At 39.0% G+C, this 71,773-nt stretch overlaps 3 protein-coding genes across 4 annotated transcripts; all 3 read left to right on the top strand.

The window, feature by feature from the left end:
• The first annotated feature begins 14,178 nt into the window (after positions 1–14,178).
• Positions 14,179–44,592, top strand: TLCD4 (TLC domain containing 4). The gene is given in 8 exon segments (XM_050901171.1): positions 14,179–14,318; positions 19,934–20,099; positions 24,738–24,827; positions 30,192–30,250; positions 32,123–32,217; positions 34,403–34,476; positions 37,936–38,229; positions 38,231–44,592. Coding segments are annotated over 7 exon segments (789 nt in total). The 5' UTR covers positions 14,179–14,318; positions 19,934–19,944; the 3' UTR covers positions 38,253–44,592.
• Positions 34,417–55,542, top strand: LOC127019211 (holocytochrome c-type synthase). Its single transcript, XM_050901168.1, has 7 exons — positions 34,417–34,476; positions 48,855–49,004; positions 49,752–49,900; positions 50,551–50,699; positions 51,848–51,967; positions 52,801–52,887; positions 53,144–55,542. Exons 2-7 carry the CDS (start codon positions 48,890–48,892, stop codon positions 53,340–53,342), a joined length of 819 nt encoding a protein of 272 aa, XP_050757125.1. The 5' UTR covers positions 34,417–34,476; positions 48,855–48,889; the 3' UTR covers positions 53,343–55,542.
• A 5,988-nt stretch (positions 55,543–61,530) lies between these two features.
• On the top strand, positions 61,531–68,723 carry RWDD3 (RWD domain containing 3). Of its 2 annotated transcripts, XM_050901169.1 has the most exons (4): positions 61,531–61,615; positions 66,938–67,422; positions 68,138–68,253; positions 68,352–68,723. In XM_050901169.1, the coding sequence occupies exons 1-4, from the start codon at positions 61,531–61,533 to the stop codon at positions 68,464–68,466; spliced, it is 801 nt and encodes a 266-aa protein (XP_050757126.1). In that variant the 3' UTR covers positions 68,467–68,723. The 2 variants fall into 2 exon arrangements, with proteins under 2 accessions (XP_050757126.1, XP_050757127.1); XM_050901170.1 differs by lacking the exon at positions 68,352–68,723 and having other exon boundaries at positions 66,938–67,375; positions 68,138–68,232.
• The last annotated feature ends 3,050 nt before the right edge of the window (positions 68,724–71,773 follow it).

Genomic DNA, 71,773 nt, shown 5'->3' with positions numbered 1-71,773 from the left:
TTTATTTAAGGATTTTTTTTCCAAGGCTTTTTTATATTTTTCCCTTTGCTCTTATTTTTCCTACCATAAGAAGTGTTAAAGAACTGCTTTTTATTAGGCATTTTATTTAGAGAAACAGTTCTGGAATCTGAGCAGCAGAGTGTGATATAAAAAAACTTTTAATTTATTTTCTCCTTTTCATGTTATTTCTTCTGTATTTACATACTTCCCCTTTTTATATAGAATTCTTCTGTAAGGCTATTTGGTGAAATCAATGAGAAACTGACCTAAAACCAGTAAATTTGGAAGGATTTTTTTTTGCTAGGTGCGTCGTTTAAAAACAAGAGGAAAAGTGTGTGTGATGCATACAGGGAAATACCTGTTCTTTGGACTAGAAAACTGAGGATCTGACAGTTCCTTGGATGCAAAGCAAAGATCCTGACTTTCAAGGAGTCTAAAAAGCTAACCATTGAGTTTGCCTCATAAACTCCTAGAACAAGTGCTGGAAGTCTTCTTACTCATTGGAAATTCTGCTTGAATAAGGAATATAGCTTTCAAGTAGTATCCACAGCAGATTGCAAGGCTTCAGGGAAGAGTCAGAGTTCGGTGAGACTGGTTAAAATAACTATTTAAAGATTGAAGCAACAGTCTGCAACCTAGTTGCCTTACAGTTTTGCAGATTTTTTTTGCCTTTGTGAAAATTGAGTAGAGCCCATGAAGATCCCATTTGCAGTATAACACTGCTAATTACGTCTTTTCTCAGTAGGGCGTAGGTGTGTTTGTGTTTTTTCATCATGGCAATTCCCTGCTCACTTGATACAGACAACATTCTGGACCAGGAAGACTTCAGTCCAAGAACTGTAAGAGTCATGGAGCAAGCAGGTTGCTCTCTACTCATTCAACTGCGCTGCATGCTTGGTGATTGATTCCCATCTGTCAAGTGCCTTGACAATACTTCGTCTCAGCATCAGACATGCATGTGAAAGTTAACAGAAAAAGCAGTAACTCTCCCAAAGTTTAGCACATCATGGTCACGTTAGCTAAAGAATGTGAAGCAGGTGAAGCATTGCCTTCTGCGAGGAAGGCAATGGCTAGTGCTGGATACTGTTCCGCAGTCTGTAAAATTAATAATACTGCAAGTGAATGTGTAACCTGTTTGTTTGGGAGGAAGCAGTGTACTTGCCCTGAAAAGTCATTTGACAGAAAGTGATGCAAGTGCAGTAATTACAAGGGCTGTCTCTGCTACCTCTGCTACTGATGCAGGAAGTTGGCTTTGAACTTCTTTACTGAAGGAGAAATAAACCACGCTCGTTCTAAATAATTGAGCACTGTTGTCCAAAAGAAAACTCTGAAACTCTTGAATAGGAAAAAATAGGTTTTTATAAAATGATATAGTATTTTTTCCGTTTACTGCTTGTGAGACAATGTTCCGAAGAAAAACCTGCTGCTATCCTTCTTATATGTGAATATTCTCTGCGGAAGCTTACTAGTACATCTGGTGCATGTCTCCTTTGAAAGTTACACTGGTGAGTACTAAATTGAACAGAGGAAAGCTTGCTCTTTGTGTTTCAGTTTCTTTTGTCCCTAATAGGAAAGGCTGCATTTGGAATATAAACAAAAGTATTTTTTCCGTGAAATGAAATGTAGGCAGCTTTGGCTAGCCGATGGTCATTCACTTTCTGAGATTCCACTTGTAAGTGATCTAACTTTAACTGTTAAACAAGAGAGTCTTTCCATGCAACTGTAAGACACCATATATTCCTGATTTCTTAACTGGCATTTTGAATAATTCCTTTTTTCTAATTATGGATTATAAAAGTAGACCTATGAACAAGAGTGAGTGTACTGTTGTTTTCTTAAATGAGGTCATTTTGCCTTGTTTTGGCTTAGAGTGCAACTCCACGAACAGTTGCATCAGCACAACTGAGGGGTAAACTAGCAAAACAGTAGAAGGAGTTGAGTGAGGAAAAGGGCAGGAACCCTTTAGTTGGGCTTTGCTACTGGAAAAATTGTAATGTGGAACCATTTATCATGTTAAACCTCTGTCATGTATTAAATGTATCTAAATATTATTCGAAGTTTCTGGATGGTAATTTCATCGGAGAAGTGATTTGAAAAACAAGATATGTAAGTAAACTTGATTTTCTGCAGAAAACAATTATTTCTTTTTATGTGCTTATGGTGATTTTAGAAACATAAAAGAGCAGTGATATTGTGCTCTTTGATTAGAGAAAACCTGAAGACTTCTCACTGGGTTTCTAATGATTCTTCTTTAATATTAGAAATGCAAGCAGCATCTGGAAGACTCTAGAACAGTAACATCATCGTAAGTGTTGTAAAAAGTTCTGCTGTTGGGAAGGAAAGGGATTTTTAATTAAATCAGTGGACTAGATTAGGGATCACCTGGGGACAAGATGAAGCAGGCAGCTGATAAATATATAAGCTACTGGCTGATCTCACTTGATGGCAGAATTAGGATGTTATCAGAGCCAGTCTGTGGCAAAATTTGTCCCTTTTAGCAGCAGTTACTTTCAGTTACTTTGGGCTAAGTGCAGTTTTACTTTCTTGTGAGTCATTACAATTATAGGAATGTAATCTTAGAAGTCCTGATTTGTATTTGTAATCAATAACATCTGTAATGTTTATGTTAACAGTACAGTTAGTGCTGTGCTTCCTGGTATAACGGTGTTTCTCATATATATTTAAGATGACTCTCATTTGTTTAGATACAAAGATACAGCATTTGCAAACACTTAAACACTGCTTGTCTTAAATAGGCAAAAAGGTGGAACCAAATCCCCCAAATACTGAGATTTAGTCTCAGTACTCAGAATATATAGTATATATTCTCAATATATACTATAATTGAATTATTTCTCCCATTCACGTTTGCCATTTGTTACACTTTAATTTCCAGTGGTGTGCTGTGGTGTCTAACTCTGCCATCAGTGACGGACAGTAAAGTGGTTGTGAGTTTACACCAACTCAATAAATAAGGTATCCTTCCCTCTCACTGTTAAAAGATTACCCTCTTCCTGGCAATGGTAGGTTCTCTGTATATAGTCTTTGGAAGTCAGGGAGGAGGGAGGAGGTTGTTTTTAGAAATTTGTCTGGGGCTAAATGCCATGTACAAACTTAGAATCAAAGTAGCAATTTGTAGGGAAAATGTTTTTCTCTAACAGGCATGAGCCACACCGCTAGCAGATGTTTCTTTAACCTACTGCATCTTACAGCATGGCTAGAGAGCTGGTGCGTGTAGCTTTGATGACACAAGGTTTGGTAACCATTTGGGCGCATTCTCAGTGTGATTTTATGAAGCAAGAACATTTGTAGTAGACAGCACCAAAATTACGTATTGCAACTTGCTGTAATTACTGGGTAGCGTTTTCAGGGAGCAGTCCCTGTAACATAATGTAAACTAATGTTCTGTCTACTCAAGAAGCCAGGAGAAAGAGACTACTGTTTCACATCTTAAAAGTACTGAGTGTCCTGGAGGTCACTGTGTGCTTCTGGCCACTCAGCCTGTAAAAATAAGGCCTTTTTAAAAATACTCCTAAAAATAGATTTGGAGTCTGATATTACCTTCCTGGAAATATATCTTCAAATCTGTTTATAATGTTAAATGAAATTTGCAGGGTACTTGGGGGTTAGGATGTAGAGTTCCCTACATATTCACTGCTGCTTTTTGACTGGGGTTTTCCTGAGCTTTTCATGGATCTGTAAGGAGGATGAGGAGAAACGCACATTTGTTTAGCCTTTCCTGGATTCCTGCTGTCAGAAAACTGGCCATTGCTTGTGCAGGGAGATAGCCTGATCTCCTCTATCAGCTTGTATCAGTGCATACCTCTTCCTCTCTCAGACTGAAAATCAGGTAGTTGGGAGGTTGCTGCTGCCATCACAGGTCATCTTCTAGATTTCAGTACTCAGCCTTCAGCATTCTTAGGCTTGAGAAAAAGGCCCCTCACCCTTCTACGCTCTCTCCATCCTCATGAGCATACAAAATGCGTCTGAACTGAGACCCTCCACTGTAAAGACAGGCTCCTGAGTTGACAGTGAGGACAGTTTCCTGAGCTGTTTAGGTTTCTAAAGGTCTAGCATTGATTTAATGACATGCTGGAGTTGGAAAGAACTGGTCATATTAAAAGAGAAGAGATGATGTGTTCTGGTTTTGCTCTACGCTGTCTTTCATTTTCTTTTCCTCCTATTTTCCTTGTGTCTTTATGCAGTTGTACTTAAAAATATGTCATTTATTGACTATTGTTTTGGGGATGCTGCCAGATATGGCTGTAGGTTTGGGGATTTGTCCAAATCCTATTAAAGTCAATTGAATGTAATGACTCCACTAGCTCTCAATGGAGGTAAATTGAATTCTTTGTGGCGTTTGGAAGGGCTGGCCAAGTTATCTCAGCATTTTAATTTCTGTACATTCGTGTATAATTCTTGCAAGACAAAATGTTAAAATTTTGAAATCCGAAATTCCTTCTATTGCTTCTGTTTAGTTAAAAATATGTAAGATGTCAAGCACAGCAAACCATGTTAACAAAAAGCTGTCACAGTTAAAAGTCCAGCTATAGCCAATGTAACTCACCTTCTGCACTACATTTTAACAGTCTTTAATTATGTGATAACATAAAATTTAAAACCAGATACCCCTCACTTAGATTTTTTTCATCAACCGCAGGTGATGTGTAACACTGTTCTCTCTATGCTTGACAGTGCAAGGAGAGAATGTCCTTGCCTATATTACAGGTTAAATGAATGTTAGGAAATTATATACCATTTGCATTAGTTATTGTGAATTTAATGCATTGTTAAGGTGTCAAGAGAGTTGCTCGATTCCTGTTGTTATGAATTAAACAGTGATAATGAGACAATTGCTTAGAGTTATGGTATTAATTATTTTGCTGACTGATGATTAATATATTACTGAAAAGAAAAAAATGTTATGCATGTGGAAACACTTATGAGTTTTCATGGCAGCTTCTGATTTACTAACGCTGACCAAAGACAAATAAATAATAGAAATAATTTCCAAATAGGGATCTTACAAGTCATTTCATATTCTTTTTAGAATACTTTGAAGACAAACTAGGTTGTCTTTTTGATTGTACCTTTGTGTTTGAGGACTGATAAAATTGTAAATACAAGCAATTCTTAAGTAGATAATAGTCAAGCCAAGAGCTTGTATAAGCCTTGATTATTATTATTATTTTTTAAAAAATATAATTGAGAAACTGTTTGTAAGGTAAACTGCAATCACCTTTAAAAAGTACTGTACACACAAAGAAAAAAAAAGTTTGTTCAAAGTGAAACTGAAGAGTTACTGCCCTGGACTTGTTACCTTCTCCCTTTGTTATGTATTTTTGTAGTTAAGAATCAGATCACAAGAAGCCTTGATTCCTGTAACTTCCACAGTGGTGATGGGGGGGATGAAGTACTGTGTTCTCATCCAGATTATTTTTTTTATTGTTACAACATGCAGGAATTCTTTGGGACAGGCACTATGCAAAAGTCAGATGAAAAGGCTGTCCCTGTTTTAAGGAGATTTATTGAAATACATATTTTTTAAAAGAAAGATTAATTACACAAGGTGCAGAGCATTACCTGCTCCAGCAGCTGGCTTCATGTATTTTTCCCTAGGATAACTTGATATATAAGAGTATGTTCAGTGCCCAGATGGCCTGTATACATGAGCATCAAATTTGCTGAATTCTGAACATCATGGAATTGCTGCATGGTATGTCTGGCACATCCAGTGAGTCAGAGATGTCCAGTCTAACACTTGGTGCATATGCGTGGTGTACAGTATGTCCAGAACACATCTGACTTGTACACTGTAGAACATGGCATTGGACTAGAACATCTTGGTCTGCATATGTGCAGGTACTGTTGCCCAAGGTATCTTGAATCTGAAAGTTCCAGCTTTCAGTGGTGAGATTCCTGTTTCCACTGGGGCATAATTTCCAGATAGAGAAAGAGGACATCGCCAGAGGAACTCCAGATGTGTAATATCCATCATTCAGCAAATCAAATGAACAGGTGCTGAAATGTTGGCTCTTTAAGCAGTCCCAGTAGAATAATTACAGCAAAATGTGTATGTTTACAACAAAATAAAAGTAAATGTGCAACACTGGAAAAAAAAACCCACAACCAAGATGTTGTAATTAGTGTATATTACAATGCAATTTTTCTGCAGTTTATTCAGTTAGACAATATATTTGGTGCAATTCACAAAGAGACTTTTCAAACTCATTTCTAATGTTTGCATGATATGTTTTTATGATGAAACTCTTCAATCTTAGCATTTTTTTCATATATATCACATATACAATTAGGATTATTTTTTTATTTTCCTCATTTTTAATTATCCTTGGGTTTTATGTTCAGTATTTTTCTAATATTTGTAGACACTTGAGTAAGTCAGAGTGAGTGTTGCTCATCAGCAAAAATGTATATGGTGTTGAATAGTGTCATTGGAAGTGGAAACCTAAAAAATTTCCCCACTTGATCTGAAAGGCAAGCTTTAGTTCTGCATTTTAGCACTGATGTATTTAAATGTACTGTTTCTTCTCTTTTTGTATCTTTCTTACCAGGACTGCTGTCTTAAATCTTAGGTTTCGAAGTTAGAGTACAGAGCTTCTCCTGTATTCTCCTTCATATGGCTAGAATTGCACAGAGAGACAGAATGTATGAAATAACATGCAGATCAAGGCTTTAGAGAGGAGGGAAATCACTAGACCTGCTGATACCAATGGAGACTAACAATTAAACTCTAGGTAAGAATCTATAATAGTGCCAATACAAAATTTGCAAATAATTACAATATTAACAAGTAGCACTGCTAAAAGCAGGGTCTTTGCTAGAAGACATTATTAGCGATAAAAGAAAAATGACTAGTACATTCTGGGGCTCCTAAACTGACAAAATTAGGACATAAAGTATACTTCCTTTTGAAACAATGTATTACACCGCTTTAATATCTACCCCCAAATATGAAATTAATTTAATATTTAAGAGATACCAATTTTAAAATCATGTTGTTCTCTGAAAAATACATAATTATTACAAGTATTATTGAGTACTGTATTTGAGAACTATGTGAAAAACAATTCCTTGTTTTCTTATTCAGGGTTTTTTTGATGGATTTCAACAGCATTTAGACATATATAATGTGAGTGTGCACCAGGTTTCATTGTTTCCTTGTGCTACTAAGTAATTTTCCTTCCTTGTTTCGTCAAGGCTTTCACAGATCAACAGAGGATGGAAAAATCACTAAAAATGATAGACAAATTTTTGCAAAATCTTAAAAATTGACAGACACTCAGAGGAAACTATATTGTCTGAAGAAACTACTTAACCTTTTCAGGCTAATATATCTGCCATTAAAATATCTTAATAAACCGTTCCTTCCGCACTGGAGTGCGTGCTGAAAGAAGCATAGTTAAATGCTGTGCAGCTGCTATGGCATGTGCCAACGTTTAGACTGATCTAAGCGAGGCTTAGAAGCTATCTTTAGCATACAGATGAGCGGTACTATCCTAAGCACGCACTCTGTCTTTTTACCTGATGTGCTGCTCCTGAAAATCTGATGCTATCATGTAAAACAAAATACCTAGTATGAACAAGCACTGTTTTGTTCTCTACTTGAATTATGCTGATTTTAATTAACAGTCTGAACATTAAAAAACACGTTGCTTTCTGACCCTTTGCATGTTGAATTGTTGGGAAATAATTTGTTTGTTTTTAGCACTGCTTGGCACCAATTTCATGCTTTTCAATTGTATGCCATTACAAAGTACATCTTCTTTCATTTTCTGCTGTTCTGACATCATCAAATTCTAGTCACTACCCCGTTCTACAGTGCTCTTGTTGCTAAGAGCCTCGACTCTCGCAAGGCAAAAGGAAATATGTGCCTGTGAAGAAAAGAATCTGATATTATTTCAGGCTTCCTCCTGCTGTTTCTGGTGTGCTCCATCTCGGAGATTAGGGAACTGAGAAGTCACGTTAATCTCAGAGCTCTCTGGTTTAAGCCTTTGGGAATGGAATGCTTTCTAGACCCTCAGTTTCCTGATCCCAAAGATGCACCCAGGTGCAGCTTTGTTTACTAAAGAGCCAAGGACTCATTTAACAAAGCTGCAGTACTGCCTCTGTTACAGTTCTTTGTGCAGGCACATCAGAGGAAAGAAAATGCATGGAGGAATGTGAGGTGGACAATGAAGGAAGCCAGAGGAGGATGACTGTGGGGAGGAAGAAAATAAAGTGACAGAAAAGGATAAGGTCATAAGAAAATAGAGGATAACATGGGAGAGGGGAAAAAGGAGACAGAATGACCTGGAAGAGAAAAAAAGAGATGGCGTTGCTGCGAGTTCTGTGGATCATATTCAACACATCTGTCTTAATGCGGTTTGATGTTTTGTCACAACGTTGACATGGTGCACCGGTGTAGCGGTTTGTAATGCAGCCTAATAAACTCACAATGTGCTGTTTTACAGGTCCTCAATAACTTCTGGATGGTTATAATCAGGACAATAATACCAATAGAGAGGGTAACGCTGCAGGTGAGGTGTAACTAGATGAAAGAGACAGCGTGTGATGAAAGATAAATGGAGAAGAGAAGACAGAAAAACTGGAAGAAAACTGAAGAAGGGAGGCTGAGGTACAGGAACAGGTTAGTGACCAGACAGCTTTCCAGAAACAAGCCTTTGTTCCATTACTGAGAGTAAGTACTACTGGCAGAAATGCTGTTTCAAATGGGGAGGTGACAGGAGCTAGGAAAGCTAAACTAACTGACCCAAGATGAAAAAGGGAAGGTGTGTTTAGAGGAAGTAAACTAAAGCAAGGGAAAGTGAAGGTATTGTTTAGTACACTGCTACCTAAAAATGTGACAGGATATGTTACAGTGACCTATGCTGGAAAGGCAACTCACATTCTGTAGCACTCAATCTGAGTAGGTATAACACAACGTGCATCTATACACAAAATGTGTCCACTGCTTGGAAAATGAAGATAACACTTTTCCTTCAGGGAAGCATACAGCTCAGCAGCTGTTAACTGGGTACATGCAGGGTGTTTAAAAAAAAAAAAAAAAGAAGGCACGCAGATTCACTCTCTTTTTTCTATGCAAATTTTTTTAAGGGAGGGAGGACTTTTTAGAAATTGAATCTTTTTTATTTCCTTTTCCATTCACCGTTTTCCTGCTATTTTTCAGCTTTTTTGGCTAAAACCAAATTCAGATCCTTTCTTTTCAGTCTCCTCTTTTCAGTCTTGGGTTTTCTGAATTAAACACTGCAATATTAGCTGCCTACAGTTACTGTGATTGGACTCCTTGGGTGGTCTGAGCAATTTTCGGACAATGGAGCTGGTTCTTTTCTCACTCACACCAGTGTAACTCATTGGCTTCAGTGGAGTTACTCTTGATTCACAGTGTTGTGAAAGGAGAATTGTGCTTGCTCTTTCATATGTTCTTTCATCTCCATGATATTTTTGCTTACATGTATAATTGATTTTCTGGGAATATCTCCTGCTGCTGACAGGTAGACCTAGGAAATTCCTAAGACAGAAATAAATTTAAGCATTTTTTAGGTCACTGAGTTCAATCCACTGCTGCTACAACACCATGTTACATAGTTTCTTTCATAAACTGATCAGGCTTTAAACATTCATTAAGACACTATTCTTACTACAATTGGTAAATTCAGACAGAAAGGTTAATTATGTCCTGTGTAAGTTCAAAACCACAACTGAAATAATTTTCAAATGCTCTAAAAGTGTTTTCCTTTCTCACATATGCCTCACTTTTCAGTACAGCAACCATGATAAAGGCTTCATTCTTGGCAAAAGTAAGCTCAGCTCTGAGAAAGCACGGCTCTGAAATTACAGGTGTACTTAGGAAAGGGTACTGTGTAGTTTTCTATTCATGGTCACATCCCTTTCACAGATTTTAGTGGGAGTTACAAGCAGTCATCTGACAACAAATTTTTACCATACCTGAAGTGCTATCCTGGAAGTAATTACAGAAGGAGAAGGGTATGGAACAGGTGTGTACAACTTGGCTGAGGATGGATTACTGCAGATTTCAACTTACTTACGTTGGGCTACCTTCTCTTTACCACCCTGTCTTAGTAGACCCCGTCCATTTCAGCAGAATTTGTTCCTCATTTATGGAATTCCTGGGCCTAATTGTCATGAAGCTGAAAATCATAAATATAACCAAGAAGTTTAATTGTAATTAAAGCATAGATGAAAAGCAGAGCCCAATTTTTCTCTTACGCTGAAGCCTGAAGAATTATGCTGTTATCTGCAAATGCTAGTGTGATACCTCCATGTCCTCCCTACCTTCCCTATGGTCTTTCAGCGTAAGTGCCCTCTATTGACATGGAATATAATTTTATTTTTCACCCTGTGTTCCTAAATCTCTGTTCTACACCTCACCTTAGCAAGCCCATTGCCTGTACTTCCCTTCCCTGCTGAAGCTTGGCTTCAGAAGTTGCATTTGTTACTGGGGAAGTTCTTGACGGTTACCATTTAGCAGTGGCAACTTTCGTTTGCAGCTGCTGGAAAATGGTGGCTGCACATCACAAGGGAGTGAGGAAGAGGTGTTTTAGTTGTGAAAGCCAAACTGTGCTCACCGTATAGCAGCCAGTTGGCTGTGATACTACTCTGATGACTGTTTATCCCACCCTTTGGCTACTGTATTTCTGATGCAGAAATAGGTGCATGAGTTGCATCATGCAAGTAGAGTAAGCCTCGTACTTTTAGGACTTACTGGAAATGCTCAAAGTAATTGTGTGGGAAGTTCACGTAATACTTTGTAGGAGTGGTAGAGTACTCTCTTGGTTTTGTTGGAATTGTTTTGTGCATGCAATACAGGCCTAGTGTGTTTGCTCTGAGGATCTCTTCGGGATTGCTGGACATGGGACATCCAAGGTTAGGCTGCTGCATGTATGCAGTAACATCCAACCTGATGAGCTTATTAGATACCAACAATCCCAGATGTAGTGGCAGTTCTCAAAATCTTCCTGGAGAACATTTCTGGTTGGAAAAGAGGACAGACAACCAATCTAAGGCAACCTGGACTTATGGTAGCCATATCTAACCATGTCTACAGGCCTCCCTTCTACTGCAATGCCTTCATACCCCCATAGCCAGTTCTCTTTTATCTGCAAATTCTCTTACCAAAATCTGAGAGATATCCTGCTGTATGCTCACATGGAGAGCAATTGCCAGCCAGGAATCCTCAGTGCATCACCATTCTCAGCTTTACAGTCAGCAGTGCTCAACCCAGCGCATGTTGTTGGGCTGTTGAAAGATGATGTTGCCTCCGGTCATGATCTGCTGTGTGCTTGACAACATGCTGATCGTGGGCCAAGGAGAGAGTGGTGAGGCAGGTCAAACTAGTTTCTTTCACCCACGCAGCACACTGGGCCGGAGGAATTGTTTCGTAGGCTGTGTGCTACACAGGCCTGATACGGAGGTTTGGGGAGCGTCTGGTTTGTCTTCTCCTAGATGCTTCCTAACCTGTAAGTGCATAATGGTGATGCGTTATTTTGAGATGGTCTCTGGCAGAGTTATCTGTTCAGTTTAAGACATTACCACTCTCAACTGTCTGCTAGACCCTGCTGGTAGGTATTACCACACTCTTATAGGGGACACTCCAAGTCACAGGCTGGCGTATTAAAAAACTACGTACTTCCATTGTTGTGCTCTACTAGAATGATCATGACCTCAGGCAGCTGGGAGAAATAACATCTTAAAACACGGCAGCTAAATCTGCCAGAGCTTGTTGCTCAGAGGCTTTGGTTCTTAACCATGAGTGGAAAGAATCCTTGCCTGCGCCTGCAGGCCTGAGGACAACCATTCCTGCCTTCACTGCCACTGCAGATCCTCTGTCACCCCAGAGGTCCACTACTTGTCCATATGGAAGACTGTTGTCATAGTTGTTACAACTTAAGAGGGCAAGGAGTATGTATAAAGAAACTTCAAAGTCAGTGATACTGGATTAAGCAAAAAGTGAGGACTGTTCTCTGGAAGGTGAATTATTGAAGAAAAAATTCTCTTAGAATTTTTATAGTTTATGTCATCTTGAAAGTGGTTTATGATCCCACCATGCAGTTCTTAGGTTTTAGTGGCTGTTCTGTTTCACTAAAAACTGTAGACATAATAGAAAATAGGTTGACGTCTTCCTTTATATGAGGAATAAAATGATATGACATCAGAGTAAAAGATGAGGTTTTTATCCCAATTTCACTAAGAAATTGTGTTGATATGATATTGCTGTCTTTATTTGTCCATCTGTTTGTTTCTGGAACGGAAGAAGATTGGAAGCAGGAATGGGGTCCTCCACTCAGCTGAGAAGGTCTTGTGGAATTTTGTTAACAAAAATCAGTTTAAAAGCTGGTCAACCATAAGACACAAGTCCATAGGAAATCAAACTTCAGTAGTTCCGGTGTTTACACAAGCACTTACCCGGCAGTTGATTTACGTTCAGCAATGGATTAAGCCAAGATGGCTTGAAACAGTTACAGATGCTGGCGGTGTGCCCTGCCCACCTCCGACAGGTTACCGTTTCTGCCGCAGGAAGGCTCCATGCCTCATTAATCAGTACCTGAGTTTCTGCATTTCGCAGACGGGCATATTAAGGCAAGCCAACATCAGTTTCTGTTCAGGCTTAAGCCATAGCGTTCCTGCTGTGGGAGACATCTTGCAAGAGAGATTAGTGTGCGTAGTTGGGGTAGATGATTTCTTTGTCAGCCGCAGCTTAATCTAGTGTGAGATATATATGAATACCTTTAACATTATGTTGTTTGAGAGAGGAGAATTTTTAAATTATTGATCTGAAAGATCAGGAATCCTTAATGGAAATGGAAAGTTGAGGTGGTTTAGGATGCGTATGATAGTAGAAGCATGCCAAGAGGAACAGAGTCCTGGCCATTACACTTTCTAGTTGGTAAAAAACTAAGTCCCTTCATCATCATCATATTTAATTTTGTCAATATAATTTTGCTTCTCTGATTTTTCAATACTATACAACAGTTCAAAAACGTAAAATGAAAAATAATTTGACAACAATCACAGCATTTAATTTAAAAAATAGCAAGTATCAGCAATACCTGTTCTCCTTATGACGGGTGTGTTACCTATGACCCTATGCTGTACAGCACTATCAAGGAGTGCGTAAATGATTCCTAGGGCACGAACAGTCACGTCAGCATTTTTCCCGTGATATATTTTAGACAATGGGGCTATATAAATGAAGGGCATCGTGACTGAAATGTTGTTGGAAGGTGCGATGCTATACCTAGCAGGAATTTTTCCTCCCCCAACACACAAGCCGTTCTCAGCCACGTACATTTAGCAGAATTTGGGGACCCAGGCGTCCATCGTGGTATACATGGGCCGACTCTGGCAGCTCGCAGAGGCGGCGAGCAGGCTCCGAGGCTCGTGACGGCAGCTGCGGTACCGGGCTCGCCGGCGGGACGTTGGCCGGCCGCGCGCTCCCTGCCCGCCGCGCCGCGCTGCGCTGCCCGCACCGGCGGTCGGTTCGGTGCGCCGTTACAGCGGCTGCGTTTTGAGCCGCGCTGACGACGAGCTTAAGGACGGTCCCCGGTTATTTGTTTCGACCCAGCTGCCGAGGCCCGCGGGGGTGAGGGGCGGGGAGCGCTGCTGTGGGGCGGTGGGCGACGGCCGCCGCCAGCGCGGGGCGGGCGGGAGGGAGGGAGGGGCCGGGGAAGCCGCCTTCCCTCAGAGGCGGCGAGCGGAGCCCGGCGGCAGGTGGCGGCAGCGGCTCGGCCCCTTTAAGGCTACGCCTGCCGTAACCCGATCGCCGCAGCCGGAGCCCCCGCCGCCACCGGCGGAGCATCCTGCGCCTGGGAAGGGCTGTCCCGTCCCCGCCGCCGCGGGGAGGCATGGCGGAGGCGGCGGCGCGGCCCCGGTAGCCCCGCTTCCAGGTGCGGCGGGGGGGGGAGGGAGGGGGTCGCCGGTCCGGCGGGGCGGGGGTGGTGCAGCCCCTTCCCCCCGCCCCCGCGGGGCTGCGCAGAGCGGCCCCTTCCCTCCTTCCCTCCCTCAGCGACGGGCCGCCCCCCGCGCGGCGCCGCCCCCGGGGGCCGCGGGCCGCAGCCGGCGGCGCTCGCCGCTCTGACAGCGCGAAGTACGGCGGCCGTCCCCCTCCTCCCGCTGCCTCTGTCGGGGCAGCGGGTGGCCGCGGCCGGAGAGAGCGCGGCGGGTGTGTGCGGCGCCTGCCTGCTTGCCTGCCTGCCAGCCAGCCAGCCAGCCGTCCGGGGCTATCGCCGCGGGCGGGCACGGTGTGAACAGCGGGCGCCTCGGCTGACGGGGAAAGCTAGGTAATGCCCGGCTCGGGGAGAGCACCCGGCGGCTTCTCGTTAGCAGGGCGCTGCTCGGGAGTTAGCCTGCTAGGGTCCCTCCGCGCCCCAGCGGCTGGGTTCCTCCTCCGGGTTTGGGGGGTTTTCCCCTCCCTGTTGCTTTCCGACTGCAAACTTCTTGCAGGGTTTGAGGAAAGCGATGTAGGTACATGATATCGCAGTGCACAACTTACCCTGTTTACCCTGTCTTTATAAAAAGCGTGCTTAAGTTGCTTGGGTGTTTTAAGAGCAGAAAGCAAAGTGGAGTTTGGAGCGTGAATAGGCTTACATAGAAAAGGGAATGGCTTAAGCTGGGAGTAGCTTGAATTTTGTTGTGTTTCTCCTTACTGCTGCTTACTGAGCTAAGTAGGATAACAAATGCAGTATGTCTAATCTAATTGGAGCAATAGAAACTGCCATTCAGAACCAACAGCACAACAAAACTCAAGCACTGCAGATGTTTTATTACTAGGCTTACTATAAAATGTGCAAACAGTCAGTAGTCCCACGTTGCTCTCTGCAAATTAGTGTGGCAAGTTTTACAACGATTGGATTTGGCTTTCAGTTTTAAACGGATCAGGAGAATGGGATGTCCTGGTATCACTAACAGCTTTAGGGTATAATCTTGTTTGGAAATTGATCCAACTCATCTTGAAATCCAGCCTTGAAGAAAGTAAGGGCTGCAGGCCTTATACCTTCCTCTGCACCGCTTTGCTATGTCTTGTGGCTGTACAGTTGCATTTCTTATTTTTATGATGTGAAAAATTGATGTGGAAACAGTGAAATGAGGAGAACATAAACGCTAAATGTCATTGATGGTACAATGCTTGGTAACTCTTCTGCTCCTTTATCCTCTTTCAGTAAGTGCTGACTTGTTTCTATGAGAAGTTCATAATGGTTTCATATTGGGGGTGAATGAATGTTAAGTCTTAATATTGTTGGGTTTTTTATTCTAAACTTCAAGTAGAAACAGAATTGCAGGAAAGCCACAGCATGTTAATAGCAGATGAAAAGACCGTATTTTCAGCTCTTACTGAGTATGATTGAAAAGCTGTGTTACTAGCTTTTTCAAAATTACTGGGGTCATGTTGTGGTTTAACCCCAGTTGGCAACTGAGCACCACACAGCCACTCGCTCACTCCCTCCAGTGGGATGGGGGAGAGAATCAGAAGGGTAAAAGTGAGAAAACTCATGGGTTGAGATAAAGACAGTTTAACAGGTAAAGCAAAAGCTGTGCACACAAGCAAAGCAAAACAAGGAATTCATTCACCACTTCCCATTGGCAGGCAGGTGTTCAGCCATCTCCAGGAAAGCAGGGCTCCATCGTGCGTAACGGTGACTTGGTAAGACAAATGCCATAGCTCTGAACGTCCCCCCCTTCCTTTTTCTTCCCCCAGCTTTATAGGCTGAGCATGATGTCCTATGGTATGGAATATCCCTTTGGTCAGTTGGGGTCAGCTGTCCTGGCTGTGTCCCCTCCCAGCTTCTTGTGCCCCCCCCAGCCTACTCGCTGGTGGGGTGGTGTGAGAGGCAGAAAAGGCCTTGACTCTGTGTAAGCGCTGCTCAGCAATAATGAAAACATCCCTGAATTATCAGCACTGTTTCCAGAACAAATCCAAAACATATCCCCATACTAACTACTATGAAGAAAATTAACTCTATGCCAGCTGAGACCAGCACATTCTCCACCCCTTATTCCATACCATTTACGTCATGCTCAGGTCCCACACTAGCAAATACAATCTCATTACCCACCACCACCCTTCCCGTCCTTTGATATAATACACAGATGTCATTCCCTTAGTCTATGGACCACCCCTGTGGAATGTCTGTAAAATGTCCATAAATGTCCACAAAATGTCCATTGAGTTTATTTAGTCCATGACTTTGGGCTCCATCTTTTATGGTGGTCACTTGGGACAGGAGAGATGGTGTGTTGCATGGAGTTACTGGGCACCAAAGCCAGCTCAGGTCAGGTCACTGCTGTACTTGCACTGCTTCTTGTAAGGCTTGTCCTCTGTTTGTTCAGGTGGTTCCTGCTATAGTAATTTCTGTAACATGCAACTCAAATAATGGGTTACAGCAATTTAAAGGTATTTCCATTACAATCTCCACCCATGGTCCCTTTGGACCAGACCATTGGGTTTAACATTGCAATGAACTCCTCCCCTTGCCCCTGCTTAGGCTTGGACTTATCCACAGACTGCAGTCCCGCAGGTTGTGGAGCCTTATCTATGAGCCACAATCCCTTCAGAGGTATACCTGCTGTGGCACAGACATAACCATGGCCACAGATGCTTTGACAGGTACCTGCTCTGGCATGGGCTTATCCACGGCCACAGATGCTTCGGGGTGGCCCATGTGGACTCATCTACAGGTCACAGTCCCTTCGACTCGAGTTCACACTGGAGTTCCAGCCTGTCCAGTACAGCACAGAAACAGCAGCGATGCCCTGGCCATCTGCCAGCCCAGGCGCATCGCCATTGCTGTTATCGAAATGTTCCCAGGCACAGCAGAGTAAGATGATAAGCACTACAGCAGTACAGCAAGCAGTGAAAACAAAAAGCAGCTACTAACGAGCACTAGATTCTAATATACAGTAAGGCAAGCAAGCCCCATAGCAAGCACAGGAGCCTGCCAATTAATAGCTAAACAGCAATAACAGCTATAAACTTGATCTAGCACAGGTCAATAGAGCAATTTGATACTCTGCTAGACATGTGTAAGCAATACCTCGCTGAAAATTGTTAGTTTCAAGTGTTTGATGATATTTACCTAAAGACTACATTGAAAAGCTGCAAGAGTGAAGTTATGATCATTTGTAATTATTGTCTAACTGAATGGTTAAGACAGTAGTTTTGGGTAAGCCAGGAAAAGACCACTGCTAAAAGACTAATGGTGAAGAACCAACCTGGATATACTACTTTTTTTTTCCTGAATTACAAAGTAGTTACACTAAACCTCTCTCCCCACCCAGCCTTCCACTAGCTCAAAAACTGTATCAGCTGACTGAATGGTAATCAATGACTCTGCAGTTTGGGTGATAAAGTCTCTGCTCATATATAATCCATGAAGTTCTGTATCTCAATTAGACTTTGCTGGACTGCTATAAGAAGATACTGGGGCAGAAAAACACAGTGTAGTTGAAGCTGCCTTTGACTTACTAACTTTGGCCATTGTCCTCAGGGCAAAGAAATCATATGTAATCAGAAGCTCATTATGCTTCTTTTAAGTGATAAGCTTTGGTTCAACAACATGAATGATTTTTCTTTTAAATAAAAAGAAAATCTGGTAAACAACTGTTAATTTTCATGTTAAACAGGATATAGTTGAAAACAACTTAGGGATGTGAGAAAACGTTTATAGTTGAACTGTTCTTCCATCTGTTGTTGTTTAACCCCAGCCGGCGACTAAGCACCACACAGCCGCTTGTTCATTCCCCCCTGGTGGGATGGGGGAGAGAATCAGAAAAACCAGCACACCATCTCACATGAAACACTGTGTTTACACCTGGTCCTTGAATTGAATTAAAATACAGCATTCTAATTTGCCTAAGTAAAATTATTCCTGGACTTGGTACTTAATGTACTTAAACAGCATCTTGATAAGCATATATGAAATCACCTTCTGAATGGAGAAGTGTGTGGAGAACAGTGTAAAAAGTACTTGAGAGAATACTGAATATTCAGGATAGTATTTGAAATTGGAAGTTTTAATAGACTAACATGAAATAGTATGCAAGACTAGTATGCGGCTGAACTAGAACAGGTCATCAGGTGAACAACTGGAATGAAGCAGAGTTTGTTGCAATGCACTGCAGTGTGCGTACATTAAAATTTTAGTTTGGAGTAAAAATGCACTTAGGAACGGAATCTTCTGATCACCCCCACTTACTGCCCTTTGGCTTGTGTTGCATAGCTGTCCCAGAGCATGCAAGCTGGATTTCTTTTGCGTTAAACTGAGCAGGAAGATAGGCCCGAAGAGCACATCAAATACGATCTAACAACTGTGGAGTCCCTAGGACAGGATTAAAGCTGGTGTGAAGTAAACACTTGAAATCCATATGATATGGATGCAGGTTTCACTCAGCAAATCTGCTCGTATTTGTCCTGCATTCTGCTTATATAGCTGTAGCTTTTTCTGCGGGTACTAGTCAACTTCACTTTCTTTTTTTACTCTAGAGGAGGAGGGAGAAAAGTTTGAGATCATTGAACGACAAAATCTTCTAAATCTTTGACGACAAAAGTATTTTTTTTCCTCATCTATATGCAATACACTTTTTGTTAAAGTTCTAAGTTTAAATGCAAACTGTGTTTCAATGTACTCACCATTTACACGACCAAGTGAGAATATTGTACTTAATTTTTTTAAAAGTTATTATTTTAACTGGTGGACTTTTCTATCTTTTTTTCCACTGAAGTTCAAGTTTCTTTCCATCTGCAATGCAGATACAATTTCAAAAATCTTAAGGCATGTTCCCTCATTCTATAATGCATGTGAACTCAAGGTGAACATAAGTGTATTATATAATTGTATCAGTTTTTGCTGACCATTAGGTTGTTGTAGTAACATCAAGTTATGCTAGTCTCTAGGTCTTCATTTTATTTTTAGATATTTTCTTCAGTAAAACTAAAATAAGTGACAGCAGTTATTTAAATGGCTATTAAAATAATTATTTAAATATTTTAAATTAAGCCATTTGGATTTTTTTCCCTTTTCTGTTCAACTTAATACAAATTGACTTTTTATGAGTTTGTAACCTTTGCCAGTGTTGGAATATAAGACACTTCATGACACCATCAGACCAGAGATGCATGTCAGAAGTTTGTGACTTCTGGGGAAATATCATTGTGTCTTGCAAAATACTGGCGACTCAGGAGAAGTGACTGAAGCATTTAGAGACTGACATTTTAGCTATTAGACCTCATGAAATAGCTAAACATCCAGCATCTGATGATAGGAAGCTTTTCAGTGTGCTCTGAAATTGTGCGAAGTTTAGACTTTCACGTGAAGAAGAAAAAAGCTCAAATACGATAGCCTACACGCTATCACAAAGAGGAGCCCTCAACTGCGAACAAAGTGCAAATTGAGAACTACTGCCTCTGTAAAGTATACAAACATAAAGCTGCAGTGAAGCTATTACTTCCCGAGGCTGACCTGAAAATCTCTCTACCACGCTTACCTGATTTCATTGTTGCTTTTTAAAATCCCGTCGGCAGCAGTCAATCTGGTAAGAATGAGATGAGTTTTAACTTTGGAGCTTCTTGGGACAGTAGTGGAGGCATCTGAGCTGGCAGTTGCACTGGTCAGTGGTCCTCCCTGCCCTTTCTGTGTAGATAAAATACATGCGACTTTAGTCAACGAAAATGTATAGTATGCAAATGGTAAAAAAACCCAAAACCAAAATACAACTTTTACATATAAAAGTTTGGGGATACTTTTATACTATTAAGGCTTAAGTAGAAATGTTGAACAGGATGAAACTTTTAGTGAATAATACTTCTGTTGATAAGTTAGCTGTCAAAAACACTTTCTGTGGCTGCTCGAAATAGTTAAATGGAGAATGGACTGAAATTACCTTCTGCTTCTCTTCACAGGCTGAAGAACAATGGCTTCCTTCAGCATCCTGACTATTGGCATTGCTGTTGCCAGTTTTACTGTATTTCAGCTGGTGTTCCATGTTTTAAGTTCTTGGGTGTCAACACGAGTAATACCTGGTTTTAACAATCTCAACCAAGAAAGGAAGATTGAATGGAATTCAAGGTAGAGTGTTCAAAACAAACTACAGCTAATGACCTACCTGAAGTTGTCAACATCTGAACCACCTGTGTGTGTATATATAAAACTGCAGAAAATGTTATTAGTTAAACATCTGTAAAGATTAGAGGGATGGCTCTAGGCACTTGAGGAATTCAGAATGGAAGATGCTGAGGCCCCTTCTTGAACACACAGCATTACAAACACTTGTACATTAGATGCTTTATTAGATAGTGACGCCCAAGTGAAAGTCAGTAAAATAAGAAAACAGTGACTGGTTAGAGGTAATAAGCTGAAGTGGATTAATTTTAAATGGCTTCTCTGTGATGCTTCTGGTAAATAGAAGAGGTACAAAATTCCCTTCCCCCAAACATACATGAAAATCAAAACTGTTGCAATTTATTCCATGATCTAAATGCTAGTTTATTTCTGGTCATGCTTTTGGGTGCAAAGCAAATTGCTCTCTGTTCTCCTGGTGCTACTACACTGCAACCTGTTTTATGTAAGTTACGGTTTTCCAAGAAATTCGATGGATCTTTGGTGTAGTATTGGAGTGAGGCAGGGTTAGATAGGTACATCTGTGTGTTGGTGGGGAAGGAGGCTGCAAGAAGAGGAGGGGGAAGCTGTGACAGGCACAGGGTACACATTCAGGAAGGAGTTGTAGAAACTTGATCTGAAAACCTTCCTCGCTCCCTTTGTGTTTCTGCAGTTCCATCGCTGGGATGGCTCCACCTGCATTACACTTTTCTCCTCAGACAGAGTGCTGTTAGAAACTTGTTCAACCCTGTGAATCTTTCCTGGGCGCTTTCCTCTCTTTTAAGCCATAAAGGAAGTATAGGGTAATAATTGCAAACAGGATGATCACTGAGGTTTTATTTGCAATATACTGCTCTGAAAGGGTATATGTAGTACACAAGCTTCTCTGGTTGAAATGAAGTGATACAGTATAACTTTATGCTTGAGTAGCCTATTACAACTTTAAAATATTTTTCAGGTGTTTCTCAAATTTGAAGCTCAAAAATGTGTACTGTATGGCTGTCGCTGCACTCAAAATGCATTAGTTGTATTGCTGTTCCTCCTCAGTGCTGTTTAAAGGCAGTATCAGGTGGATACTTTTAAAGTTGTTTCCATTGTTCTAGGCAGCATTAGCAACTCAAATAGTCTTGCCCTTCCATTTGGCAAATGTCCACCTGCAGTGTTCTTAAAGGCACTATCTTAATTTCAGTTCAATCTTTGAATAATACCTATCTGCCAGAACAACTTTGTAGGATGCCAGTTCATGATATCCGTACAGCTGAGGTTTATCTCTATGTTAAAATCGACAATACAGGCAGACAGGGAAACTAAACTAAACTGTTACCATATTGGAGCTGAACTTTTGTCTCTAAGCCACATCAAGTGACCCTTGAATTGCATAATAGGCTTTCTGAGAACTTATCCCATGCCTGGTAGCGCTATGCTAAGTTGTAGTGCTTTGCATAATAACATATGAATTGTTTCACACATCGCAAGTGTGCTGGAAATAAGCTGCTCTGTAATCTCTGGGCTACTTTGTAGTAAGGTGTTTAACTGCTCAAGTTGATACAGCACCCCAGGCTGTATCCTTTTTTACTTCTTTTCACATTTTTTCTTGGGGTTGATAGCAGGATGTAGATGTTAGCACACAGATGAGTTGTGGTCCCGTGCTACATCCAGTTCTGGAGTTAAAAGGCATGAAACACAAAGCATGGCTCATCGATAGCTTGTTGACGTTACACCTGAGGAGGACATGAAGTGCAAGAAAGGCTAACTGTGCTTGCGTATCTACAAAAGATTGACTGTTAACTCTGCTGACCAAACGCAATGTTTTGTCAAACTGCCTTATCACTCCAGTGTTTCACCAAAATGAAGAGACACCCCAAGGAGTATCTTATATGTTCAGAGAATGTAGATGGACGTATATGTACTCTGCAGATAGCTGTGCAGGTAGAGAGAGTTACTATCTCCCAGTAAAATGAGTTGGGTTAACTTAAATGATTTAAAAGTAGATGGTTGTTATTTTGTCCTGTATTGAACTGGTGTAGGCAGTGCTCACACAAATGGTTCTGTTGGCAGTCCTGAAGGAAACTGGCACAGAGGATGGTTATGCATTTTTATCAGCTCAGCTGGGTCTGGAAGAGGGCATCTGCCTGAAATGAGCGGTAGCATTGAAAATATATTGTTACAGTTTGGAGGGTTTTGTAATCAAGCATTTGAGCTGCAGCTCTGGACTGTGTTTTCCATACTGTCAATTTGTTCATTCTGACCTTCCAAGAATTAAGAACCAATAAAGTAATTGCTTCGGGAATCTTAAGTGTGTAGACGCTCAAATTGAGTTAAAAACTCTACTTTGACATAGATGTAATATAACTCTTCAATTTGTTGTGCGTAAATTCCTGTCACCTCTTCTATAACACGTTTGTACTGCTATTAAGCAGTTGCGAAAAAATATATATATTCAATAATAGAGGAACAAGTATGCAACTTAGCAGGGCAACTTTTTTCTTTGCAGTTTAATGAGGAGTTAAAGGATGCAAGCTTTGACAGTAATTTCAAGGAAATGTATGGAGCTTGATAGCTTGACCTAGATTCCATATTAAAATGGAGTGTTGCACTATTTCCCTTCTTCTATCCTCTCTGCTATGGAGAAACTTCAAAGTCCAGAGTTAAGGAGGAAATCTCCTTTTTTTTCCTTTCTTCTCTCCCCCCGCCCCCAAGTGCTGTGCTTGTGTATAGCTTGTATTCTAAACACTAAGCTTTGGATAAACAGCCACGCCCAAGACAAATTGCAACTGTAAACTAATGGGCTATATTCTAGGACAAATTTTACTTCTTTCAGCATTATCCTCTCCTAAAGTTCAAAAATCCCAGGTATTTCTCAAACACTACTATTATATGCCATGCTTTATTTTAAAAAGGAAGCAAAGTTCCTAGCTCTGTTAATTCTGTGTTGCAAGAGTAGACATTTTAATTAAACTATTAATTATCATTAAAATTGTGGTAACTAAATTTTCTTTCTTTGTTAAAAAAGGGAAAAAAAAAAAGGCAGCCTGTGCTATAATGGTTAGTAAATGTTCTCATCCAGCTTGTTACACTTGACTATTCATATTATATTAGTCTCCATTTGTTTTTTTGAACACTATTGAAAAAGCTGCTGAAAATAGCATGATGACACTCTTTAAACAAATTGTAAAGAGAGACTTATTTTATGAAAAGTTACAGAATCTTCTAATGCCAATAGATGATAATATAATTTATGGAAACAGACTAGGGATTATAACCTACTCTTTCTTTGCAAAGTCTTCCGCAGGAAGTAAGATGTTTTCTTCAAATCTTGCATGGTAGAGTTTAGACTCCTGAGAGTGACTTTTGCACATTTAAAATATTAATAACTTACAAATACATGTACTCAATATGTACAAAGACAAGACTAATAACTAACAGCATCTATACATCTGTGTGCATATTGTTAATGCTGTGAATACGGTGCAAAGGTGTTTCTGATCACACAGCATCGAACGTAGAGTTCTCATCTTTTAAATAGTATCCATGATTCAGTAGAGCTATTTTGGCACGTAATTTTTTTTTTCCTAGTCACACTTGACAAGTGGGAAAGCAGACAGTAGCTACACAGTATTAGATACAGTTTATAGTAGTGTTAAACCCATGGCTAGAGGAACAAGGTTACACATTTTGGACCCATGCCCATTGCATTGTTCTACATTCCAAGAATACATGTGGACTCAAAAGGGCAGGAGTGGCCCTGGCCTGCATGCTGGCAGAAACCCTGCCAGGGCCTCTGTAAATAGGTGATTCTCTTTAAGTGCTTGTTAACATTCAGAGTTTATCTACAGTGTGCCTACAGCCTGTATACTTGAGACTGGTGTCTTTGGAAAAAAAAGTGTTTAGTATCCAAGTATGGACAAGGCAACTCTGATTACTGTGACTTTATATAGGACAAGAGGAGTATAAAATAGAGTAAAGCTGCGAGCTGCTAGTTCATACGAACCTGTAGCTGTTACACCTCAGATACTCAGCTACAACCTTTTGTTACACAAGTTTTCTCTTTGAAAACCAGAATCTACTTCAAATGCACTAGAATTCTTTCTGAAACTTTCCTTGACAGGATTTTTCATTTAATGCCCTTCTTTCCAAAACCTGAACTTGGCAGATTTATTATGGGTCGTCTATTAGTTTGATGCCTGAAAGGAGCAACCTGCTGCTGCAGGACTCATGGGCCAATCTGAATATGAAATGCATACAGATTTTCCAGCAAATGGGACAATACAGTAAGTATTTGTTAAAGAACTGGATGTCACACTGTCCTTAAGGATTCATTGATATATGGGATTATTGGAGGAAGACTTAGATCTCAGTTACTTTAAGATCCTACTTTCTATTTAACAGCCCCCCCGCTGTGGCTCCAATCTAATAGATTCCTTCTTTTCGACTGTTTTTCCCCCCGTCATTGTGTATGTGGTTGGATGTAGCGTAAAGAAGAGATGATTCTCTTCCACAGAGGTATCTGGATGCAGTTGAGAATGTCTTTGGAAACAGCCTACCTTAAGCACAGTATAGAAAGTTGTGAATGGCAGTACCTCCTTGTGACTGTGATCTCTTTTTCAGGACAGCGTCCACAGTCCATGCCTTGGTGGTTGGTGGGTTTTGCCTATATATTTTGTTGTACGATGATGCTGTTAATGCTGACCGTCTCTGGTAAGGCATGTTACATATATGTTGTGTTTACACAATAAAATAACATAACTGAGAAGGAAAAAAAATAATCCTGCAGTGTATTAATTACTGAAATAATTGTTTCATTTCCTATTAAAATACGCAGTTGTGATATGTCCATTTTTAGGTCTGTACTATTTGATAATTCCAAATTATTTTGTCAGTATTAATGTCTTAGTGCATTGTGTGTCTGTGAAGTGGAATCGATAAAATACAAGCAATCGATTTGAAATAGCATATTAAATTACTAAAGCATAGAACCAAGAGTGTAACTGTAAGTTGGCATGACTGAAACTATGCTATTTACTATAATCATTTTAAAGTGAAATTGAAATGCTGTTGCAAGTCTGGTAAGTGTGTGTGTGTGGGGGGGGAAAAGCTGGAGGGGCCTATTATATGTATAAAATATATATGTCTAAATTGATAATTAAGATGTTTATATTTCTGTCTCCCATAAAGCTTCTATCAATCTTTGTTTTAAAAAAAAGTATGAAAGTTTCAAGTGCTGTCTTCACAAGCAATAGGAATATTTAATAAATGGACTTCTAATATTTTCTCTAGTTAACAAGATATTCTATATTAAGCTTCTCTTTTCTTGATTTCTGATTATATTGTTTTGTTTCACACTTTTTTGAGGGAGGAGGAACAAGATGGCTTTGTTTTAGTTGAGTTAATTATAGATTGCTATTGATATTTTGACATTTCACTCATTATCCTCTGGAACTCTTTCCCTGTGGAAGGAAGAGGCCATATTTTTCCTGAAGACTAACTAACTACTTTAAGTTTAATTTCATATTTCTGTCATAGACTGTTGGTTTTAACCTTGTCAAAGGACTACACTGTGAGTCAGTTTAAACTTACATAAATTTAACATCTGATGCTTGTCCTGCTCTTTTGATATTGTAAATTAATGACAATGCAGCGTGGACTAGACAGGATTGGGTGCTTGAAGTGCTCTGCCACTGACTTGTTATGTGGCTTTAATAAATGTAAGACTAATTCATAACATAAATTTAGGCAACATTGGCCTCTTCTGCATGTGGTGATACATGATTAAATTGTTGGCTGTTTTGCATTTTTTTCATTGCATTCTGGTATCTTTAGAGACCAAATACAGTCTGAATATCTTATGAGATCTGTTAACCATGTTGAAAAGCAGCATGTTATTATAACTCTCTCGGTGTGTGTTGTTGTAAGCTTTATCAGATAGAAGCTTTTATCTTGGTTTGTTTGAGTAGACCTTGTTCTAAACAGTACAAAAGAAGTCATGAATGGCAGAAATAAAAGCCTCTTGGAGATGATAAATAAATTCAGTCTTCACATTTACTAAATTTTCCTGGTATAATTCCAGGAAAAATTCAAATTAAGCAGATATCTAACCACTTTTTGTTCTTAGTAAGTTTGAGAAAAGTTATGTTAGATATTTTTATATACTGCATTGAAAACTTAAATCTTGCTTATGGAGCCTTAGCATCCTAGATTATGTAAAAACATTAAATCTTAAAAGACAAAATCCATTTGCCTTTGGGGGAATTTTTTTCTATATTTCTACTATTGCTTCTAAATAGTTTCTTCTGTTTGGATATGTTTACAATGATTGCTATGAGTGGTTTTATTTACATTTGGTAGAGTAAGGAAAACTTTATATTTAAAAATCTAGTAGAAGTATATCTAATCTGTGTGTTTTAAATCAAAGCTTCAGGTTAATTTCATGGCAGTATTTCTGTAAATTGTTTCGGTCAAAATTATCTTAGACAGTGGTTTCAGGAATTTGTCAATTAAAAGTGCACAGAACACACTCCTGATGTGGAAATCAGTATTTTTAGTTATTAAACTAATAATTTTAAAATGTGTGAAGTATTACTTAGTGTATTTAAAACAGTTGCAATGATTTGAATTCATGTTCATGCACGTGATTAAGTGCGAAGGAAGGCCAAACGCAATATTGCCCATGGCTTTACAAGTACTTGTATGCAGCCTGCAAGTAAAATACAATTTGTGTTAGGCTTTCTTCTGCCAGTGAAGCCAGAATCGTAGGGTGGTTTCTTCAGAATTTGCAGATGTGCATTTTCTTCTAAGGCTGACTTTTAAATTACTCTTAAAAATGAGATGGCTAGCATTAGTCTATGCATTCCCCCATATGTCATATTGGTTCCAGGACAGAGTAATTAAAGCCTTAGCTGACCACATAGAGCTTTAGCCATTTTTTTTCCAGACTGTTTTATGGCTTAGCTGTACATTAAGTCTTAAGTTACTTATAATTTTTACATTGATGCGTAGCTGAATCCACATAGTCTTGATTTTAATTGAATAAGACTGAAGAGGAAAAAACTAAATTATACGGGAAATGCCAGATGGACTGTTGCAAGGCTGCTCAGTTTGGAAATCTAATGCCCTTTTGAAATGCAGGCATAAGCTGTGGGACTTGGTCATTTACAGATATGAAGGACGCATAAGCCTTTCTGTAGGAGTCTCTTATTAACAATACAAGAAACATTTGTGAATCTAGTTTCAGTAGTTTGTAAGTAAATGTCCAGGAATCCTTCGCGCAGCTTTATTGCACTGTTCTAGCCCAGGTAGCCTGAAAACGTTACACAGGTGCTCTGATTTTAGACTGCTGGGAAGGCTTGGATACAGACACTCTTTCCCTCTAGTTATTGCCACCATCTTTGTGTAGTCATTGACTGTATGACAGTATCCAATCAGTTCTTTTCTGTGGGATTTAAAGATATCTATATCTATAATGGAAAATCACAAGTTCTGAGCCTCTAAGTATGTCAGCCTAACTCCTGGGTTCATGCGAAGCTTAAATGCATGGTGATGATGATACCCATATGTCTTGAAAGGGCTCAGGACTCCTGCTAAGGGTTTGGGTTTAATGGAGAGAGGATGTGGTATTACTGTCAGGTAATGCCTGAAACTAGATACAATAGATCCTAACAAAGGATAATAAAGACTGGAGCATTGATAAGTTATGGGGAAGCATCAGCGTTGTGTATGTATACATTTTTTGATGGTGTAGGACTTCTCATAACACTTTGCTTTTTTTTCTATATGTAATACAGACTAGCTAACATAGACGATGTAGAAATTGTTGTTGAGGTGCTGAGAATAACACGGTAGAAAATGTGGAGGTGGTAGAGATCAGATAAGGAGAGGGAGAAGATGTAAATAAGTGAATGAAGTTGTAGCTTCACAGAACAGCGGGCTTTTTCATATGATTGTCCACTTTACAGTCATTACACTTTTTGAAGTCTGATGTTTGATTAGCATTTTATATGGCTCTGTATCCGCAAAGAAGTTTGAAGAAAGTCGGTCATGTGGACTTTTGTTTGTTATATCTGTCTGTGCATGTTCATGTGTAATTCATTTGCCACACATACCTCCTTAGCAATCACAAAAGAGATAGCTCTTCCCTTTTGCTTATTCAAGTCACTCCCTATTTGTCACTCCTGGCTCTTGCTTGTATCAAAACTAGGCTGCAAACATCAGGGCTCGTAAGCTCCATTGCACTTCCTGTTCAAGCAGATAGATCAGGAAATCTAGAAGATTTTAGACTAAATTCTAAGTTTTCCATTAATTGAGATTAATTTGGGATTCTAACATGGACTCTTCTTGAAGGGATGTGACAGATGAGCTGTGCAGCCATATATGTTGTTGAAGTGTTGGTTTAGAAAGTCTAGAGAAGGTTTGTTGCAAGGTAACCATTCTCATGGAAAGAACGAAGGGAAGTGAATCATTCTCTGTCTCATCCAGTTAAGTCGTGTTTACCAATATCAAGGAACCAATTTCACATACTCAGTCGTTTGCATCTTCTCTGGAGAAGAACATGAAGGTCCTTGAGCGCAGGCTCAGTCTTGGTAATGATGTGCTGAAGTGTGTTCGGAGCACTTAGAAGTTTGGTTATGATGTTGCCACTGCTGCAGCTGGGAGCTCTAACAGGAGGGCTGTAACTATTTAAAGAGATTCTGCTGAAGTTGTGAGAACACATCTGTCTATGCTCTGTGTCTAGCTGTGACTTTCAGAAGAGCTACACCTAAAGAAGCACTCAGCTCACAACCTATGTAGCTCATGAAACCAGGTTTTTGAAGCCATTAAAAAACGTTCCTGTCTCAAGCTGTGGTTCAGAGAGCCTCTATGGCCAATCTTAAGAGATGGCATGAGCTCCAGGCTCTCCGGGTAATGTTTTTCCTTATGTAACGGGAAGCAGTTAGTTTTAGACGCTCAGAAAGCCTTAAAATTCAGTGAACAGATTGTAATAATACAGGAAATCTCTTCCACTGCTTCATTCCAATAGGATTAAAAAATAATAGCTAAGTAATAGCATTTTACTGCTTTCTAGCTGAGGTAGACTTTGTATTGGAGGTGGCTGTAAGCACAGTGATGTTCTTTTTTTCTCGAAAGGTATACAACAAGGAATGCTTTCACAGCTTGTCTTGAGCAGTATATACATTTTATAAATCTGTAGACCTGTCACTTGAAGCTCAATTCACACTTACACAAAACATATCTAGATTAGATGTACAACTTAGTTAAAAAAAAAGTATGGTCTTTATGCCGAGGAAAAGAGATTTGCTTACCAAACTCCTCAAAGTAGGAATGCATGGAGGACAGTGGAGGAAAGAACAAATGTTACTTGCTGCAATGTGGATGCTTCCCTTTCTTGAGCGTATTCACAAATTTGGGTTTGTTGAACATCCTAGAGGAACTGAAGTTGTGTGCGTGCTACTAAGAACTTTGCCTGCTGAATGTTTGGCACCAAAAGGGAAGGGACAGAAGGTGTGAAACTACTCTGAAAAGCATTTCTTCTCGAAGGTTCCTTGGCTCCAAAGAACTGGCAAATAATTCATGTCTCCTTCTTCTCTGTTTATCCCTATAAGCATCCATCCTCTTACAAATATGAAAAGCACCAGCTGAGCAAGATATTTTTGTCATCCTTAACAAAGTTTTAACACTGGCAGAAGAATAAAAATGGAGACACAAAGTGTCAGTTAAAGTGCTAAAAGACACTGCCTGGGCTGTTCTCTTTTATCCTCTGTTTGCAGAGAAGCCAGCTCAAGGTACTTGCTGGGTTTCAGTTCTAGTCTCTAGCAAGGCTCTTGGGGCAGCCTCTGCCCCAAGGCAGGGGGTAATCCTGATTTAGGGTAGTTAGTAGATGTCTTATATCTGGGTGGAAAAGGAATCCATTTTCATGACTAGGATCTTTCTTAACCACATCATGTAACATCTTACTGATGGGCCAAGAATAAGGTGACCTGATGGACATTATGTGTTTGATATGTGTATGTCCTTTGCAAATTACCTTGTTATAAAGGCTGTAACTGTGTATTTTTGGTATATTTACAGGGGTGACCCTTCAATTGTGAAACTGAATATTGCTATTACCACAGGCTACCTCATTTCTGGTAATTATGCAATGTGTATATAACATACACAATCTGTATATTTATATTGAGTCACTATGCCTATATATTTATACTGAACCACTATGCTGGAGATGTGGTATGTGTATACAATACAGTTTCTACTGTGGCTTTTAAAATTGCTAATGGAGTTGTGGGTTGTGGTGAAATCACAGGATCTTGCCAGCGGATGTGAAAGATGGAATGATATCTCCCCAAGCACTGAGGAAATGCCACTGTGTGGCTTTATGATGGTTTGATACACAACCACCAACTCCAGCTCAGTTTTGTCTTTCAGCCAATTGAGAAGGTGTTAAAGCAGTGCTCTTCACTCCCTTCAGGGTGTCTACAACTTGTAGCTCTTTTATCATATGTTTCTTCCTGTGACCTCAGAATGCTGGCAGAAGAATTTTAGTAACCCTCAATACAAGCTGAGGCAAATGATGCCATATGATCCTGCCTGCCCCCGTTTTAGTCTCACTTTAAGCCAAAATTTAGTCATGTATAAAACATGGAAATTTTTAGTTATTTTCTTGATATGGCATTTACCCCTACATACATTTTGTGTTCTTAATTATTTACTGTCAACAAAAACTGGCATGGGAATTTTGCTACAAAATGCTTTGGAGCTTTCTTTTATGGTGTGTGTGGATAATACTGACTTATCAAAGCCAAAACTTATTGTGACTTGGACTATGTTCAGGGAAAACTTCTCATGTTAGGATGGAGTCTCTGGTCAGAGACTGGGCCGTGGACTTCATTATCTCTCAGACTAGATTTCTCACCCCAGTGGAACTGATAATCTGGTGATCAGCACACTCACTTAAACTGTGGGTTAGTTTAAGTCTCTGTTTTTTCCATAAGAACTTCAGCTCCCATGTTTAAATTCATTGGTTTCTATTTTTGAATAATTATGCATTAGACTTTCATTATGAATTAATGAATGCCTTTGAACAGAGACCTGAACCTGGCCACTCATTCTCTCTCACTTCCTTATATAGTTAATGTTTAATTATTAATACAAAGTGGAGTGGCTATGTCAGATGATACAGAGTCCTGCCTGAGGATAGCTAATATAAAAGAGATCAAGGCACTCACTGGAGATACAAAAGGCACAGCGGTAAAGTCTTTGATTTGGAACCTTGGTCACTAATATTCCAGTACTCACTTGGAGAAAGTAGAGGCAGAAATTGCTTGTTCCAGTACAGAAAAGAAAATCTGAAATCTCAGACCATCATGGGAGAAGAAGGAACTTTTCTGTCAAAGCTTTCCTTATAACATTAACTCAGGTCCACTATATCACTTTTGCAGTAATAGGAAAATTCTAATTAAATAAAGCAAGCATGCTTCTCATTCCAAGTGCCCGTTGCAAAATATTTTTGGTAAATAGTTCCCTGTTTGCTAATATAACTACTTTTTGATTCAGAAGTTCCCCATAATAGATCCCTGCATTTATTGCATGTATTTGTATATTGTCTATGCCCCCTGTAGCCGCCCGCCCCCCCCCCCCCCCCCCCCCCCCCCCCTTTATTTTGGTCACTTGTTCCACATTTTTGGGTTCATAAGTATGAAGTCTTTCTATGAGATTTGGGATCCACTTTTTCCTTCAAAAATATTTCAGCTAAAGCTATTGCCTCTGTACTTCCATTGATATGGAAAGTAATAATTTATGGCAACTGTTGGAAGAATACTGTTGCTTGATGCTTTGACTAAAGTCTTTAGGATAAAAATGTTCTCTTCAGAGATAATTAATTCAGAGAGTTTCTACTGATGCCATATGTTGGCATTTATACCTCTAAAACTTGGAGAAACACTATTCTGAGGTCAATGGTAGTATAATAATTTGTTCTTTATTGTATTTCTTTTCTCTTGTAGATTTGTTGCTTATTATATGCTACTGGAAGGCAATTGGTGACAAGTTTTTTGTAATACATCACTTGGCAGCTCTGTACGCTTACTATTTTGTACTGGTGAGTGCTGTATTTTCCAGTAACATAACAAGCGATGAAGTTGAAGACAATGCTTTTATAGATCTCATTTGCTTAATGTTTAAAAAAAATCTTCACTGGTTGGTGTATTAGCTTTGTGAAAGGCATATTTATATTTTCAATCATCATTACTTTCTAAATGGTTTTATCAGTCATTTGTGGTAAGTGCATGCCTTTTCAACGTTACAGTTCTTCAGCAAAAATGTGTAACTTAACTGCTGAAATTAAAACTCTTCTCAGTTTTTGCTGTAGAGAGACTTTGACAGAGGGGCTTTTCACATGGTTATAGAAAAGGGTTTCAAATAAAACCACAAGTCTGAATATTTAGTTCAAAAATTAGAAGGAAATGGTTTCAAGTAGTTATGTTCTTGTGATTGTATTTGCAAGGCCATAGGTCAGTGATCTGTAACTCTGGTGAATGTACTACAATCAGCTGGGTGTGTTTTTTCTGGGGTGGGTTTTTTTTTTCTTTTTCCATTTTTATTTTTGTTTTTAAAATCTGTTATGACACAAACTGATCCTCTGAGACTTCTTGTTTAAGGTTACTTTGGTGGGGAAACAATGGATGATTAACTGTATATATCTATAAATATCTGTGGTGTACATACATTGAAGGGAAAAGGGGAAGAGAAGGATACTGTTCTAGGATAAAGACTAACTTAGTTACTCTTTGCTGCTGCTGGAATTTCTCAAAGATGCCCATGTGACTTGGTAGAAATCCCATTGACCTCCAGAATAACGCCTCTGAATTTCTTCTGAAAAGCTCATTCAGTAAATAAAGAAATCTTATAAAATAGAATTTATTTCATTTACCACGTTTCTTTCCCTGCCTACTGTGTGAATCCCAAGCTTACAATATTAAAAGTGTCGAGATGCCAGATTACTGTCAGATTTCCCATGTCATGGTTTAAAGGGGATGAAGTACACTGACAAGTAAATACTCTGTTTCAGGTTGAAGATAATTAGATCTACTAATATTATCACGGATGAAAGTGAATTAGAGCTGAATATTAGAGAAATGAAAATACCACTACGAAGGCTAATCCCTGATGCAGAAAATTCATTAGTTGTTTCTGGAGTAAATAGAAAGCGTAGTGCTAGTGTGAACTTCTTTTAAAGCAGTTCTTATTATTTGGATATAGCTCTGCCCTTGGGTGTCTGTGTGTTACTCTCATTCTCTTATCTTCAGAGAAATTTACTCGTAAGTATCTTATTTCAAAACTTTTTCTTGAAGATAGGAGAGAATTTGATTAAGAACACAGATTTTCTGTTTGGTGTAGTGTGAACTGACACGAAATGCCTGAAGTAGTGGCTATTAGCATGCTTGGTGGGGGAAAGAAGAATCATGACACACACTCCATAGGTTGTTCAGGAGACCTACTGAAATTTTTAAAAAAATCTTTTTATCTCTACATCTGCAAACTGCTGCTTACCCAGCCATTGTGTAATGAGATACTATTTCCAGCACAACCAAACGATAAGGCAGAGAATATGCTGTACTTTGTCACTTGGAAGAAAGTGCTCAGTTACAACGTGTATCAGTGTAAATGTACCACACAGTTATCTGGATACCGGCACGGAGATGTGCTCTTCTTCTAACCCACAGGGCATGGCAGGGACTGCAACAGAGCTGGTGGAAAGGGTTTCCCCTGCAGTGGGGAGGAGAGAAGAAAGGGCTTTATGTGCCCTTTCTGCTGCCAAATAAGAGCTGGGAATTCATCTTCGCTTTGGCAAATTATATTCCTAAAACAATGCAGGGACGTTTTTCTTTAGCTTACAGTGTTTCTGTTTGGGCTTGTTTAAACATTGAGAAATCCAAAATACTTATAATTCTCTTAGTAATAGTATCATTATAATTGTAACCCATGACTACTTGTGCCAGTCTTCTCTAGCTAGCTTTCCATGGCCACTTAACTGTAAGTCTTTTAAAGATTTATTTAAAGTAAGAAACTACTGATTTGAGATACCTGAAGGACAATTGCAGCTTTTGAAGTAAACCTCCTTTTGAAATTGTAAGGAAGTTGGCCACAGCTGGCAAACTCGCATACTATCAGTTTTAATAAAGAAGTTGAGATGTTGTGTCGTTCTGTGTATACTTGAAGACTTTAATCAAGATTTCACATCTACATTGTTGATTTTTGTATGTCTATTTTGTTTTGCTAACCAGAGCAAAGGTCTGTTGGCTTATTTTGGAAACTTCCGTCTGCTTGCAGAGCTCTCCACTCCTTTTGTCAATCAGCGGTAAGTGGTTAGGGAATTTTTGCATAGTTCTTTTAAATTTTAATCTGTATTATTATTTCTGTCACTTAGGAAGTTTTTTTTGTTGTTGAATGTCTGCTGAAAGGGAATTTATATATATTGAACTAAGGATTACTATGTGGAAACCTTTTTTGCTATGAAAACTTTTTGCTGCTATAGCTGCAACAGTATAACTAATGTATTCATCCTTGAGTTCGTTTTTAAAGTAGACCAGCCTTCATATGTGTCCTGGTTTCGGACACATACGCCAAATGCCAAATTTTTATGAAACTACTGAACAAAAAAGTTCACAAATATAATATTGTTTATTAGCCTTTGTATGTTCATTTAATTATTATTATAAAGCCGTCATTTTCAATAGGGATTTTTTTTTAGTATCCTGGACCAGGAAAAGAAGCAAGATAACATTGTCATCAGAATCCTAGAATGGAATTGCATTGCCCTAGATAATTTGAAGTTTATTTTGCAATACTGCACGTATATAGATTAATATTAATACATACACATGAATACATAGAATAATATAAATATATATTCTTTATTTACTTTCAAATATAGTTCTGGAAATTATTTTGAACACTTAAATTAGAAAAACAGTGAAGTACCTAAATATATCTGGAATGGTTAATCTTCACACTTGTGATCAGAGAAGAAAGTGGCAGAAGGCTCTTTTGCAGAGCTCAGTGAGAGTCAAAGTCTGCCATGGCTTCTGGTTATAGTGTTGCTACTAGAACTGCTGCTGTGAGTATCAGAAAAGAAGCATGGTAATGCCACGTGCCGCAGGTAGGGGAAAGCAGTCAATGAAGTTTCCCAGTGCTCTGGGGTGGATGGCCTCTCTCCTTACTCCATAGCCACCATGACCCAGCTGGGGACAGGGTTTGCTTCTGGGGACAGAAGATTTCACCTCAGGAGAGGGGCTTTGGTATAGGACAGTGCTGCAGTCCTCTCCTCTTCCTCCATTTTTTTGCAATGTAGGATGAGATCTTTCAGTGTATCAGATGCCTATTCTTCACTCATACTTTTTGGGGTTTATTTCTAATTTACTGATCCTACATGTGTGGCATCTGTTTTCTTTTCCAGGTGTCTGGTAGAGAAAGGATAAGGTTTGTAAGGCAAATAGGAACTGTAATCCGTCTGCAAACAGGGTATCTGAGTATTACCCATTACTGCGTTGTGACTGTAAACTCTGAAATATTTTATGAGACTGTAGCATTCCTCAGATCTCTAAGAATAAAAAAGATTGTGCTGAGATCCCTTTCGAACATTAGCTTGGTAAATTCAGCTTACAGGAGGGCAGGGTGGGATAATGGAGCTCTCCAGAGGCTGCTTTCATTTGCCCAAGCTGTGCTGGTTTTGGCTGGGATAGAGTTAATCATAGTCTAATGTAGTCTGTGCTCCATGTGCGCAGAGAATCTGAGGAGTAAGTAAACACTTCTTTAAACTTATTTTAGTAATACAAGGAAGAGGAGAGTAAGAAACTGAAAAAAGGTGGTATTATATTCTAGGTTTCTGTATTGAAATTCATGTCCTAGTGAATGGCTGTTCTCCCAGCTGACTTCTACCAAGACAGGATTTCATCCTGGGTTTAAGTGGTTCCAATACAGATGCTTACCTTTCAGACTGTGGCGTTAGGAAGTATCGTGATACATCTGGCTATTAAAAGTAATACATGTTATACTTTTAAAATGCCTATGGTGAGATCATGTGTCTTTGAATACCGACATTTACTGCTTTCTCAGAAAAATGGAAATCACTGTAGGAGATAATAAAGTCCCTTGCACTAAGGGATGTCATCTCATTAGTGCACAAATTTTTTTTTTTCATTAAATTTGAAGAGAACCAGACCCTTAAGACAGTAAGTAGTGGATAATGATAATGACTTACATTATGTTTCTTGTTTGCATTCTTAGTATTACCAAAAGAGCTATTATTAAAATATAAAATGATACTCTCATCTCAGAACTGTCTGTGTATTTCCTGTCTGTGTTGTTAGGGATATCTAATTGGAGATTGTCTCCATGCCAAGCATTTAGATCTTTTAATGTTAGTATCAGCATTTATGTAATTAGTGATGAACTGTGGTGGGTAAAATTGTAATGATAACTGTGATTTACTGACTTTTATTTTTTTGAATCTGCTGGGAGAGGGAAGTTGCTAAGCAGATGTCCAGTTACCTATATCAGCACATCTCAGTATATTTTAAAAACTTTTTTTATATTACTTTTGGAATCTGCATTGTATGTATCAGCGAAAGTACAGGCTCTGATTGTTAGTCTGACCCAATATATCAGGTCTCGCTCTTCATCATCCCAGTGTTTCTGTGGTGGGGTATCCTGCTTCCAGGCTGGACTGCCACCTTGAGTGCCTGGATTTTAATTGTCTCAGTAGCGCTCTTAATGAATTCCTGGAGTATTTCTGTTAGAGCTGGATGTCTGGCAAATCTTTTTAGTATATCTATAATTACCTAGGTTGTAATCTGTAGGTAATTAAATTAAAAATGACTTTTAAAACCAGTTTTAGAACTGTTTTGTTAAATAGTTTTACCCTCATGTCTTCTTGGAAATAAACTGATTATTCCACTTCCCCTCCCCATCCCTGTCATGAAGACAGTGATTTAAGTCATTTTCCTCCGGTCCTGTCTTTAACCTGCCACTGTTGCACAAATTTTCCTTGCGTTTATTCTGGTTTAAGTGTGAATGATAAAGAATTAGAAGAGTTTGTTGTTCCTTTTTCTAGGAATTCAACCCGCAGGTTCTGTGTGCTAGGCAATAGATAAGTTATGTGTGTCTACTAAGGAATTAATATGCAAGAATTTTTTTTTTAATGACCACTTATGACCCAGTAGTAGTAGAGGGAGAGGGGGTTTTTAGATTTATCTTTTTCATTGCATAACATACCTACCTGTGACATGATCCAGTGCCCTTTACAATGTCTGGTTCTGAAGTTCTGGTTTCGGGCCGAACAGAAGCAGTCAGAAAATCCCAAATCTGAGAAACTGGAAATTAGAGCTCTATCTAGATTACCATATCCAAATACAATGCTAGAATTGTTTTCAGGGAAACAAATAGAATTTTAGTTGCCCAAACTATAGTAACAAGTAATAAATTTGTATTTATAATTTTGAAAGAGAATTTGAATTACAGTGTATTACACAATAGTCACTGAAATGCACGCTGGTTGTCAACTGGTTTACAATTCAAATCAGGATTTTCTACATGTTATTCTACAAAGTACTGGATATCACACACTGCTTAAGTGGGGACAAAAAAAAAGCAGCCAAGCAGAATTTGCAGCTAAGCCAAGACACAGTGCAATAATTTAGAAATAATAAGCGTAGAAGCAATTAATAAATGATTAATTAAAAAACCCCCATGAAATAAAATCATTTTTTAATGAGATGGTTTCAAGTCCGCCTGGTATCTGTGAACACTTCTTTTGCAGGTGGTTTTTTGAAGTACTGGGATATCCCAAATCTTCAAAGGCCAACATCATCAATGGTGTGCTGATGACAGTTGTGTTCTTCGTGGTGAGGATTGCCATCATGCCTATATATTACAGCCATGTAATTTCTTCATTTGGAACAGAGGCTTTCCAGAGATTAGGATTTGCAGCCCAGAGCACCTGGATTATCTCAAGTGTTGTCTTGGATGTTATGAATGTGATGTGGATGGTCAAAATTGCAAAAGGATGCTACAAAGTCATTTGTCTTATTGGACAGGAGGAAGCCAAAAACTCATAGAAATGGAAAATCTGACTAGAAATCATATGCATAAAATGAAATTTCTGCTATGAAAATAATTTGGGTTCACTGAAACAGTGCACATTTCTGCCATGGAATGCTCCTCTTAAGGAAACAAAGTATTACCTCTGTACTGACCTTACTCTTTCCTTAGCCACACTGCCTGCACACCCAGGGCCACGCTTTATGGATCCTGTCCGGTGAGGAATAAAAGCAAAAGCTCACACAAATGAGTTCCACGTGTCTGTTCTAAGCAGTTACAAGCTACTGAAATTAGACAGGAGCAGACTGGTTACTTGCTTGTTGTCCACCAGTGTGTTCGAAGTGTTTCACTCAGGTCTCTCAGATTAATGTTTTATAAATCCAGTGAATACTGACATCTCGCTTTTTTAAGAAAACAGAAAACCTCCCCAAACTCCTGATATGGTGCAATTTTCCTGGCACGTTTCTATGTTTTCTTCTAGGAATAACAATCAAGATTTCATTCTTGACAACTTTTTAATTTTTGCAAGAACAGCTAAAAATTTAGCTTTGATTCTGTGAAGTCTTTTACTGCTTTTTGTTCTGCCTTATATGAATGCAAACCATTTTGGGAAATTTATGAAATAATTTTATCTGAAATGCTGTGTTAGAAGACTACAGAATATCTTAAAAATTATTCAAATTCTCTGATTTTGATGGAAAAGAATCAGTTTTGCTGTGTTAGATTACATGCAATAGTACTTCCTCTAAATTGCCCGTGGAGTTTTTTCATAAGTTAGTATGGTAAATGATGTGTGGAAACAGCATAATTCTTACTGGAGTGCTTTCTCCTTTGCTGCTACTACCTTTGAGAAGTGCTGCAACTCTCCTCAGAGTATTTTTAACCATTGGCTATTTGGATGCGAAGTTTAATTGTTAAGAGATAAAATTCTTCTGTATATGTGATGTGTAACTTACAGTAATACTTTTTTTCTTTTATATCAGAAATGACCCATTTGATATGAAGTGTTGAGTTTTTTGTCACATTTTCCTTGTTAATCACATCAGAAATCTGAGGTGTTGACTAAAAACATTCTTGAATTAACTGTGCCAAACTTCTGTAAAGCTCTACAGTAATTCTGTAGAATGACAGTTCATTTCTGTAGGCACAACACTTTATTTTTTTTAAACCATGTATTTGTCAATAGGTACTCTGTTCCTTCTGCAAACTTAAAGGTTTGGAGGGCATCAGAGAGGAATCTTACCATCTAGGAATAGTCTAGAACCTAATTTATAATACAACTTGAGGAAATTCTGTTTTTTGTTTTATTTTTAAATGATTTTGAGAGCTGTATTTGTGTGTAGTTTGGTTTTGTTTTGCTTACTTTAAACCATGTCTGAATTGGGACTGATTAACTTCTGTTTTTTTCCTTGGTGGGTTTTGGGTTTGGTTTGTTTTTTTTTTAACATGTTATTTGTTATACCTTCTGGTAAGGTGTGCTAAAAGTGTCCATTTTCACTCAGTACTTTAGTGCACATCCCAATTATCGCAGCGGACTGTTTAAGCAATTTATTTTTAAACAAAAAGATAAAATATTTACCCTGTGTAGGATAACTAGTTTTTCTCTTGTCCTGTTCCCTCTAACAAAGCTCGGTGACATGAACTCTCCCCTCTGTAGTCAGAGGTGCGAGTGCCCAATACTGTGCTCTCGGGTGAGGGACGCAGCGTTCCCGTCTTCCAGGAATCGGATGTCTGTAAGACCCCAAGAGGACTGGGCAGGCTGAAATGCCTTATAACCAAGGCAGCTGCGATGAGTTTAGTTCCCCAGTTGAAGTGATGTCAGGGAGTATTGTTTGGGCTAGCGTAATATGTGCTTTTATAAGCCTAGTTCCACTGTTTAACTGGGCAGGCTTTTTTCCACAACTGTTTCCCAATCCTGCCTTGTTAAGGGAGATAACAAGGATTGTTAATACTTCTGTTTTTTGGATTCTGTGCTTATTAATACTTCACAAGCCTGCAGACAAAAGATGTGTTTATGCCTTGGGAAAGTTAGCAATTAATCTGTTTAGCTGTGTGATTTGAGTGAGCGCAGTACCTTATTTGGGTACCAGTAAATCCATAGTCTTTGAGAGCTGATCCTGTGACCTGCTTTGCTGAAAGCAACAGACTCCCTTTTATACTAATTTGCAGAACCTGGTATCTTTTAAAATAGTGATTTCAGTGTATCTAATGCAAAATCTAGGCTACATACAAAGGCTCTGTTTCTATCACCTTTATGATTTAAAGGTGTACATGAAGTACTTTTTTCATGTGCTTTTTAAGTCACTAGATCAGGGAATCATTTTGTAATAGCTTGTTCCTTTCTTAAAAAAAAATTAAATTTAGTAAATTCAAACATTTTGGAGAATATGTTTGAAAGTAGAAGTCTGCTTTTGTTATTTGGGAAGTAGGATGAAAACAAATTGATAAGGAAGATGATTTGGAGCAACTCTTAGGGTGATAATGCATGAAAACTTTTTGAAGTTCATCCCTTCTTAGCCTTAATCTTTAATATTTCAGTATTTTAATTTTTTTGTTTTCAATGGAGAACATTCATTAAAATGGTCCATTTCCATCACTTCTAGATAGACTTGTGTCTGATGGGGGGAAAAAAAAAGTAAGTCAAGCTATAATACGATTATGTTAAAACTAGATTAAAAAAAAACCCCACAACAAAACCCTGCATAATACACTTTGGGCAACAGTCCAGAATGGAAGGGCAGTGGGATGATTATTTTAAAACATGTAATATTTTGGATTGCTGTACAAAATTAGTGTAATTAAAACAATATTTTGCAATGCATTAGGTTTAAATTTTCTAATTTGTTTTTTTAAAGTATTACAGTTATGTCCTGATGCATCTACTGTGTGTCAGAAGACAACTTTCTAATGAAAAAAATTATTAACACGTGTATATTCGGCAAGGACTGTAGTAAACAGGCTGCAAAGTTGTGATGTACTGAATACATTAGTATAGGGCACTTTTTACCTGCCGTTAAAAGCTTGTAATACAGCAAATTGGAGAGCTGTGGCACCCATTTTTCAATTGCACTTTATTAATTTAAAAACTGTGGAGAAATATTGATGAAATTTAATGTTGCAAGCTTGTGTATTTGCCTTTTTATGCAAAAAATTAAATGCATGATAAGTAGCATCGTAATAAATGCTACCTTTAGAATGTAATTTTATCTTATTAGTGGCTTAAAACTTCTATTTTTAACAGACACATTGTCTAGTGTAAAAGCAGACTCTTGGTATGTCACCAGGTGTCTTTGCCATACACATATCAAATGGAAGGAGTTAATCTTGCAAAAAATGGTCAGATACCTTGTTTTTCTTTTCTTTTACATTCTTCAGTACCAGGTGACATAAAATTAGCACAGTGATCATGGGAGAGTCTATTTGTACTGGTAAGGCTATTTGTATGTAGGAAGGCAAATTTCCATTTTTTATGGCTTTACTTTTTCATCAAAAGATGAAACTTTCATCAACTTTCAAAACGAGTACAGGGGAATGGTAGGTCAAGTTTTGCTTTTATAATTGATTTGTGGATACAGTACTTTCAGAGAGGAAACATATTTCAAATATTCATTTTCTCGGTGAGTGTTCCAGTGGATTTCAATGAAGTTGAGAGTGTTACACTACAGAGACGCTTTATGGGTTATCTGTGCGCATTCTTCAGTGGTAAGAATTACATCTCTGAAGCCTACTCTACCTCTATAAACACATGCTATCTTGAGTGAGCTCAATAATTTAATAACTTAATTGCTTAAAAAATAGAATCTGTTGAATAATGAAAAATATCCTATGCACAGGAAGATGAGGGGAGCTGACTTTATATATAAATTCTTAATTCCAAATTTTGTATTAAATTTTATTAAAACTTTAAATTAATTACAGTGTCTGGAAGAGAATTACTTCTATCTTTACTTAAAAAATTATGGGAGAAGATTACTCATACTGCAGAACTAACGTTAACGTAAGAGTAAAAGCTTACACAAGTGAGCAAATGTGTTCAAGCAGGTTTAAAGAGGAGAGGTGGAGGAGACTGAGAACACAAGTGTAGAGATCCAGATGTCTCCCTACTGCTGTGGTTGGGACAACAGCAGACTGATACGTAGCAGAAAGGTTTAGGTATTTCTATATCTCTGTTCACAGTGGAAAATGAAACTTTTTTCTTTAAAATTTTCAAGCTGTATAAAATGGGTTATCTGTTGATTGCCGTATGAAGAGGACTTTTTCTCACGGACTTGTGTGTGTTTAAGTATATGTACATACAAGCTTTCCATAAACGATCATTTAATAGAGAAGTTTGTAAAATTGTTCTGTGATGCTTCTGCTGAGCCATTCAGAGGAAGATAAAGGGCTGCTTGACAATTACTCCAGCTTAGGATCTGGTGCAGTGTTGGCTGTGGGTGAAAGCCATCCATAAAGCAAATAGAAAGGGACTAGAATTTTCAGATGAAAAAATGCAAGTGTAGAAGACTTTGAAAAGTATGGGCAGCCCTCTTTCATATTTTTAATAGCCTACGGTACAACATCATTACCTGGCTACAAGGAACTTCATGAGGAAGGATTTGTTCCTGGTGGAGTTTCTCTATCTATGGAATATATTTGACAGCTGGAAAAAGAACAGTACTTCATTGCTGAGATCCTGACAGCCGTCAAATGGAAATAGCGATCAATATTTATGAACTTTAACATTCATCCAAACCCGGGTAAAATCTTTTTGTTGGACAGGTGAAGGTATTAGGATTTTCTGACAGCAGCTTGAAAGTTCTTTTTATAGTAGAGAAGATGAAAGATGTGCTGCTTGGAATGTTCAGAGATCTGGGATTAAGCATCAAATCATACTTTTAGGTGGTAACACTTGGTAAGGTTTCTTATCCATTACAAATCTCTACTAGCTACCTCCTTTGACATTCTTGCTCTATTTATAATTACCAAGCACTTTATAGCTCAGTAAAGAATGGAAGGTAGCTATGAAGAATAAATTGTATTGTTTGGCATAAGAAATATTTTGGCAAAATTTCTTCTGAGATCAGTTTCATTGTGTGATGTCCTGCACTGAGAGGGCATCTGATTATAATGATGTATATAAATTTTTAATCTAGTTGTAATGTAAAGGAAATGTCTTTAAGAGAGTGAATTATGAAGAGTTCAGCATGGCTTGGTATCAACCATATAATGATTCAGTGTGCTATTTATAACTTCCTACTTACTGAAATTGAAAATACAAAAGCAAATAAAATATTCTGTAGTGTATCTTTATTTTTAATCTATGCGTGGGATGTCAAACATTGTACTTGTCTTGTGGACAGGACATGCTTTTACGAGCCTATAAATATATAAGTATATGAGAATCTGCACCCAAGTGGAACACGTTGCATGTAAATTGTCTTCTAAGTTTTTAAATTTCAGTATTTTTAAAAATTTGCTAGGTTTGAAAGTAACATTTAAATATTAATACTAAGCTGTACTACAGAACATAGTGTTTTGAATGCAATGCGGGATATATTGGTTTTGTTTATTGTAACCCTATTCCAGTTTCACAAGAGAAGTCCATCATATGATAGGGGGAAAAGAGGAAAAGGGCTAATGATGAGCTCGGCTATATAATTTGCACACTTAATATGCACACATCCAAATATCCTGGATTTGTTTCTAGCATGCATATACCAAACAGTGTTTTCTTCAATACTGACAGATACCTATATATGTAGAATAATTAAACATGTAAGCACAGCTAACCTGATATAAAACCAAATTACAAAAACTGTTGGGAACAAATGAGTGACAAGTTAGGCATAAGTAATGGAGCCTGTAATGCGAAAATGTTTATATAATCTTCTGTATAAGAAGAAACTTGATAAATATATCTAACGTATGTGCAGATCAAGGATGAAAACTGTAAATTCTGCTAGACTTATACTGGTAAATCTTGACAATCTGGTTTGCAGTAAATACTAATTCTGTCACAAAATGTCAGGGTCACATTATTAAATTCAAATAGTAATGTGGCCTGATTGTAGTAGCAATCCTTATCACAGCACAAGAACTTAAAAATGCAATATAACAGTTCTGCAGATCGGTGATAAAAGTAATCAGTTGTAGTAAGGGGAATGATTAAGTATTATGGGTTTCAATTTATTATAAAAAATTTTCTGAATTATTTGTTTGCATTTCAGTGATATTGTAAAGCATTTCTATATTTTGTTTGAACAGTTTAGGAGCTTGCATAAAATGATATTGGCTGATTATTTTTTTTCACTTTGATATATGCAATAATGTCAATAAGCAATAAATTGCATGTTGTATGCAAGATATCGGTACTTCATAATAAAGGAAAGGAACACAGTTTCTTAATTTGTGAATTTTTCTTTCTTAATATGGTAATAGCTTATGTACCTATAATGAATGCATCGTGAAAGAACAATTTTCTCTGAGTTCAGTTCAGAAACAACTGGCTTATATGGTATTTTGAAATTTCGTGCTGTTATCTTTTTCTATTTAAAAAAAGGTGGGGAGGGAGTATGAGGTCTGAGCCATACTGTTGTTCAAGTGGCTGGACTTTTAAACGCTAAATTCTATGTAGGACATCCCTGGGGCCAGGAATGTAACTTAAACTATAAATTTTGTTATGTATTGAGGAAAAACTTATATTGGATAGTATAATTATATTGCATTGTATTGTAATACCACATGTTTCAGGAGATAAGCTGGACAGTTGTTTGAAGGCTTTAGGGATAAAGAGCTACTGTTGTCAGTGTATTATAAATGTGATGCACTACACAGTCCCTTACTGAATACTAAGACAGGCAATTAAGTTCCTTAATATGGCAATTCCTAGATTCTGTATGTGCAGTGAACATATGACTAGGAAGCATCACTTGTGTGGTAAAACGCGGAGGTTTTTCTGAGCATGCTCAGAGGAAGTTGCTGCTGTTTTCTATCTTAACCACTGGCTTCCAAGCACAGGAGTTGCTTGTGTTTCTTTGACCTTTTTTTGTATTATACAATGGTTACGTTACTAGAAGAGAACACAAAGCATACAGGGGTTTTTACTTTTTTCCTCTCATCTTTTAAGGGGCATTTAGTTCCATTTGTAAATGATATTGTTAGGGTACCAATTTTACACTCTTAGTGTAGAAAACTAGTCATTAACTAGTTGGTCTGTTTGGAAGTGACTTGGAGTGTCTGGAAACGTTATTTGGGGTCAGATGCTATATAGGTCAGATTTTCAACTGCTTGAGGAAGGACAATGGGGGCTTGGTGGGAGGCTTTCGTATTGGCACTGGGCAGCTTTTAACACTGAATGGTGGAAAGGAAGGACTAAGCACAGCTGGGAACAAGGGATGCCTTTCAGTGAGCCATTCTTAACCTGACAAATTCAACAAGTCTTGCTTAAAGTGTGAGAAACATACCTCTCCCTAAGAAGTAGGATATAGTAACTATTTTGTATATCCACTTTGTCATGTTCTGGTGCAAAGTTGCTCTTCATTTTCTCCCAAATTTAATTTTTTTTTTTTATTACTCTTTGTGTTCTTGCTGAAAATGTTGTTTGCTGTACTTGTATTGGTGTGATAATTCTGCATTAGGGTTTGTTTTTTATTTAATCTTCACAGTGGATATCTGTCATTTTTTAGATGGTGGACTACTGTTGTATCATCTTTTTTTGCTCTGCTTTTCTGCAGTTCACAGTGTAATATACCTAAGGGTAGACTGTGTGCTTTGCTGAGATTGTGACCTTGGTGTTCTTTATAATGCTTTACATTGAGGAAAAAGTATTTGCTACTTGGCTTATGTTATAAAGGGTGAAAACTATTGTCTATACAACGACTAAGAAGTAGTGCAATTGTTGCTTCTGGTGGAGCGTGATGGTGGAAAGCAGGGAGACAGCATACTGACATCAACAACATAATGTACTTTGAGAGGAGGGTGTAGAACCAGTTCCTCATTTCAGAACATCAGAGAGAGAAAATGTGTTTTACCTTAGAGTTGTTCTGCCACTGACATGAAATATTTGGAAGCAGAGATGTCAGTCGGTCTACAGGAGCCTTTTATTAAACTGCGTTGTCAAGTGCAGCAAGTGAAGACTAAAATGATTGTATCTTGTTTAGTGCTGCTTACACAGCTGTTACTGTGAATGCAGTCTTAGAGATTTCAGCAAAGCCAAATATGCCTAAAACTTGGGCAATGATGGAGGCAATCATCATGTTTTCTAAGGCATATAATAGAGACTCAGTTACTGACATGGTGCCACTTTCCCAACTCCAGGTTCTCAGTATGCCTTGCTAATAATTCCTGCATGCAGAAAGGGTAGGAAACAATTTCCTCTTGCGTAATAAAGACTATAAAAGGGCAAAAATTAGTGGATATTTGATATTGCTTTATACTTGTATTTTTATTTCGTGTTCACACTGAATGGCAATGTCCTCGTTAATAAGAAAGATCCTATTTTGAAAGATGGTATGTGAACATGTTCTTAAAAGCACTCTTGAGAGGAACGTATAAGATTTTTTTTAATTCAGGTAGTCATACAATTTGAAATAGTGCTTGTTCGAACTGCTTCAGTGTGGTTTAGAATTTGTCTTTATTAGTCTTTCTGATCTTTTTCAAAAGAAATGGGAGGGAATCACTGCTTTCTTCCTTTACACCCAAATACATACAGAGAGTGCAAGAGACCCCTCTTCCAGATTTGAATTTGGATTTTCTTCATCCCAGGTTAATGTAATAATTGGGCCACTTGAAGCTTAAATTCCTTCCTACTTTAATTTTATTTTTAATTGCTCCAGTGAAATAGGATGTTTCAAAAAATAATTACGCTTTTTGATCAGTTCTAATTGTTATATATTAATAATGAATTTTTGTCTTGTGTCTCCCCACCTGCCTTTTGCACTTGACAGCCTATTGAGAGTCCACGTTGTGGGATGAACATTGAAATAGTCCTGCAGGGTTTGTACTCAGTTACAGCTGTTACTGCATGGCTGGATCTTACCATGTTAGTCAAAAAGGGATGGGATGAAAGTGGTCTTCCTTGCTCTGATGCAAAATGAGCTCCATTTTCTGAATCATCAAACTGCAGTGTTATGCACAGTATTTCATGCATACAGTTAAACTGCATCTTCTGGTATTGAAATAAGGCAATATTCTCAGTCAATCTTGAAGAGCTGTGATACTTTTCTTGACTAGCTGATGTTTAAAAACCATCTTAAGGAACCTTAGTATCTCCATAAGTTTAATACTAGAAAGGTTACACCTTTACAATATTGATTCATGCTGCTAGTACGGTCAGTATTTTTTCTATACTTTTTTAAAAAAAATTAGCTGCAGTTGTAAGGGATAATGATTTCACAACCAAAACAACATGACTTAAGATGGCACGTAGCTCATGCTAACACAGCTGTACGGGGATTACACGTGAGCCTCAGTACATAAAATTCCCTGTTGTTGGCAAATTTTGAAACAACTTTTGTACCCTGAAATGTGCTATACATAAAACGCAGCAGCCCTCAGGCGCCCTCTGTCCGTTCCCCCTTTGGGGAGTCACGCACCGCGTGCAGAACAAGGCGTGTCCCCGCCGCGGCCGCAGCCCGGCACCGCCCTGCCCTCGGAAGGGGCAGCGAGCCGGTCCCGGCAGCCCCCCGCTTTGCCGCCGGGCCGGTGAAGGCCCCGCGCCCCGCCGCGGCCGCTCGACAGGGAGCAGCCCCCGGTGCGACCTCCTGGCGCAGCAGCGCCTGCCGGGGCCCTTCGGCCTGCCGCCCCCGCTCTGCACCAGCGCCGCGGCCGCCCTCCCCGCCGCCGCCCGCCCTCAGCCCGCGGCGAGGCCCGGCGCGGCGCGGCGGAGGCGGGGCTGCCGCAGCCCTGTCCCCGCCCCTCCCGGCGGCGGGCGCAGGCGCCGAGCGGGCCAGGGGCGCCGCGCTCTCGCGAGGCGGGGCGCGCGGCGTCGTGCTGCGCTCGGGGCCGGCCGCGGAGGCGCGGGCCGGGCTGAGGTGAGGAGGCGGAGGCGGCGGCGGCGGCGGCTCTTGGGGACGCGGCGGCGGTGGCGGGAGGCGGGTGCAGAAGGAGGGCGCACGCCGCCGGGCCGGGCCGGGCCGGCTGGGCACAGGGGGCGGGCCTGACCTTGCCCGCGGCCGCCGGCTGCGGGGTCGGTCACGGTGTGTGTAACGGTGCGGCGGCCTCGCGCGCGGCGTTACGTGAGGCGCTTCCTGCCCGCGGGGGGGTGGGGTGGGGTGGGTGTCGCTGCCCTGTGCGGGCCCGAGGGGGCTGCGGCGGGTTTCGGGGTGCGGACAGAGCCTCCCCCACCCCCCGCCGCGCTGCCTCGCCCCGCCGCCAGTGGGCGTGAGGACACGGGTGAGCGGCGGCGGGGCGGGGGGAGCCGGCTGTAAGCATGGATGTTACCCGCAGGGAGCCCCCGCACCTTGTGTCCCGCGCGAGCTCGTTCGCTGCCAGTCCTGGCAGACGCTGTGGATTTTTATTTAGGCTGGATGTTTATTACTTAAACCGACTTTTTTATTCAGTTTTTTAATTCGTGATGTAGCAACATATCTGTACTTGCATTCCCCTTAATAAATAACCAGTGTGGGTTTGTATTACGGATGTTTGCTTTTTTTTCTGTAGAAACTTGATCTAAAAAGGCCCCGTGTGCGGAAGCCATGGGTTTGTCTGCGTCCTCCCCGGCTGCTGCAGGTCAGTCACCGAATGCATCCAAGCAACATCAGGTGGCATCTCCACCTTCAGAATGTCCTATGCATCAGGAAAAAATGAGCGGTAATTATTCTTGAAACTTAAATGAAATAAACTCTTTACGTGGAAAACAGATTGAAAAGTGTTTGGGGAAACAAAAAAGAAAAATGATTCTGCAAATAAAAACTTGAGTTTTTCTTTTAGCAAAAATAGTTGTCAAGTAACTTTTCATGAAAAGGAGTCAGTTGTTCACCAGAACAGCGTGCAAGCTGCTTTGTCTGTAGAGACAGTAGGTGCTTGCTGTAGAACCTGTGGGTCACTCCTGATTGTCACATTTCACAGGGGTCCTGCGGATCTATTCCCATCGAGCGGTACAGCCACAAAGGATCAGGGAGGTGCAGGGGCCCCTACAAATATGGTAACTGGGAGCAGGTGGTTGTCGCTAGAGAACATGCATCTGGAAAAGGGCAGCAGAAGGGTGGAATAAGATGAATGTCTGGAGGAGGACATCAGCTCTTCCATTGACACAATCAACACATGTTGGATTAACATCGCTGTGGAAATCTTAAGTACAAACAGTTCAGCGTAGGGGCCAGCATGAGGTGGGGAATGAGCATTCAAGGACTACATAAGAAGCTTAGATCTTACCATGGTGCTGGGTCCTAAAATGCAGGAAAGAGAACAGTTAAAACTGTTGCAAAGCTCAGAAGAAAAAGCGAAATACCAGTTCGTATTTACATGAGCATTCAATGAACTGTTTTTCATTTTCCTGTCATGTCTTAGAGTTTTCATTTTGTAGCAAAATATATACTATTTTTTCCTGTATTTCAGGTTGTCCAATGCACATGAAGACTCCTGATCATAGAACTGAGAACACAGATGATGTTCCCGCACATCAAGAAAGAGCATATGAATTTGTAGCATGTCCAGTGAAGTCTGGTGCATCTCAAGTGAAAGATGACATAGATCCTAGCAATATGGTAACTTTTGCTTATTTCACATGTTTTCTTCAGTCTTGTTTCTTCTGAAATACTATCCCCAAAACGTAAATGGTGATACTGTCTAAGGTGGAAACTCTGGCAAATAACGTTATTTTTTAATTTTTAACACTGCTTTTTCTAATTTTGTGTGCAAATATTTGTATAAAAACAAGTTACATCTTATTTAACATTCTCTTCTTCAAATTTACATCTTCTTGATAAAATGTGGTTTTCCAGTTTGTAAATATTTTTTGCTGTCTATTTCTATTTGTTAGTTACATGCATGGTTTTTATGCTACGTTAGTGGGTTTTAGGTTCTGTGTAATAGCAGTATGGGTAAGTTCTGATTCAAGTCTCTCCAAGATTTCCTCCGATTTACAAAAAGCACTGCTCTTTTGCAAGTTGAAGTTTAGGCAAAAGGGTTCCTTTAGTCTTCTGTGCAAAGAGTTCTACTGCAAAAGAGAAAGATAATTTTGGTGGACTTAAATAAAGGCTGAACTTCTCGATCTTTGTTGCAGCTGATTGATTATACTTTGATTTTTCTTAAACACCATTACATAAAAAAATTTTCATCCTCTAGTTTGTTGTTGATTCTCCTTGTTTTCTAGATGCCTCCTCCTAATCAGCAGGTGATTCTCCTTGTTTTCTAGATGCCTCCTCCTAATCAGCAGCCATCTCCCGGTCAACCGTTTCCATTGTCAACTGTTAGAGAAGAATCTTCCATTCCTAGAGCACATTCTGACAAGAAATGGGTCTACCCTTCAGAGCAGATGTTCTGGAATGCTATGCTAAGAAAAGGGTAAATACACTGTGAATTACAGATGGAGTCTGTGAGCCTGAAACTCATGAAGTAATATCATTAGTTATTATTCATCGATATTATTTAAACGTTTGTGGACTCTAAGCAGTAAATAATTAACTAGCTCTTTTAAAAATTTCTATTTTTATAAACAGCTTTATTTTAAAGGGTGAGCTGCTCTCAAAGGCCATGTCTCCTCTAGTGATCAGCAAGATGGTAGGGTATGTCAGGCAACTGCCACTAGCTCAGAAAATTTTCTTAAAAGTCAGTGCATAGGCATAGACAAACTTTGCATGATTGCCAGCTTTCAAACTCAGTCAGCTTCATGCTAATCCTATAAACTGATAGTAAAAGTTCTGTGATTGTGAGAACATCTAACTTGACTTTGCAAAATTGCTAAAAATGTGAAAATTGTTTGACAAGTAGATGTTTTCAGTCTTTCAAAAAATTCAGTGTAGGCAAGATCTAACTGAATGATAAATGTCTCCTGTGGCCTAAAAAACCTTCTGTGCTGCCATTTGCTCATTCTTTTGTAATTATTTGTCATTCTCAAACAGATCAACTTTAAAGGCAGTTACTATTAAAACAATAGTAATTCTTTGTTCTACCTATCAATGTTGTTCTTAAGACAATATGTCATAAGCAGTCTATATTGAACACACAAGTTTTGATCCTGTAAACACTTAAAATGTGTTCAATGTTATGCCTGTTGAAAAGGAAGCACGCGTGTAGTCGTAATGCAGGGTCAGAGAGATGAAAAGCATTTCAAAGTGTATGAAAAATGTATTAAATACAGGACTTCTGTGCATTAGGAATGCAAGTGGGATTTTTCCTCAGCATTTTTACGAATACTGTGGATGTGCTGATGTTTGTACACTCTCATAACTTTCTGATCCAGTTAAGCTGTTAATTCAGCTAACAGAATTTGTGGATCTCTATGATGATAACTTTGATAACTACCCTTTTACAGAGAAAATGAAGTGGTTCTCAAGATGCTTAAGCAGATGAGCCAGAAGTTTTCATACTTGCTTTGTGTCTTTGCATAAAACCTTAAAGCTCTTGATTCAAAAGCCCATCAGATAAACCGAGGAAGGTGGAGTAGTTATGCTGTAATGCTTGTAAACTGTTTTCAAATTCTTATTTTTTAGGTGGAGGTGGAAAGATGATGACATAACAGGTGAAGATATGACCAACATTATTAAGATTCACAACCAAAATAATGAGCAAGCTTGGAAGGAGATTCTGAAGTGGGAAGCTCTTCATGCTGTGTACGTATGTATGAAACGAAAAGCAAATCCTTTGGTTTAGCTCTTGCTTTTGTAATTCTTTGAAAGTAGCATGTCTCTTTAGTTTTCACAGAAATATTCTGGTGCTGATATGTCTCAAAAGTTACAGTCTTGTAGGAGCATGCATTTTGATTAATATGGAGGAAGATTATCCAGAAGAGCTTAACTAGAACTGAATAATTATTATGTTGATAAAACTGATGAGCGTTTTGGTGGTGTGTGTATAATGTGGATTTGGAGAAATTAACTTCTTATTGTATCCATTTGGGAATTATTTAATTGAAATCTTTACGTTATGAAAAAGATATGAGATGAAGACTTAGATTAAAAGTGACTGGTGAAAACAAACTGTCGCTTTTTAGGTCAGTATAGTCCCTGTTCCTAGAAGAGACAGACTAGTTAAGCATTCTGTATGTAGAAATTTTTCTCTGAAATTCCATGTTCTTTGTTACACACTAGTTTGGATTGCCGTTTTCTGTTCTTTAGTGGTTTTCTGTTCTTTAATCTATTAAATCTGTGGATTAGATTTGCAGAGAACTGCTCTGTTGATAAGTTAGAACAGTGGTGTGGAGCATATCAAAGGTACTTTATCATACCAGCAGTAAGTGCTGTCAGAAACTGGGGGACCTTTCAAACCTTTAAAAAAAAAAAAAAAAAAGCTAATTTAGATCACTTGTAATTAATTTTTTTACTGTTGCTCTTTCTCCTATTCCTTTTTTCTGTTACTAAAACAAATTACCATAATGGTTTAAACGCTTAAAGTAAGACTGTTTTAAAAGGTAAAAACTATTTTCATTTTTTAATTGCGTGCACAGGGAATGTCCATGTGGACCATCACTGATGCGATTTGGAGGCAAAGCAAAGGAGTATTCACCAAGAGCCAGAATACGTTCATGGATGGGGTACGTGGGCAGGAAGGAAGGTCTTCCAGTGAGGTGGGAGGGCAGGGAGACGTGTCTGAAAACATGGTGTAGAATTAATTTTAAGATGTTTCAGAACTGGAATTGCAAGTTATAATTACCGGAAGATAGAAGTACTAGTGGGGATCTTATGCCAGTGTCTGGATAAATAAATCTTCTTAAATAGGACTTCCACTCCTTCTCCCAAGTTCATAATATCCATTAAAATATCTACGTGGTCTATTATCTGTCTTTCCAGATATGAACTTCCCTTTGACAGACATGATTGGATTGTTGACCGATGTGGAAAAGAAGTGCGATACGTTATTGATTACTATGATGGTGGAGCAGTAGATAAGAACTACCAGTTCACTATCCTGGATGTTCGCCCTGCGTTCGACTCTCTCTCGGCTGTATGGGACAGAATGAAGGTAGCTTGGTGGCGGTGGACTTCGTAACTACTCCTGTGGTGTGTAGTCAAAAAGTAAACCACTTTCCTCCTAGACTGAGGATAAGTGAATACTAGGACTTGAAATAGAGGTTCACTGCAACTGTCATTATTTTCATCATCACCACTGTTCTTTGGGGGTGGGAAGGGAGGATGGGGAAATCCGTTGTTAAGTACACCGATGCTTTATGGTGTTGTGAGTGAAATAATAAAGTTATAGTAGCAAAAACATGTATCTTAATTTTATTAAGAGCTGGGAAATCTTTTCTTACTTTGTCGCAGATTCTGCGTAAGCTTGCCACCTTTTTATTTCATGACTCCAGTGCTGCACCAAATACATTAGGTTTCTGATTCTGACTGGAGTTTTGAGTATTAAATAGTGAAAACTGGAAATTTCATAAATGATTTCACGTAGTTACAGTATTTGGATACTCAGATGATGAATAAAGGGTAAAAGATCTGGACTGTTTCAAACTGCATGTTTCATTAACTATATAAACAATACACATGGGCACTTTGTTTTCACATGGGCACTTTACCTGTTCAAATACATGCTTCCTCAGAAAACTTTAGTCAAATTTATTGTGTTAAAGGACGTATAGTGTAGTATGAGTATTTTTAAAGGTATATTAAGTTGAAAAGGAGAATATACTCATGCCTTAATCTGTAATTTATCTTTGAACCAGAACAACATCTGTTAGAAGCAGGAAATCAGTGTCAGTTACTTTTAAAACAACGTTTCTAAAAGGAGATAAAACTGATTTTTAATCGCTATTTATTTGAGTATTTAAAAGGTTTGTTTTCTGATGTAAGAAAACTGTATTCTTTTAGTACTTTCATGTCTTTAATGTGTGTCTCATGTAATGCATTTTGGACAGAATTAAGCCTCATTTAAAGAAACTGTCGTGCAGTCTACGGTAGCATAACCTTTTTTTTATATAATACGAAATCGCACAAGAGTGTATGACTACACAGTCATAAATGTTTCTGGATAGTGATTATAGTGAGGCATATTAACAGATGTGTATATAACTTGGCTAAAAGGGTATCAAAAGTGCTAAGAAATAAGGTTGATTTGAGTGTTTTCTAGGAGTGATGCATGTTAATGCTGTGTGGCTTAAAGATTTGATTAATGTATGTGCTTAATAAGGGAAACTAACTTTTTTTTTTTTAAGTCTTCCACTGTAATAGCTTTAAATTTGCATGGCTTGGTAAATTACAGGTGCCACATACCCCTAAATTTAAATTATTCCTCCCTTTCAGCATATATTACTCTTGAGAATTAGTCTTCCATGTAAAACACTTGGGAAGGAAAGGAGTAAGAGAGTGTCACATTGTAGCTTCTTGAATGGGAGAAGCTTACTTTGTGAAACTTCACAACCTTAACTGGGAACCAGCTGTACATTCATTTTATGAAAGTGGTTATTTTTAACTGACATTGGAAGCTTTTTTTTTCTTTTTTTTTCCCTGAGGGGAAGGCCCCTCTATGTTTCAGTCAAGTAACTTCCCATTTAGGAAAAAATTATTCAGGGAAGCTTCCATACTTTAATGGAGATGAATGGTTCCCACTTCAGAGGCAACTGTCCTGCATGGTAGGAATAAATATTACCCAGAAGTCCACAGTCTTAAAAGAAAACCATGCTCTTACCCCCATCCACTTTCCTCATTCCTTTTTCACCTTTTTAGTGATTCATATATATAAATGAAAAATAGTTTGGGGGGAAAAAAAAATCTCCATCTGCGTAGGCAATGTATGTATGAGATATGAGAAGTGCATGAGCTTGTATGAAGCATATCTGATAATGAAAGAGCTGCTCCTCTCTGTTCTACAGTAAAGACGGAGGCTTACTGCTTTTTGGGGTGGGTTTTTTTTGTTTGGTTCATTTATGTATACATTTGGTAACTTGATATATGCAGAATTCTGTGTTTCTCACAACTAAATATGGAAAAGGTACATCAATGTAGGGAGTGCTTCAGAAGCTTCAAAAGAGCAAGTTTGCTTTGTTGATTTTGGAAGTGTGATGTTGAGTGCATTATGGAAACTGTAATTGCTGCTAAATCTGGTGAAAGGTGTCACATGCCACTTCATGCATTTACCATCTTGTTATGTTCCATCTCACATAGATTCAAGTTGTTCTTTTCTGTGCTACTGTTAATGAAATGTACTACTTTGTCATCAAACAAAAGGGAGAATCAAATAAATACACTTTTCTTAACTTTGGTATTTGGTGATCATATTTTTAGCTGTAAGAATTATTAAGATGAGCTCTTGCATGTGTCATACGAGGTTATAGTCTGTTACAAGTAATCAGATCTCTGAATATATACTACTCATTTATTTAGGTGAATACAGAACCAAAAACCAAGGCCTAAATTCAAGTGTTTGCCAATCAAACCAGCAGCTCTCAGAATAAGAGTGTATGACGACAAATATATTCATCCTGAGTCTGGCTAACTTCTGAAGAGAGGAATGCAACGAATTTTTTTTTTTTTTTTTTTTTTTTTTTTTTTTTTTTTTTTTTAAATAATCCTTGAAGTGTAAATGAAAATAATTCATTTCTACAAGCAGTAAGACTTAAGGAAGTAAACATGGAGTTTCCTCTTTTAGGTTTGGGTTACTTTATGCATGATGTTGGCAGTTCACTATTTCTCAGAAGATGGGTGTCAGAGTGATTAGAATTCTAATGTTAACTTGAAAAACAGTGATTTAAATTCATGGTTTTTACCCTTCGGGAGGATGTTTTAACTGTAAAACTATTGTTTAGGCTAGATTAAAGGTAATGCGTGTGCGTGTGTATATGCATAAATAAATACATTTATATCCTTTCTTTGTAAGTATAGAAAGGTTTGGAGTGTTCATGAAGCTCAAAAAAGCGAAGAAGTATCCTGATCGGGCCCTTTCAGGGAATTGTGCAGCAGCATCAGGTTCCCAGTCCCAGTCAGGCTGAAACAGAAGTTCAGAACCCAGCATCTCAAACCAGGTTAACCTTGTGCACATGCAAAAGGGAAAATATGAACGCTGTCACTAAAGCGGGGCCACTTTTTAAATCAGTTGTGTATTTAGGTATCTGAAGTTCACAGCTTTACGGTGTCGAAGCCCTGCTTGACCTATTGTGTTTGACTCTTGCAGGTAAAACAAGTTAGGTGAGCTCTCCTGGTCTGCAGCTGAAGATGCGTCCTTCAAGGATATCGCGGTGCTCAGAAACTGCTATCTCTGTGACTGATTGATGGAAAAGGACTCTGGCATAACGCTCCAACTGTAATCAGGTCTTGGGTCATACATATGTAGTTAAGAGTGGTACTGCTCTTTACTACCTGGAGCAGGAGACCATTCTGCATTCAAATACTGGTTTTGGCCTCTTGCTGTTGCATCGCTTCAGGCAGCCAGTGACTACCTTGCAGTTAGGGTGCCTAGCACCATGCTGCCAGTCTAGAGGGGCACTGAACACGTGCTGTGCCTACAACACCCTCCCTACTCAGTAACGTTGGCCCAGCTCTCTGCTCTTCCGCAGTATGTCCTGTTAGTAACTGGCCAACGTGAGTACCCTGTAATTAGGGAGTAATTCACAGGCTTGTCCTTCTGGGATACCTGGAGTTCCTGAGCTGTAGCTCTTCTGTCACCATTTATTTATTTATTTAGTTATTCATTTCCCTCTCCCCTAGAAACAACTTTGCTGTTCCCTTTCATATTACGCCAATGGTCCTCGCTTCAATCTCTTTAAGAATTTTTCAGCTAAGCCCTAGAGTTTCTGCCCTACTTTGCTGTAGAAGAAAGAGACTGTGTTGCTGGTAAGAAGGTATTTGTGTCCATTGTTGATTATTGCTATTTTTTACTGCCAAAGCAAAGTGTTCTGGATTAACGTTTTTGAATTATGAGGTGAAAGAGGTATGCTAATTTAGTGTGAAATGGGACAACAATGCTGCCTAATGTTTACGTAATGTATTTACTATCAGGACTTTAATGTGCTCTGTAAATAATTATTTAAAGTCTAAAATATGATGATGAATATTGTTCTGCCTCCAAAGGGTGTGAGAGTGGCAAAGGATCTCTTGGTGCTTTGAAAATGATCATAAATAGTCTGTCGTCTTATGCACTCCCATTTTGTTCATTCAACTCTTGTGTCAAAGTGTGGGGGAATAATAGCTAATGTGCCAAAGTTCAAAAGATGGAGGCACAGATACTAACGTTGCTGTAGCTTAGCAGCTAAAAATGAAGGGAACTGATAAACTAAGGAGCACTGCCTAGTTTTTGGACTCTTACTAATGTTGTGGTTTTCATAGAGGGTAGAAATGCCCCTTTCAAAAACACCACTCCTTTACTTTTTAAAGAGATCTGTCCCCAACGTTTACTAAATTAAATATAATTTTAATCCTTTGTCTCCCTTTGCTTACACCTGGAGGAAAATCCATGTAGTAAGGTTCCACAAACAGATGTACTTGATGTGGAAGCTGAACTTATTTTGAGGACAGAATATACTACTCATAATGCTAGCTGTGCTTATGTCTTCAGTATCACACCCTTCCCTACCCACAACTATCTTTACATATGTTCTTTTTAAAAACACACAGCGTTGCTAGTTTTCTACAAATTTTTAATAGGGAACTCCATCCATTTTTACTCTCACGGAAAGAAAATGTGTTCTATTTATTATTCTGTCTTACTTTGGACAAGGTAAATTGCAGGCAAAGATCTATATGCAGTGAATCAAGTAAGTATTGATTCTCTCAGCAATGATAGTAACAATAGGAACCTATGGTCATACTAGGTATGTCATTTTGTAAAAAGCATCCTTTTTAGTTTGCGTTAGATGGTTAAGCACTTTTATGTGCATGTCCTTCAAGAAAAAATGGCTTGCCAAACTCCTAGAGAAAGAATCTTAAATTCTTTTATGAATGTGACAGTTGCATCTATTTGGTCTTACTACTTGTACATCAAATAGTATAGAAACTTGTGGGCAGAGTGCTAGTCTTGGCTCCAAACCTAAACGTGTGGCCTTGAGCATGTGTGAAATGATGCATTGTTTACCAGTGAACCACTGACTCCAATGGCAGCTACTCACAAGACATGTCTGCATATTTGCAACATGGGTTCATATTTTTATGACTGGAGTCTGAATGAATCCAATTTTCAAAGGATAATGTACATTTATTGGAAGTATTGGGATTGTTATTAGTCTTCATTAAAAAAATTTAAAAGAATAGATAGTTTCCTTTGCTGACGTTCAGTTTGGACCATGGCCTCTCTTATAAAATAGAAACCATCACATTTGTTTTCAACGTATTACGGCAAAAAAACCCCATTAAAGACTAAGTCATGATTTCTGTTTTCCAATGTTTTGCCAATTTTGTGGTAACTACAGAAAGTTTTAGCTATTTTTCTAACATGCTGCGGCTCTTGCCTCCAGCTTCTGAAGACTGTGACCCCATAAACCTCCTGTCTATAGAGATAGCTAATGCTTTAATTGATCATTAGTAGACTTTCAAAATGAGTTTCCATCTGCCAGAAGATTAAGAGTCTTAGGGAATTGACTTAGAGCAGTTTGATGCATGGAGGATAAATGCAAGTGCCTTTAAAAAGCACTGCTAGACCACAAATCCTTGAAAAACTTGCTTCTAAAATAAAAGGAAAAGTAACAGAAAAGATTTTTCCTCTGATTTGTTTTTTTCTCAAATTAGAGAAGACTTTTTTTATTTATCAATGAGAATTCATTAGCTCATTTTCAAAAACCAAAGAGCAAAACCTCATGAAAATGTTGAATTTAACCTTAGAACAAACCATGAAATTTTGGCAGCTTTAATTTGCAATGTAAATTTTTTGTTAAATGAATTTATTCCAACTTTAAAAAACACATGCTTTGGGCCAAAAAAAAAGATGAAAACTTTTCTACTAGCTGTGTTCGAGAATACTGAGGAAAAACATCTCCATGTTTTATCACAATTTTTCACAATTACAGGGGTTGCTTCTCCTGTTTTCTTTAAACTTTTGCCTTTTAGCTTATTTGGAGTGATTTTTACAGGTTTTCATGTTGCTTTCTCTCTGCCATTTTTGTACAAGCCACTTTTGGGAAAACGTGTGCCATTGCGATAACACTTACAGTTGTTACTACAGAAATAATGGCTTCTTTCTTAGCACTGATGTTTCAGATACCTATTTAATGCAGTTAAGAACAGTTCTAGCTGGTAAGAATACCATTCTGGCTGCATTAGAGCTGTCAACATTGTTGTAGCAGAAAATAGAGGAACTGCAGCTATCCTACAGCAGTGCTGAAAGGTGGATGTGATTTGTGTTGCATCGGTTAGCCATCACACTTAGCTGTGGTTATGGGTTCCTCGTTAGTGTTTGTCTTGTGACCCCAAAATGGGGAACTGCAGTGATTTTTAGACTCTTCCTAGTGGTCCTTTAATGCCTTCTAGAGTATGTGCTTTTAGGACCACTTACAGTTGCGGTAGCTGGGACGGCAGGGTGGCTGGCATGGAAATGACGGTAAAAAGATGTAGATGGATGTTCCAAATTGACTTTTTTTTTCCCAAATGTCTGTCTATTCCTCGTCTCTTATTCGCCACTCAGGTTAGGGGAAAATGGGTCTAAACGCACAGTTTTATATATAATCACTAGTGGTTGTCGACACAACACCTAATTGATGGGGGCCATAATTATAGTGAGTGGAAAGCAAAGGATACTACTTTTGCAAATAACACTAGGAAGATTAATCTTACCTATGTCTGAAAGGTTGCATTCTGTTTGCCTTGTCAGGCAAAGTGGAAAATACTGGTATCGTCAGGGGCATATTGATTTATGACAGGATGCTGGAGCTGGTTTAATATAGGCTGACTCTAAAAAGCAAGATTTTTTTTTGAACTTTATTTGCCGCGTGTTGATGGGAAAGCATCCATTTAGAGGAATGAATATGGCTAATGTTATTCTGTCAAACACAGCAATGTTTGAAGAAATCATTAAAAAAAAAAAAGGAAAAATAAGATCTTGACTTCCAATTTAATAATAATGGAATGTGAAGGCCAGATTGTAACTGTAGAAGTTCATTTCAAATTTAAATATTTAGCATTTTCACTAGTCTGCGAATACAAGAAAATTTATTACATTAAGATGGAATTTAGATCTTTGACATGAAGCTGATATTTTCATAGTGTGAAAAATATCAAGCTGACATTATACTGTCTCATTTGATGACTTCCAAATGTCAGAGTGCAGTAACTTATTCATAGGGACCTCAATGTCTTGTGATAGTGTCAATTTAAAAGACATTTACATCGACTTTTTTATTTAAACATGTAAAATGGAATATGCAAAGTGGATGAGGAGAAGGGGGAAAGACCAGGGGCAAGAAAGTTCTTAATAATAGAATGAGGCACTTTTAAGGCTGATTTCCACCGAAGCCTTCTGACAGCTGCATGGGCTACTTCCTGGCAGTACTTCTGACAGCTCCCATCTTCTTTCCCTTCACGTTATTTCCCCCATTCCCAGCTCAGCGCTCTCATGTTTCTTGTTATTTGAACAGAATTTAGGGGATTAAAAATAGCATAATATGCTTTCCTGAAAAAGTAAACCATCCATCCCTTGCTTTTAGAAGTGATTTTGTAATAATGGAATATACTGAATATTTCTTTTGAGATGATTATACCTGGGAGTTAATGGTACCATTGGCTGTAGACGACCTCAGTCAGATGGCTGTTAACAGGATTATGAAGCCACAATAGTTGAATACAGGAAGCATAAATTTATATTCTAGTAAAACTTTCTGCGTGTGTGTGGCGGCGCTTCAGCTGATTGTCTACACCCTGAGGACGATCAGGTTATTCCTTTCTGTGGGTCAAGAGACTGTCATGCAGAGCTGTAGACCTAGGAACAGGGAGGGGGGGCCGGGCGCCGCCGCCCCTGCTGCAGAGGGCGGCCATTTTGTTCGGCGCCGAGGAAAGAAAGGCTCCCGCCACCGCCTCTGGTGCTGCCCGTTGCCGCTCGCTGCCTCGGAGGCTGCCGGGCTGCTCCTCACCGCGCCTCCCTGAACCGAGGGGCAGCGCTGGGCGAGGCCGCCGCAGGGCTGGAAGGGTCCGGCCGCCAGCCGCACCTTCCCTGAGGCGCGGACCGGGGTGGCGGCGGCTCCCCCTGCCGGCGGCGGGGCCGGCCCCGCCGCCGGCAGGGGGAGCCGCCGCCACCCCAGCCCGCGCCCCCAGCCGCGGCCATGTCGGAGCTGGCGCTGGAGGAGCTGTCGGCTCTCGCCGCCATCTACTGCGAGCCGGACGCCTGCGAGGTGCTGGCGGTCTCAGGTGAAGGCGGCCGCGCTCCTCTACCGAGAGCCGCGGGTCGGCCCCGCTCGGCAGGCTCTCGCCGCGCTGCCCAAGCGAGACCCGGCGCGGCGGCTGCGCCGCCTCAGCCGGGGATCCTCCAGCTGCACCGCACCGGCGGCCCGGCCCTGCCCCGGCCGCGCTACCCCCGGCCCGGCCGTGAGAGGAGTCGCTTCGAGGCCGTTCACGGGGGGGGGGGGGGGCTCTGCCCAGCGGGGCAGCAGCGGCTTAATCGCTTGGTATTAGCGGCAGTGCCAAAGATGGGTGCCTTCTCGCCTGTCCCTGTTCTGCAGTGTGTCTTTGCTGCTGGTCTCTTTGTAGGGGACAAATCCTGGCGGGTCCTACTCGTTTATAATTAGCGACCTCCTTAATTCCAGGTGTTTGCAGTGCGTGCAGAAACTTGCAGTAGGTGAAGGGCAGCAGTGGGAGTGGGCTGGCTGTTATTTAGGTAAATTAGCAGTTGCATCTCATAAGTGTAATGAGACCAGGTATTTATCCTGTAATATTTAATAGGGTGCCTGGTGTCCTGGGAATTATTACAGCGTGCTGCCTAGCTCCCCAGTGGAGCAACGGACAGCAAGCAGCTTCCTGCTGGTTGGACTGCAAAAGTCCTGGCGAATGCTGTTAAAAATGGATCCAGTGGCCTGCCATCAGATTTTGTCTGCGTATGTATTCAGCCCAACAGAACTGGTATCCATAAGGAAGCTTTTTTTTACTGTGAGGGTGACTGAGCAGTGGAGCAGGTTGCCCGGAGAGGTTGTGGAATCTTCGTCGTTGGAGATACTCGGAAGCCATCTGGACATTGCTCTGGGCAGCCTGCTGTAGGTGGCCCTGCTTGAGCGGGGAGGTTGGACAAGATGACCTCCAGAGGTCCCTGCCAACCTCAACCATTCTGTGATTCTGTGAAAATAACTTGGTGCAGCTTTGGTGTGAAATTATATGTGGCTGCTCTTGAGTGACTCACTTTAACTAAAAAGTTACTAAGAAATTAATTGAATAAACCTCAAACTTTTATTTGAAAATAGTTGTTGAAATAGATTCGCACAGAATAGCAAGTGGTTATTTGAAAAGAGGACTTTGTGTGTAGACAGCCTCAGAGGGATGAAGACATTAGTGTCTGCATGGAGCACAATTAACTGGGGTAATCTAAAAGCAGAATTGTTTTGTGTCTAGATCTGCATGACACACCTCTTGCTCCAGTGTAGGCAGGTAATTTTGCCATTTTATTTTTTTGATTGGTATTTAGAATTGTATTTTTAAAAGAAGATTGATGAAATGTTTCGACTGGGTTTTTTTTCCTTAAAGTCAAAATGTTCAGGAATGTTATTTCAGGCATAGTTTGAAAATACAGTATCCAGGCTTAACAGATGTTTATTTTAAAAAATATGAATGTATCTGAACATTGCATATGCATGTGTGTTCCTCCAAATCTGTTAGAGAAATATACGCACATCCTTCTCTATGCTTCATATACAGAAAAATGATTTTGTGTTTATAAGTCACCAGGACGTAAAAAGCTTAGAAACCTTCCTGGAATGTGAAGTGAAGTGCCACAAGTGCACAACTGGAACAGGCTGTTATATTTATATTGATGTTATGTGACCTTGCAGGACCTTTAGCCAGGCTGTGTTCGTGATATGTTAGGATCATACATATCTGGTTGATTTCCATTGTTTTCTGCTGGAATTGAAAAGACTGTTAACAACAGTGATTATTGATAGTTTTCTTACTTTGGGAATTTACTTCTCTCTTACGTTGGAGCTACAGAATCCTTTAGTTTGTATACAATTAACTTTTGCTGTATTCATTAGCTTACATTTTCTTTATCTCTTCAAACCATATAAATTGTCATTGCAAACGGTGCACAGAAGTAACTTCCAGTAAGACTGTTATGTTATGCTATCTCTAATACATTAAGAGTAATTTGCGTGTAGATCCACAGGATCAAAAAGGAGGCCATTAGGGTTTTATGGTTTTGAGGCATGTAAGAAAATGCTTTTGCAGGTCTCTTGGTATGCTAAAAACTTTGGCTTTCTGGAATTTAACAATGAAGTATTCAGAATGTAGAATATGTTTTTATCAAAACCAATGTGTTGATGAATTTAAATAAAGTATTTACAGCATATCTTTTTTACCTTACATATCTATTTACAAAGATTAGCGTTACAGCTAGAAATCCGTAATTTACTTGTTAATCTGTTCTCTTCTGCTTTGCTCACCAAGCTTGCTATAAAAATATATTTATATATTCTAATCTTGTACGTTAGTAGGTGCCATTTTCTGAATTTAAAAATAGACTGCATGTGTTGCATAAAATGCCTTTGGGCAGGAGAGGAGGGGGATATCTGTCTGGTTGACATGGAACATAAGAAAAAATGTGAAGTATGCTAGAGCTAAATATACTGATAAGCATGCAGCTATGGGGGAAAATGAGTTAAAATGTATTGAATTTAGTCCCATTAGCACATTAAATGCCAGCAGAACAGTCATACCCAACCTTTTATTTCAAAAATAATCACTATTTTGCTGTGAAGACAACTCAGACCTTGTAGCACGTGCAAACAAAGGAAATATTTCTTTAGAGCCTTGTTACGCAGGGCAACGGTGGTTTGCTCTTTGTTCTCCCAGCCGTCTGCAGCGCTGGTGCAGAAAATGGATGCTGGAATGTTTAAATAAACTTTAGAGGCTGTAGCCCCGCAAACGTTTTGAACCAATTCTCTTTTTTAAAAGTAAGTCTGAAGCAGATGTAAATGAGCACAGCTGGGCTTTTCGCGATGGCTCAGGGTGATACACCTTGGGATGCAAGGCTGCGCTGCTTCCTTCGCATTAGTTCATCATCACAGGGAAAGGTGTGAGATTGTTGCAGGCTTAAGAGTATGATCACTGCAGCAGGAGGCCCTTGCCGAAGGGGCCAGGTTGGCCTGTCTGTTTATCCCTCAGTTACTTCTGAGTTGGTAAGATCTGTTATGACAAGCTAGTGAAAAAATCCTAGGAGGTTTATCAGAAAGGTAACATGTTTTTCTGTCACTGTAATTAAGCTGGCAATAGAGTAGTATTCTTCAAGTCACTTATAAGCTGTGCGTTTTAAAACTTCTTGGCAACATAATTTAAAATAAAGTGATTCATGGGCATAATAATGTGAATACCGTTCAGCCAAATGCAGCTTGCTTTCAGCTGGCTGCGTACCTGGTGGGGCTGCCCTGTGTAAGGGGCAGCTGGAAGGAGGTGGGTCAGCAGGCACTGTCTGTGTGCGGTGCGATGCTCAGGTGTGTGCGGAGACCCTCCATGGCGGCCAAGAGAGTGCTGGGGGTCCCAGGAGGTGCAGTGCAGGCTTTTCTTCTTGTGTCTGTGGTTATGTGTACTGAGCCTAGCGTAATGGCAGAGGAGCTATCATTGCTGGTGCCCAGTAAGAAATGTTTGTCAGGGCAGCAGAAGACAGAGATTGGAATGGGAAGGATTGAGGTCCTCCTGCATAGCTACTGCCTGTGAGTGAGGGCTGCACGCTGCCAGATGGATGCTGTGGAGACTGGAGTCTCTTCTAAGGCTGGTGTGTTTCTGAGGAATAAACTTGCCTTAAAAATAGTATGGAACCTTTCATAGGGTCTTAGAAGACTGGAGACCAACTCCTGTTGGCAGGGAACGAGGCTTTAACACATAGTGCCTGTAGGTATAGGTGTGGTTGGGTGTAATTTCATTTAATTCACTGGATTTGCGTCCACTACTTTCAGCACTGGATTTGACTCTGTTTAGGTAGTGATGGTTTGTGGGTGTTTGGAGACTTCTTTATAGTAATGCTAGAGTTTGATTACTGGGTTTGGAGGGTTTGCTTATTTTATTTTGTGACTGCTCTGACCTAGAGAGTTCTTTGTATGACCCAGGAAGGAGGTTTGGAAACAAGCCCTTCGCTAAGCTCTCTAAAGTGCTTCTGTCTGTCCAAGTCACTTTTAGGTTCTTTCACTTACATGGTAGGGTTCAAATATAAAATCATAGAGAGTACTGAGGTTGGTTAGTGGCATCAGCAATACTAATCAAACATAATTCAACTGACTGTCATGTAAAGGAAGATAAGGTAAGGTAGGGGGAGAAGGCGGCAAGTCACTTTAAAAGAGCTCCTCTGAAACTCAGCTCTGCTCTAATCTACCTTTCAAATCTGGCTTCTCCTGCCCTCATAGAATTTATCAACCTGACGTTTTAGCAATTTTTTAAAGAAAAGGGGTGAAGTGTTTAAAATGCATAAAAGAGGTGAAGTGTTTAGAATGCATCAAAGGGGTGAAGCAGAGAACATCTGAAGAAGATCATCTTTTACCTGATCCCCTATTTCTTCGTGGCAGAGGAGCAAAAGTAGGATAGGTCTTTGTCCCCGCTTTTTGCTTTATGAAGTTTTGTATTGTTTTTCTATGCAACGTGTTTTAGTCAAGAAGGTTTTATTGCAGGAATTACTGTACGTAGCTTTCATATTCAGCATCTTTGATTATGTGATTTATCAGGAGGATGTGGTCTTTTGCCCTTCCTGCTACATACTGTGTGTATCCTTTTCACTCTGAAAATAATTATATTCTGAAGTAGACCAACAACAGGTTTTGAGTAGATACGCAGATATATACACATACATTTATGTAAGTATATGCATATATATGTATGTATGTAGTATCTAGGGTCAGATGTACAACAGAGGTGTCTTCGTTATGTCAGTCCAACTGTTGTAAATGTAGAGAAGTTGGCAGAAAAGAATTAAGCATATTTTCTCTGAAAGTTGTAGGGGACAAAGAATCTGACTTTTTTCTTTCCAAGTCTCTCTTTAGTGTGGAACTGCTTTTGAATGGTTGTCTTAAAAAATACTCAGTAGAAGTCTATTTGCCTTGCTCTGGTGTTGATGCTAGAAGTCTTACAGATTTCTCTAGGAGCAAAGTTAGGGTAGTGCTGAGTCCATCCAGAAAAGTCTCTATTTTCAGTTGTCCTTGCTGCTGCTATTGAGCTGTAGAAGCTGACTTATGTGTTTCTAAGAGAGATAATTCTTTATTACTGGCTTGTCTAGACTTTGAAAGAGCCAAAAGGTGTGAATAGTTTTTAGAATGTGTTAATGACTTTCCTTCTAGTATGATATAGAAGTGTTTCATTTCAGGATTCCCTGCAAGTATAGCTTGAGCCATTGGTTGCAACCCCCCACCCTGTAAAAAACCCCACACCCCTTATTTTATATAGAATGGCAGTCATTTGAGTTGAATTGTTAAAGAAAATAACATGACTTAATATGTATTTCAACTTCAAGCAAACTATTAATGTTTATTTTTTGATACTTTCCAGAGACGCATGGAATCACATTTAGAATTCAAATCAGCGTGAAAGAACTGCTGGATACAGATGTACTTTTAAAGCTGTTATTTCATTTACCTGTCAATTATCCATCAACTCTACCAGATATTTCTGTTAACTCAGAGCAGCTTACAAGGGCCCAGTGTATGGACGTGAAAGATAAATTACTTGAACAAGCAAAGAAGCATCTTTCTGAACCCATGGTACACGATCTGATTCTTTGGATACAGCAGCATCTTAAATATGTCATTAAGGAATCAGCAACAGTTTGCAATGAAAAAAATACTTTGTCAAAAGGAACAAGTACAGAGGATGGTATCTGGATGCTCCTTTTGCATTTAGATCACATGAGAGCAAAGGCAAAATACGTCAAAACTGTGGAAAAATGGGCTTCAGATCTAAGGCTGACTGGAAGACTGATGTTCATCGGCAAGATAATATTGATTCTTCTTCAGGGTGACAGGAGCAACATTAAGGTGCAGGAACAATGAATGTTGACTAGTTCTATTGATTTACCACTGAAACCTATGTGTCTGAATATTTTGTGTGTGTTTTTCTAAGATTAACAATTTTGGAAGCAGATTGATCATTAGGAAAGTAGGAAGGCCCAACAACTTTATTCTGTATTTAAGAAAAAAAAAGTATTCTATGAGAAAGAAACCAATGATGTCTGTAGACCTGTGGCCTGTATTGCTTTGCTTCCCACTGTAATTATACCCCTGTATTTCCTGTGTTTCCTGACTGTAATATGCCTAGGTTCAGTCTCCTGTATTTACCAAATGCCCCAGAAAACAGAAAATTTGTGATGAGAAATTACTAACAGACATATTTCTAGCTTATTACTAACTGTCTCTCCTTGACTTAGACACCATGGTGCTCCTAGTGCACGCCTGGGCTTTGAACTTCTTGTCTGTGTTTATGAACTCCCAGTGCGCATTAGGCAGGTTTTTGTGGTGATATTGGAGGAGAAAGTTTTGGCTTTTCAAACTCATGTTCTCTAGATCACTTAAGACTGTGCTTAACTTCAAGCTGATGAATAGAAACAGTCATGCGCTTTTTGGGACGGGCACTTTCAAAGTTTGATTGCTATGTTCTGAAAAAAATCTGTATGTTTCGTACAGATTTCTGCATTTTGCTAAACTTCAAAGATACTAGGTGACATTTAATATTTTGTTCTTTTATGTCATTTAGGAGTACTTGATTCTTCAGAAAACTTCTAAGGTAGATGTGGACTCAAGCGGAAAGAAATGCAAAGAGAAAATGATTAGTGTACTGTATGAGACAAAAGTACAGTCACAGCATAAAAGGTATAATTTAGTACTGTTGTGGATAGAAAAGTAACAGAATCGATAATTACATTCTGACAAATCTAGGCATATTCATGAGTTTCCCTTTTACAATTTAGGTTTCAGACGTTTGAAGTCAAAGAATATTCAACACTGGATGAGCTACAAAAGGAATTTGAAACTGCAGGACTTACAACTCTTTTCTCTGAGTTTGTGCCTCCTCTCTTAAAATAAAATTAAAAGAAAACACTGGACTCTTTGACCAAAGCAGTAGTTGACTGCAGATGCTGACGGAAGATAAAAGGACTAATATGGCAAACAACGTTAAAGCTTTTCTGCAAAAAACGCCAGAAGTAGCCATCCTCTTGCAAGAAGGAGAAGGCAATTCATATATTAAGAATTGATAATTTTTTGACATTTATGTATTGATAACTTTTTCCAAGGAATGTGGAGTTAATTGTGATAATTGCATGGCAAGCATGACAGATTGGGAAGAAATCATGTTAAAATAATAGTCTTCTAGTTAGACTCTGTTTTGCAATCTTTGTTATTCAATGTTTTGGTTTTTATCTCTCGTGGTAGTGGTTTTTCATAATGGCCTGCTGGAAAGCATGATTAATATTGCTTTGAAAGCTTGTATGAAGATATTTCTACAAAAAGCATAGCAAACACGGATTTGAATATGTGAGGACAGCATATACTTAATATCCCCTAGGTGTTCATCTGCTAACTTTCCCTTCTCCATTTATTTGACTATAAACGCTAGACTGTTGATTTAAAGAAAACGTTCATGTCACTTAGGGCCTGAAAAAACTTAGAAGTGTCTTTTTGAATGTTAGTTTTTATTCTAAAATGTATAAAAACAGCCAAGTGAAGAATTTGAATTGATTAAAAAGCTAAGGTAAAGCCAATTGTAATATTTTCTTTGATAGTTTACAGATTCCTTTTTGCACTTTATCTGGTTTTACTGTCTGTGCATCTTTAGATATCTTGATTCAATTAAACTGTCAGAGCAGTATATATACAGACTTCAGTCTTCTGTCTCTCAAGACTTCTGTCAAATCTGTCATTTGAGAAGCTGGTAAGTTATAACTCCCTATTAAAATTTACCTACCTTTAGCTTTTTTTTTTTTTTTTTTTTTGATTGGTCAGTGGCCTTGGCCAGCTTATAAATTTTTTTATCACTAGCCTGTGTTTTACTTCAGTATAATTTTACAGATTATATACATAATTTCTACAAATTAAGTTGTGCAAGTTCTGTTTGCCTAGGGAGAATTGGATACTTATAATTATTAATGTCCTTTGGTTTCTATTTTACCTGATACCTTTCTCTAGCAAGACTAGATAAATTGTCCAGTAGTAAAAATTCTGAAGTCATGAATTTCTCAGTAACTAGCAGTGCCATTTCAATTGGTTTTACCATGTAGCTAAACATGTACTTTACTGCTCTCTAAAACTCACTCCCAGAATCCAAATGTCTCATGTATTCTTTGTTAACTGAATAGATTTCATCAATTCAGTGTAAATTAATTGATCTCCATTGTACTGGGGGAAGACTGATACAATTTGGTTAGTTCCTGTCATGTGGTTTGGCAAATCATTATGTAAGACATTTTCATTTCCAGTTTCATACTCAGACCATGAGATCATACCTCTTTCTTTAGATATACTAGAAAAACAACTAAAGCAAACTATTAAGATTTTTAGGTTTTACTATTTGAGATATCAAATGCATAAAGGGTTGTAGACTATTTGAGGGTTTCTTAAGTTTTTAAGGAGTTTGGTAATTTTCCTAATATGGAGTGTCTCAAATACCTATGTTGCATGTCATTTTATGCACTGAGGCTTATTTAATGAGACAGTAGAAAAAGCTCTCCTTAATGAGTCTTTCATGTGTAGCACATATAGTACTTCAGGCACAGTAGAAAACAGACTGGGTTAAACAGGTTTTACGAATCTGTTCTATATTATTTTGAAATGGCTTCCTGAGAGAAGGGCAATCTAATTTTCTATCATTTTAAGTGTATGTGGAGATGAATTTTTACTTTCATAAAGAAGAATAAAACAGAAGTATTTTTAAAATATTAAAATAACATGTATTTTAAATTATAGTTTTCGGAATTGAGCTATTCTCAGTTAAAATACCTATGTTGAAAAATTCTGTGTCAGTGGAGTATAAAGTCTGGAAAAGATGCAGAGGCTCTGTCTTATACTATGCGATAGATCTGACAAGTATCAAAACCAAGAAGAGGCCTATGCATGAACAGCATAAGAAAATGTAATCAGTAGCTCTCTGCAAATCTAAATGTTGTAAGGTTTTGCCAGATGGGTTTTATGTCCTCAGCCAGATCTTTACTTTAAAATGCTCCACTTTTCTGGAAAGAGAATAGTAAGGTACTTCAGCACAACCTGTATTACAGTCTTGGCCATTAAAGTCTAGCTGGGGCCTTATCCAACATGCATATAAATCAGTTGTATATGTTTTCTGTTGATTTTGGGAATTGGGTTGGATAATGTACCTAATCATGTGATCTCAAATTGCATGTGACTGCAAAAATAGTTGAGGCATACAGTTGTTGCGGTCATCTTTCTTGCAAGATTAGATGCAGACTCTTCAACTTTTTCCTCCCTACTATAAAAGCTACTGTAATTAGCTGCATAAGAAAAGCCATTTGTAGGGTCAGTGGTTGCCAGTTGTACTTGGATATAAACTCATGTATTTTATTGAATATTATTGCCTGATGCCTTCTTGGCTAACTATTTGGTCAGAGCTAGCATTCTGCAACAGCCAATTTAAAAAAGTAAAAAAAGTTAGAGCGCAAATGACAATTGGGTAAGTTGCAGATGTCTTCTGATCTGTGCTCATCTTCTTGCCAAATGAAGTTGTTGTAAGAAGCTAGATGATTTCTATATTTTAGGAGTTGTAAAAAGCAGTTTATACAATGGATTTTTATCATAGTTGAATTTGTTACTCACAAACTTACATTGGACAAATCATCAAGTCCAGTGTAAGAAAGGACTGCAGTTTTTTTGCTTGGTTTGATGTGCTTCAGGAGAATTACAAATCTGATCAGCTTGATACTGTTCAGACAGCAGAGAACATGAAAACTGATGTCAGTCTGTTTCTGTCAAAGCAAATGCTTTTGCCTACCCATCAGTCAGTCACTTATTTTGAAGGGTAGGAGGATATCTTGTGTTCAGACAAGTAAACAATATTTTTAAAGGTTGTTCTTTTGGAAGGATGTTGCAGCTGTCTGTTAACTGATGGTTTGTTTGCATTTATTGTAAAAAGAGATGGGCAAGCCTGTGAGCCCCTGGGGCACAAAAGTCATCGAAATGCATACTGTGGTGCATGTTCCACCCTCCAAGGAAACTGAACCAGACGCAGAAGAACAAAACGCGGGGAAACAAAGTCAAAACTCATGAGAATCATTAAAGAATGCATATCAGTGTCTAAAAAGTTAGTGAAGTGTATATAGCTATCAGAATCAGACAATTGAATTGCAAGGAAAAAGAAATGCACAAAGAAAAAATAGTTTAA

The sequence above is a fragment of the Gymnogyps californianus genome, chromosome 8, assembly GCF_018139145.2.
Source record: "Gymnogyps californianus isolate 813 chromosome 8, ASM1813914v2, whole genome shotgun sequence".
NCBI lineage: Eukaryota > Metazoa > Chordata > Aves > Accipitriformes > Cathartidae > Gymnogyps > Gymnogyps californianus.
The sequence above is the reverse complement of the archived record's forward strand: the minus strand, read 5'-3'. Positions and strand labels throughout refer to the sequence as shown.

Excerpts from the sequence above, each read along its gene's own strand:
- LOC127019211 (XM_050901168.1), top strand. The coding sequence starts at position 48,890 with ATGGGTTTGTCTGCGTCCTCCCCGGCTGCTGCAGGTCAGTCACCGAAT. Across the intron at positions 49,005-49,751 it reads GCATCAGGAAAAAATGAGCG|GTTGTCCAATGCACATGAAG; the intron begins GTAATTATTCTT and ends CCTGTATTTCAG. Across the intron at positions 49,901-50,550 it reads ACATAGATCCTAGCAATATG|ATGCCTCCTCCTAATCAGCA; the intron begins GTAACTTTTGCT and ends CTTGTTTTCTAG.
- RWDD3 (XM_050901169.1), top strand. The coding sequence starts at position 61,531 with ATGTCGGAGCTGGCGCTGGAGGAGCTGTCGGCTCTCGCCGCCATCTAC. Across the intron at positions 61,616-66,937 it reads CGAGGTGCTGGCGGTCTCAG|AGACGCATGGAATCACATTT; the intron begins GTGAAGGCGGCC and ends GATACTTTCCAG. Across the intron at positions 68,254-68,351 it reads GTACAGTCACAGCATAAAAG|GTTTCAGACGTTTGAAGTCA; the intron begins GTATAATTTAGT and ends TTTACAATTTAG.